Raw genomic sequence first — 60,118 nt, 5'->3', positions numbered from 1 at the left:
GAGCACCATAGTAACATAGTAAATGCCCACAGATGTTTAAATACATTTAAAAACTATTAATACATGAGGAATAAACCTTTATTAAATTAATTAGGGGTTATGATATGAAGATACAAGGAGATAGGCAGGAAAAACATCAGGAAATATTTTTTCATGGAAAGACTGGTGTATGCCTAGAATGTCTTCCTGGTAGAGGTGATGAAGAAATAATGGAATGGAATTCCAAAGGTGTGGTATAAACACGGAGAATTGACATGAAGTACTGGGGTAACTTGCACAGAGTGGCAATTCAGCCCCAAACAGCAGTGAAATAATTATATTTTGCATCCAAGAAGGCATGGTGGGCAACCTGCATGAACCAGCAGTTTGCAACCCTATATGTTTTAATAGTTAGACTGAATGGACCATTTCAACATTTATCTCTTGTTTTCTATGTTACTTAACTTCTCAGCAGGACTTTGAAAATCTACCCCATATTCCAGAAGAAAAACACAAAGTAGTTGGCAATAGTAAACCTAATACACCAGACACAGATCTGCTTGAGGAGATCTCTGGCCTCTTATTCCTACAGTTTATCAGCATTCTGGTTTTTGCACTTCTCCTTTCAATATTTAAGAAAACGTTCATCATCTGATGATATAAATGCTATTACAAAGAACTATGCCACTGATAGAGATTTTAATTGGTTAATGTACCTATTAAGTGGTTGTGCTAGGAACTTTTTTTGACTGGTTAGAAGATATCCTTTTCTTCTTTTGACTGCATAAATAAAATAGATCCTTAAACCACTTAGAAAAAAATATTTTTATCCAATCAGGAATCTTAAGTATGCACTATTTTATTTTTAATCCCCTTCCTTATTTAATCTCCAAACAGCAGCTGTGTTGATGAATGAGAATGAGGACACAACCACCTATGTTGTACAATACCCTCTTAAGTTCTTCTTTCTACTCCATCCAACCAGAGATTATGCAATACCTACTTCATTCTCAGCCTGATTTAATTTGGTCCTTGCTAATTACTGCTATGAACTGAGGCATTGAAGTTTCGATCACAGATCACCTTCCTGTTACCATCTCACTAGGATTTAAACACTTAATCTTCAATTATGGACCAACAATTAGCTTCTTTGAAGATTTGCAGTCTTAGCAACGTACATAATTTCCTTTCCGTATAGTTGCTGCTCACGTGTACACAAAACAATTTTAATTCAGCAAGAGGGGATTAAGTAGCTGTAGGATTTCCCATGGCTGATGCCCAAAATGTTTGCCACGTCTTAAGCAGCACAAATGTAAGGGAATCAATTCTGCCACATTTAAGTGCAAAATCAAATATGAGGAGATATTTGCACTTTTACTCATGCTCACAGATATTCAACCTGCATTTTTAAATATTTTTTTTGCTGCTGCACAGTACAAATAGCTCCTGCGTATCAGGAATGATTGCCATAGACATTCATTATAGACTTACACCAGACTCACCAGGGTACTGTATAGCTACCTCTCCTGCAAATACATACAAATCAATCTCTCTCTTTATATATATATATATATATAGAGAGAGAGAGAGAGAGAGAGAGAGAGAGAGAGAGAGAGAGATCCAGTAGCTAGGAACTGCTTCACTTTACACAGATGTAGTACTTATGCAATTGAACCAGGTGTCCCATGATAGGGGATGGGACTTGGTACATTGCTTTTCTGTGGTTACAATCAAAGTAGTTTATATATAGGTATTTATTTTGTACCTAGGCCAATGGAGGGTTAAATGACTTGTCCAGAGTCACAAGGAGTTACCGTGGGAATTGAACCCAGTTCCACTGGTTCTCAGGTTGCTGAACTATTAAGCTACTCATCACTCCTTACACACCCTGGTTGGTGTGTAATAGGACTTGCTTATGAATCAGTGCTTGGACATCTGTGTTCTATAAGCACTTGTTTAATAGCTTATAGAGCCCCCTTCTGTGTAGAGGCCATTATAAACATGGTCAGGAGATCCTGTGTGCAAGACTGCACCAACCTACAGTGGTGCAACTCATTCACTGAGGTCCTCCCACCCTGCCCGCTTTGGCACCACCAGTGAGAGGTGATAGTGGTCTGAGAGTGATTTTTATGCTCCTCCATATTTGTGCCTTGTCTGGCCACACTGTTTGCACAGCCCTTGGTATGGCGCTGCCTTTGTGTTAGAGACTTTTAGTGTTAGAACTGATAGAAAGACAGGAGCTCCAGGGAGCAGGTAAAATGGTAAAGTCAGCATGAAAATTTCCAGCAACTCACTTTAGTCCTAGGCTGGGGGCTTGCTTAATGACCCTAGGAAGTCAATGGACTATTCCCTTTTCCAGGTGCTTCTGAGGACTGAGTGCTATAATCCATGGGGAACGGGGACTAATTCAGCACCAGTGTTCTGCCCTCTCACTGGTTGATTGGCATGTATTTTAAACCAGAGTATAGAATATCACTATTGGAAGACTCAGAACTCTTGAACCAAAATCTTCTTTAATGCAGGACTCCAGGGAACCTGCCTGTCTCTAGCCATTGAAAACACAATATTGAAACACCACCCCCACTAGCAGCAATGCAGTTGGAGGACTCCTGCTCAGCTTAGAGGGAACAGTGGGCAGGACTCAGCAGAGGAGATGCTCCAGGTCAGCCACAGACAACATGTGGCAATCAATGTCACTGTTAATGACCCTTTCAAGGGAGAGAGGGAGGGAGATGCAGGACTGCAGGAGCCTCCATATCGGCACTATGAAGAGTGCACTCCTACTGAGTGGGCCTGAGCCCAAAGTGAGTGGGTCCATCCATGGTTACACCTCTGGCTTCTTAATCTCATGGCTTGTCTAAAAGCATGGACAACAGACAGAAGTATGGGACCATGGATTTTAAACATAAAAAGATGGCTAAGAGAACACTGAAGGAAAGTTTTTCTTGTCTGCCTGATCCTGAATCAGACAAGTGCAGACAAGTTATTTATATTATTGAACAGCTTTGCCTGTTGTGTAGGAATAGGTTTGATCAAAGCTATTCACTCGCGTTAACTGTCCTTGTTTTTATGATGCATGCTGCTAGTTCATCAGCCTATGACATTCTTCAGCAGTCACGTATCAGCTGTAAATCTGAAGAAAATTACTACACATCTTAACAGCCAAACTGGACAACATGTCATATTTTAAACTTTGTGTATCCAGAGATGAAGCAAAATGCTCTTTTGATCATTGACAAAATTTATGTGGTGACAGGAGTTGAGGTTGGTGGCAGTGAAGTAATTGGACTGACATCACCATGGATTTGTAGCATTATTATGTTTTATGGTGAAATCTGCTGCTGGAAAATACAGGGATATTGTTGGTATATATCCCGTGGCCACATTAACAGCCAAAAAACGATTCAACTGCTTTATAGAAGTTATAGATTTATTTTGCAAAATTCAGTTTTAAGTGGTTGCAATTTCAGTGGATAATGCATCCACAAACTGGAATTTTTTGTCAAATTCTTGTGCAATGGTACTTTGAAAACACACATGATTGATACAGTAACTGAACAGCCAATTTAATCCTGTGCATGCCCTAAAAAAAACAACTATATAACAGCTTCCAAGGTCACAAAATTTTAATTTGCCCACCAATGGAAACCAACTTACCTGATGGCTTTACAGTAAAATTTTCTGATATTGTTGACTTACATTGATTGGAGGAAACACTATCATTGAAAAAAGCTCACAGATTGACTCTATCGCAATACAACCTAACATTGAAAGGATTTGTGTTAAGTTAGAAGTCACAGTGTTCAGTGAATTGACATGTGAATGCCGTATGCTATTATGTCACAAAAAAAGACAAGCTTTAGCAAGAAAAAACAGGTTTAAGTTCATTAATATTGAAAACTTGGAATGTGCTGGATGTTAAAACCCGAATAAAAGGAAAACATAAAAGAGGTTATGCGATAGATCCTGTTACATCTTCACTTGATTGACGTAGCTGGAGTTTCTCATTAAAGAAGCTGGAGTTTTCTCATTAAATTTGCCTGCTTTCTTCAGTGCTGAGAAGATCCAAGAAACCAGGACTCAGCAGAGAGACATTTCTAGTCTTTAGACACACATGCTTGTCTCTTACTGAATGCATTTTCTCACCATGGCTTTAGGGAAAGGGGAAGGGATTTGATGTACCGCCTTTCTGTGGTTACAATCAAAGCAGTTTACATATTATATACAGGTACTTATTACCCAGTTCCCCTGATTCTCAGGCCTCTGCACTAACCATTAGGTTACTCCTCCTATAGTTATGTCCTTCTTGGACAGCTCCAGTCAGATGCTATCCAATCCTGTTGTGGATGGCTCCTTCAGATGTTGGGGACCAATTACTTAATTTTGATAAAACAGGTCCTTGACAGCGACCAGAAAATTTGAGCCTTAACCGTTATAAAGTTTTCAGATCTATCACTTACATTATTGATAATGCCATCGATGAAGAACATTTAGCTAATTCATCAGATGACCCATAAGTGGATAGCTTAGAGAAGCGCTTAACCAGAGTATTAAAACATCATCAAATGATGCTAATGTCATCTAATATGTAAGTGGTGCTATTGCAAAATCTATAGCATGGTCGAACAAACTAGATTCACTTAAGGGCTTGCTGATCAAAAGAGGAGAGCGTGAGATACTGGAATAGTACCTGTGTTTAGAAAACAGTGAATCTGTTCTGGGAGGTGGTTAATTGAGAAGCATTGACCGAAACAATTGACTATACTTTTATGGGTGCTGTTCATTGCTGGCATGTTTTTCAGGAGTTGAAAACATCCTGTAACCTGAACGATAAATTCTTGTCATCATGGGCTCACAGGTCACTGTTTCTTTTTTTTTTTTTTACAAAATCATGGACTTTGTCAGTTCCAGTGAAGCTTTTGGGCATATGCTGGTAGCTGACAACTTCTATATTAAAGGACATGACAACTAAAATGATTGCTCTAACATTTTTTTTTAATTGCTTGGCTAAGAAATTATTTAAAGAACTTAGGGCTTCTTTTCCAGAGCACCATTAGTGATTCCCACACAATGCAACGAAGCCCATAGGAAATGAATGGGCTTCGTTGCATTTGCCATGCCAGAATCACTAGTGCAGCTTTGTAAAAGCTATCCCCTTTCACCTTCATCCTATATTCCAGAATTTCCTTTCAACTGAAAGAGACTTGCTTCCTGTGCTCTTATGCCACAGAGGTATTTAAATGTCTCTACCTTTTTAAATGTCTTTATCATATCTCCAGTCTCTATCCCCAAACTTTCAGAACGTTATGAGTCTCTACATATAAAATTGGTTGTAGTAGTTGTTTCTGAGGTGTCACGGCTTGTTGTGTGTCTCTGGTAGTTGATCCACAGGCATTCAGTTTATAATTCAATGTGCCGTAAGCGGCTTGGTTGCTATGTTAATATGGTGAAAAAAATGACTTGCTCAAAATCTTACAGTAAATCATTGCTTTTGTATAGTAGAAGCTTTGAATCAGAGCATGCAAGTTGTTAGCTGAACTTTGGTTTGTTTCCTCATTAATCTCCAGTACCATTCTGTACCTTGCACTTCTTGATTTAGCATGTTGGTAAAAAGATTGAACTTTTACCTAATAAGCATTCGAGATGATATATTTATGGAGCCTTGTCTAGTATTCTTACCATACTAAGAATAGTATAGCATAGTGTTCTTATCACAAACTCTGTACAGAAAACAAGCATTTATTTTCACATTTCTTTATAATATATAATGTTATTCTGTACTTTTAATACCACATTCTTCAAACAAAAGTTTGACACATGTAATTTACAATAAACAAAATAATACAGTAATTAAATATATCATCTTAGTACCCATTTTCTTGGGCCTTTACTAACATTTCTTTCCTCCTTCACAGCCTTGTTTTATCATTCCCATATTATTCCTTCCTTTTGTCATTGCACTTTCTACACCCCTGTTCCCACCCAACACTTGGAGGCAATTCTATAAATGGGTGCATGAAATTTAAATGTGCCTTGGGCATATAAGTGTGGCCCTAATTGGCAGATATGTGCCAAAATGCTCATAAGAACATAAGACTAGCCATACAGGGTCTGACCAATGGTCCATCTAGCCCAGTATCCTGCTTCCATCAGTGGCCAATCCAGGTCACAAATACCTGGCAGAAACCCAATTATAAGCAACATTCCATGCTACCAATCCCAAGTCAAGCAGTGGCTTCTCCATGTCTATCTCAATAGCAGACTAAGAACTTTTCCTCCAGGAACTTGTCTAAACCTCTTTTAAACCCAGATATGTTAACGGCTGTTGCCACATCCTCCGGCAGTGAGTTCCAGAGCTTAACTACTCTTTGCGTGAAAAATTATTTCCTCCTATTTGTTTTAAAAGTATTTCCATGTAATTTTATTGAGTGTCCCCTAGTCTTAACACAAGACTATTTCTACTTCAAGAAACAGGTGAAAGCTGCACATACTATAGCAGGACATATTTATCTACTCCTACCCTAGTAAGCTAATAATCAAGCATCTTTCTGACCTTGTGTGCAACTTTCTTTAAATTAGTCCCCTTATTTTCTTATGCCTGTGTCTCTATCTTATCTATCAATGAGTCTCATTTTCAAAGCACATAGACTTACAAAGTTCCATATGTTACTATGGAACTTTGTAAGTCTATGTGGTTTGAAAATGAGTACCTAAATAATCCATCTTTGATTACTTCCTATTCTGTCTATTAAAATGTTTTATTACGTATTGTGTTGACATTGTAATGTAGCATACTATGCCATACTTTGTATTATTTGAATATTTCTACTGCTGTAATTTCTATTGCTTATGTTTGACTTATTCTTGCTGTACACCGACTTGAGAGAATTCCTTCATAAGGTGATAAATAAATTCTAAATAAATAAATTAGTGCCAATTAGTACTAATTGACTCCAATTATAGCTGATTATGGGTAGTGCCAATTAGCACCTAACTAATCAATCAAGTTATACATGTACCTGACGCTTTTCTGTATCTTGCACATGCAACTTTGCGTGCTAAGTGCAAAAATACGTACACATGATTATAGAATGAGGGGGATAGAATATTTCAAAGTAAAACATAAATAACTCACACAAATACAAGAAAAAAAGAAAGAAAGAAAGAAAGAGAGCGTAGAGGGAGGTAGCCTGCATGGATGATAAGTGCAACCCTAGTCACCTTTCTGGGCAGACGGGATGGCCGATGCTGGTTTTCATCTGAAAATCATTTACTATCTTACTGTGTAACAGAGAAATAATAAACAACAACACCCTGACTCAAGACCTCATGTCCTCCACATTGCTTCCCAGAGATCATATAAAGGAAATAGTCCCTTCACATTTTTGCACTCTGTTGCTTGATGCAGGCTTAATATTATCCCTCTCTTTCCCTCTGATGTTTCTATACAAATTCCTTTTCTGCAAGCAATGGTTTGTATCTCAACTTGGCCATTTATCCCATGTAATCTGTCTCTCTACTCCTCCAGTGCTTGAGTATTTATCCAATTTACTGCTTATATAGGATTTATCCACAACTAAAAGATGCTGTGCAAATATCTCTCTGAGATGGTAGCATACTGCAGCTTATCCTTCAGAAACATTTGGCTATATCAAACCAATCCCACCATATATGCAGTACTGACCTTTTTCCCCACATTCCAGCTTAGTAGAGAGCAGTTTGCAAAGATAGATACCACCAAAACGATACCTTTATACCCATTTTCTAAAATCCTGGTACAAATGGACATTAACCTCATATCATTCTATATATCTCTCCATTGATCCTTCGAGAACTCTCTCCCCAGTTCTTTCTCCCACAAGTGTGCTTAATAATATTAGAATATTTCACTTATAGAAACATAGAATCATGACGGCAGATAAGGGCCAAATGGCCCATCCAGTGTGCCCTTCCTCAATAACCACTAACTTCTCCTTTTCCTAAAGGATCCCATGTGCCTGTCCCACGCTTTCTTAAATTCCAACACACTCCTCGTCTCCACAACCTCCACCAGGAGGTCATTCCACATATCCACCACCCTTTCCTTGAAATAGTATTTTCTAAGATAGCCTATTTCCTCTTAACTTCATTCTATGCCTTCTTATTCCAGAATTTTCCTTTATTTGAAAAAAGCTCACCTCCTTTGTATTAACCAGGGGCGTATCTGGAATCCGGCGGTAGGGGGGGCCAGAGCCAGAGAGGGGGGGCACATTTTTGCCTCCCTCCCCCCCCCCCCGCCGCCGCCGCCGCCTCTCTCCACCCCCTCCCCGCCGTCAACCCTCCCCCGCTGCTTACTTTTGCTGGCGCCGAGGTCCCGACCCGCAGTCTCCGTTTTTCGTCTTCCTCCGTGGCCATGCTTCCAGGAAGTAACGCTGCAGTGCTGATTCGTTGACCCCAGTTCGACGTCTGACGTCAGACGCCGAACTGGATTCAACGAATCAGCACTGCAGCGTTACTTCCTGGAAGCATGGCCACGGAGGAAGACGAAAAACGGAGATTGCGGGTCGGACCTCGGCGCCAGCAAAAGTAAGCAGCGGGGGAGGGTTGACGGCGGGGAGGGGGGCCAGGGCGAAATCTGCGGGGGCCCAGGCCCCTGTGGCCCCACGCAGATACGCCCCTGGTATTAACGCCACTGAAGTATTTAAACGTCTCTATCATATCCCTTCTCTCCCGCCTCTCTTCCAGTGTATACATATTGAGGTCCTTTATGACAGAGACCATTTACCAGTTTGGAAGCCGCCATCTGGACTGACTCCATCCTGTTTAAATCTTTCTGTAGGCGCGATCTCCAGAACTGCACACAGTACTCCAAATGGGACCTCACCAGAGACTTATACAAGGGCACTATCACCTCTTTTTTTTCCTGCTGGTCATCCCTCTCTTTATGTACCCAAAGCATCCTTCTGGCTTTGACCGTTGCCTTTTCTACCTGTTGGCCACCTTAAGGTCTTCGGACACAATCACCCTCAAGTCCCACTCTTCTTCCGTACAAAGAAGCACCTCACACCCTATACTGTACCACTTCCTTGGATTATTGTTAACCCAAGTGCATGACCCTACATTTCTTAGCATAAAATCTTAGTTGCCAATTTTCAGACCAGTCTTCAAGATTCACTAGATCCTTCCTCATGCCATCCACACCCTCCGGGGTGTCCTCCCTACTACAGAGTTTGGTATCATTTGCAAAGACACAAACCTTACCAGACAGCCCTTCTGCAATATCACTCACAAAGATGTTAAAAAGGGCTGGCCTGAGGACCAATCCCTGTGGCACACCACTGATAACATCCCTTTCCTCAGAGCAAGCTCCATTTACCACTACCCTCTGTCTCCTCCCATTTAATAATTTTTTAACCCAGTCAGTCAGTTTAGGTCCCATACCAAGGGCACTCAGTTTATTTACAGTCACCTGTGCAGGACCATGTCAAATGCTTTGCTAAAATCCACATCTAGTGCCCCTCCCACATCCAACTGTTTGGTCACCTAGTCAAAGAAATCAATCAGATTCGTCTGACATGACCTTCCTCTAGTGAAGCCATGCTGCCTCGGGTCCTGCGGTCCATTCGATTTCAGAAACCTCAAGATCCTTCGATTTAGAACAGTTTCCATTAGTTTACTCACCACAAAGGACAGACTGACAGAGTGTAGGAGGAGTGGCCTAGTGGTTAGAGTAGTGGACTTTGGTCCTGGGGAACTGGGTTTGATTCCCACTGCAGGCACAGGCAGCTCCTTATGACTCTGGGCAAGTCACTTAACCCTCCATTGCCCCAGGTACAAATAAGTACCTAAGCCGCATTGAGCCTGCCATGAGTGGGAAAGTGCGGGATACAAATAAAAAAAAAAATCTGTAATTTCCAACCTCCTCCTGCTCTTGTGCAGAGGGATCACATCCACCCTTCTCCAGTCTTCTGGGACCACTCCAGACACTGATGAGGCATTGAAGAGGTCAGACAGCAGAGCCACCAGAACATCTCCAAGTTCCTTGAGTACCCTCAGATGTATCCCATCAGGCCCCATCACTTTGTCTACTTTTAGTTTAGCTAGCTCCTCACAAACCTAGTCTTCTGAGAATCGGTCCCGGTCTACCACACTTCCATCCCCCTTAGCATTTGTTTTGTGTGATCCTATCCCTGGCCTTTTATCCGTGAACACAGAACAGAAATAATTGTTAAGCAGTTCAGCTTTATCCTTATTGGCTTCTACATATTTCTCCCCCTCAGCATTGAGCCTCACAATGCTATTTTGGCACTTCCTCCTGTCAATTATATATCTGAAAAATATCTTGTTCCCCCAATTTTATCATATTGGCTATCTTTTCTTCCATTTGTCTCCTCGCTTTCCTGACAGCTTTTTCAGCTTCTCTTAGCTTTTTCAGGTATTTTTGCCTGTCTTCCTCTTTCTGAGTCCTCTTGTAACTTGTGAAGGCTAATCTTCTTTCCCTTATCTTTTCAGCTACTGCATTTGAGAACCAGAGTGGCCTGCTTTTCCTCTTACTCTTATGTAATTTTCTGACATAGAGGTTAGTCGTCTTTAAAACAGCTCCTTTCAGTTTCGTCCACTGCTGTTCTACTTCCTTCAGCTGCCAGAGAAGAAGCCCAAGGCCTCCCTTCCTTGCCCAACTCTGTTTGTTCTCAATCTACCCATTGCTTTAGCTGTGTTGTTCTAAACCAGTTAGCTACCACTTTAACTTGACACACTTTACAGTACCACTATACACTGACAGGCTTCCCCTCCTCTTTTGGTGCATGTGGAGGGGCATAATCGAATGGGGACGCCCATCTCTAAGGGTGCCCATCTCGGAGGACGGCGTTGTGAAGGGGCGGGGCAACCCGTATTATCAAGACGAGATGGGCGTCCATCTTTTGTTTTGATAATATGGTCGGGGACGCCCAAATCTCAACATTTAGGTCAACCTTAGAGATGGTCGACCTAAATGTTGAGATCGCCGACCTTAGAGATGGGCGACCTCGGTTTTCACCGATAATGGAAACCGAAGACGCCCATCTCAAAAACGACCAAATCCAAGGCATTTAGTCATGGGAGTAGCCAGCATTCGTAGTGCACTGGTCCCCCTCACATGTCAAGACACCAACCGGGCACCCTAGGGGGCACTGCAGTGGACTTCACAAATTGCTCCCAGGTACATAGCTCCCTTACCTTGGGTGCTGAGCCCTCCAAAAACCCACTCCCTACAACTGTACACCACTACCATAGCCCTTAGGGATGAAGGGGGGTACCTACATGTGGGTACAGTGGGTTTCGGGTGGGTTTTGAAGGGCTTACATTTACCACCACAAGTGTAACAGGTGGGGGGATGGGCCTGGGTCCGCCTGCCTGAAGTGCACTGCACCCACTAAAAACTGCTCCAGCGACCTGCATACTGCTGTGATGGAGCTGGGTATGACATTTAAGGCTGGCACAGAGGCTGGAAAAAATGTTTTTTAATGTTTTGGTTTTTTTTTTGGGTGGGAGGGGGTTGGTGACCATTGGGGGAGTAAGGGGAGGTCATCCCCGATTCCCTCCGGTGGTCATCTGGTCAGTTCAGGCACCTTTTCGAGGCTTGGTCGTGAAAAAAAAAGGGACCAAGTAAAGTCGGCCAAATGCTCGTCAGAGACTCCCTTCTTTTTTCCATTATCGGCCGAGGACGCCCATCTCTTAATCACGCCCCAGTCCCTCCCTCGCTACGGTGCCGACACGTCCCCGGGAACCTTGGTCGTCCCGTGATGGAAAGCAGTTGGGGACGCCCAAAATCGGCTTTCGATTATGACGATTTGGGCGACCCTGAGAGAAGGACGCCCATCTCCCGATTTGTGTTGAAAGATGGGCGTCCTTCTCTTTCGATTATGCCCCTGAAAGTGTCTTCCTAGCAGTGGTGTAGCTAGGATTGAATAGGACCCAGATGAAAAAACTTAAGATAGGTCTGTTGCTATAACACCATCCCTCCTAAGGTAGTGAGGACTGGGGGGGGGGGGAGAGGGAACCTTTCAGACCTCCAGTAACCAAAACCCGCAAAACATCTATTCCAGACCTATATAGAAAGCCTGTTCTAATAAAGCAGCACAAACATCCAGGACTCAAATAGCAACAACCCTACTTTTAAAGGGCAGCACCCTAGAATACCAATATACTTCCTGCTGGAAAAAAAAAAAACAGAGCAAGTCAGATTGCCATAGATCAGATCCCTACATAGAAACAAAAAAAAAAAAAACAACAGAATGTCTCACCTCTATCACTTCTGCAAAAAACAGACCAAGCCTCAAATACAGAATAAGCAACTAGAAACATAAAAATACACCAAACACTTCATTACCCTCACCCATATTATCAGTTCTCCTCCTGTGTGGTCTGAGCTATTTTAATCATCACGGTTGGTGAGTTTTTCTTAGCATGGTATGTGATAATATGAGTGAGGGTGTTTGGTGTATTTTTATGTTTTTGTTTTAGCTCTGGTTCCTGAAGATGCCTTGAATGAAACATCATGTTGCATTGAGCCTGGAGCCTTGCTATTTACTGTGGGCGATTTGAGCACTTCAACAGTGGATGTTGGCTTGACATTTCCTATATGTGGATCCTTTCTAACTAACAAGAATGTTTGTCAAGTTTTTTGGAGTTTTGGAGTTCTTAGAACAGTGGACCTATATGAATTCTTGGGTTGCCATCATTGGGATTCAAATCTGAGGTTTTGTATCCTGTTTGTTATCTGGGATCAGCACAGTGGTTTACAGGCAACCTTTTGGCATTTTGACTGCTATTTGGGATTAGCACAGTAACCTATATACAATTGTTTTGACTGATGGTGGACTGATAGGTGAACCTTTGTAGTTTTGTTTCTTGTTATGTAAAACTAAGGGGTATGTCTCCAATAACCACATAGTTGTTCTATGCTCTGTTATACTTTAGTGGTTTTAATGGTTTTTACCTAAAGTATGTTTTTATAACTATCTCAATTACATTGTAGGTAATTTGTTATATTGTGGCAACGAATATGCATGAGATCTATTTGCATGCACTGCCTCCATTGTATGCAAATAAATCTATCTTGCTTATTCATTAGGGAAATCATGAAAACCCAACTGGGCTGTGGCCCTTGAGAAATGTGGTTTCCCACCCCTGATCTAGACTAAGATTTGGTCTGACTGGTCTTATTCTTTTGAACTAGACTAAACATGCTTTCCGCTTCTGCATTTGAATGTGGTAAAATTAAGACAAACCTGGCAACCCTGGATAGTAATGAGAACTTGGAAAGACCAAGGAAAAATTATGTTCTTACCTGATAATTTTCTTTCCTTTAATCATACCAGACCAGTCCAGACTAATGGGTTATGTCCATCTACCGGCGGAAGGAGACAGAGAAAATAGTTCCAAGTAAACCGCCCCTTAAGGGTATCGTGCAGCCTGGAATTTTCAGTATTTCGAATAGCCAAGCAATGGTGCTCTGAAGTCTAGAAGAAAACACAGTTAATACCAAACAGGCAAACTCTTGGAGCCAATATGCAGAACCTCACTGTTCTGTGTGGCCAAAGGCAACTGCAGCCTCCCCTCACAGTAAAGTAAGTGGGAGGGAATGGTCCATACTGAGCTTGCTCAAGCACATAAAGATCTACCCCTGAATCCAGGGAAAGAACTCTGTGATGCTAAGTAACAGGAGTCATACAGAGCTGGCACAACAACAAGTGGCAGGAGATTGAATACTTTACCAGCTAACTCTCTCCCTGGGAATAGCCAGCTCTGCAATTTGTGTGTGTGTGTGGGGGGGGGGGGGGGGGGCACAGAGGTGGATGGGGGAGAGAGCCTGTTGTTAAAAATTTACCAGCACACCACTGTCCAGGTGCCAAGTAGCCACAAAAGGAGCAGAGACTAATTCAAACTCCAAGAATGGAGAAGTTTCTCGCCAGCCACCAAGAGGCTACAGCAAGAAAAGCTGCCACAGGAATGGTGGCTAACAGGAGACAAGACAGCCTTGTCTAGCAGTCTAAACTACGGTATGCCACAACTGCTGAAAAGTTACTGTATCCAACCTGCAGAAAAAAGCTGGGGTTGACCAACAAGGTGAAACAGTGCCCAACAGGCAAAGGTGAAAATATGCTCCACAGTCAGAGACTGAACTATGCTCAAGGGACAGAAAAGAAGCTGCGCTCATCAGGCAGGCAGAGAAGGATCCGTGCTCAACGAGAACAAACGGAGTTGCACTCAAAGCACACAAACTGAGCCACGCACCACGGGCAGAGAAAGAGTTGCACACCTCTGGCAAAGATAGAAATGCCCTGAACAAGCAAAGACGAAGCTGAGAGTAACAGACAGAGGATGAGCAGTGCCCCCCTGAAAGAGCTGGATGTTAGAGGTACCTGCAGAACTGAAGCTGCAGTAGCAATGGAACTGTGTATAAAATGCAGACAAGGAGCTGCTTTCCACACGCAAACAAGGAGCTGTGCTCCTGACACCGGCAAGGAACTGCGCTCCAGACGCCAGCAAGGAGCAGTGCTCCACATGCTGACAAGGAGCTATGCTTCCTATGCAAACATTAAGCTGTATAGCACCTGCAGTCACAGAGCTGTGCTCCACTTCACCCAATTTGCAGAGAAGAGTTGTGCTAAACATACAGCGATGGAGCTACACTCAACTGGTGGTGGAGCTGCGCTCTGCATGCAGACAGGGAGCTGCGTTCCATATGCAAAGAGAGAGAACTGCATTCCACAGGCAGACACAGGACTGTGCCCCATGCTGAGACCTGCAGAGAAAGAACTACACTCAACATGTGACAATGGAGCTGCGTTCAACATGTAGAGGAGAAAGGTTGCAGAATAAGCAGCGAAGGAACTTCACTCAACATGCCATGATAGAGCTGTTCTCAACATACAGCGATGGAGCTAAAGCCAACCTGGAACTGTGCCCAGCATGCAGCATACTTCTTGACCTAGTCTCCCCTCCCTCTTGTCTTCTCCTGATTATCATTTTTTAATTTGCTAACCGCATAGTCACCTTTATGGACTCTTTGCGCTATATCAAGCACTGAAAATGTAAAAAATTAAATAAATAAGTGGTATAATCCAGTAGGTAATGGTGTGGCTCATGAGGCTGTAGCACTGACATGCCACAGTGGAGCCGCTATTTATTTCAGCTCTCTACTCTAGATGCCTTGTTTAAGTTGCTTACTAGCCTTTACAGCTTAGTGTGTTGTTTAGATGTGATACCACCCTTATGGTCCAAACTTAATTTATATGGCTTGTTGCTATGCTCCTTCTTATAATGAAGGAGAGTTTGACCCAGGGATCTATCCCTTTATTGTGGAAACATGCCTCTGTGTGTCTGGTTTTGAAGCCATTTTGCCTGACCTGGCTTTGCCATCTAGCTATTTTTTTTCAAATTTTCCAACATTTTCAAGGTTGTACTCTTGATCAGGAAAGTGTTAATACAAATATCAAATTGACCAAACAGCCATTAAGAAATATATATGTAAACAATTTTCAACACTCAAGTCCACAATAATACGAATCCAAGATTTTCACAGAGACAGGCAAGAATAATAAAAATAAAGAAAATATATTATAGGTTGTGTTGCACCTAGAGGAGACAGAGAAATTAAATTTAACTTGAACCACCAGCTCTTTTAGATGTTATGAAGGATGACAATTGCAGAGGGTCCATAAAGACAAATTTAGATAACTCGTATCAAATGATACATTTACAGGGAAATCTCAGATGAAAAATGCCTCCTAACTGGAGAACTGCAGATTTTAATAACAAAAATTGTTTCCGGTGCTTCTGGGTTTCTTTTGCAACATCAGGAAACATATTAATTCTCAATCCCAGAAATAATTTATCTCTGTTCTTGAAAAACAAACGGAAAAGCCACTGTTTATCCGGTGTTAAAGCAACCATTGCTATTAATTTTGCAGGTTGTACCTGTTCTGATTCAGAAGTCCTCGCTAAAAGGAGGAGTGGCCTAGTGGTTAAGGGGTGAAGAGGGGTTGGTGGTTGAGAGGCTAGGATTGGGGAGGGCAGACTTATACGGGGTCTGTGCCGGAGCCGGTGATGGGAGGCGGGACTGGTGGTTGGGAGGCGGGAAATACTGCTGGACAGACTTATACGGTCTGTGCCCTGAAAAAGACAGGTACAAATCAAGGTAAGGTATACACAAATGAGTTTATCGTGGGCAGACTAGATGGACCGTGCAGGTCTTTTTCTGCCGTCATCTTCTATGTTACTATGGTTACAGTGGTGGACTTTGGTCCTGAGGAACTGAGTTCAATTCCCACTTCAGGCACAGGCAGCTCCTTAGGACTCTGGCAAGTCACTTAACCCTCCCTTGCCCCATGTAAGCTGCATTGAGCCTGCCATGAGTGGGAAAGTGCAGGGTACAAATATAACAAAAAAAAAAAAGTCTCCAGAAATGCTGTTAAGTCCAAAGAGTCTTTATTTTCTTGAGGTAAATCCTTTTGAGGAACATAGTAAACCTGATTAAATGGGGGTAAATTAGATTCAGGAATCTCTAAAATTTCTTGGAGATATCTCTTAATCATATCTGTCGGCTTTACCATTTTAATTTTAGGAAAATTTATAAGTCTTATATTATTATTTCTCATATAATTTTCATATGTCTCTGTTTTCCTCCTTAAGTTGGTAATATCTTTTATCATTGCCGACAGCAAATTGTCCATGTCTTTGACTTTTTTTCAACAACTTCTATTTTTTCTTTCAATGATTTAACCTCTACTTCAGATTTTAATAAGTTTTGATCTAATTTAGATACATTCTCTCCAATAAGATTTATTTTCTGGGTAGAAGACATCATAAATTGGGATATTAAATCCCATAAGGAATTCAATGTTACTTCCGTTGGTTTCTCCATTATTTTAAGAGGCATACTTTCAAAACATTCTGGGCCCTTCACTAGCTCCATAACTTGTTGCCCCACAGAAATTCTAGCAGTATCGCTCACCTCAGATGGCATCAAAATCCCTCCAGGTTCTCCCTCAGGTTGTGTAAGAGCCGCCATCGTGGGTTCATCACACCTCGGCGTGTTCCTCATCGATCCATCGAGGGGTGATCTGAACAGCTGCGGCTGTGGGGTTCGTGGGGTCCGTGCCCGACTAGTGTACTCTGTCCCAGGGCGCCCACAAACCGGTCCACAGGACCTGAAGGCAATCGGGTGGGGGTCTGCGGTGCTCGGGCAGGCGCCCTCCCTCGTCTCTTTGGCATTCTTAGAGAAGAACGATGTGAGCATCACTACCATCCAGGTGCAGCAGCGGCCATCTTGGATCCGGACCATCTAGCTATTGAACAATTTCAAACCTGCCCTATCACATCAAGATTCTTAAAAGGGTGGTCTTACACTAGTTGGTAGACTTCTTGGATTCTTCAGGTGCCCTTCACCCACAACAATCAGGTTTTCAGCAGGGACATAATACAGAAATTATCCTCACAGCCTTTTAAAGTGAGGTGCATGGGATGTTGAACTGCAGTAAAATGGCTCTTGCATTTTTCTTGGATCTTATGGCAGCCTTCAACCTGGTGGATCATGGCTTGTTGATATCTTGTCTTTTTCACTTTGGTCTTTGTGGCTGAGCCCTTTCTTGGTTTATTTCTTTTCTATTTGATCACTTATTTTCGTTTGCCATACGGGATACAGTCTCAACTACTTTTCGCTGGCCTATGGAGTTCCACAGGTCTCTGCACTCTCACCTATGCTGTTTACCCTTTTGTCACAAACTTTAATGATGGTAATCAAAGAGTTTGTTAGTTTTTATTGACATACTGATGATCTTCTCTTGGTATGAAATAAAAGTGGGAGGGCGACCAAGGATTCCAAAGACTTAATGCCGAATGCTTTTGAGAACTATTTGATGAAGGCAAATCCTCAACAGAGGAAGGTCTTTAGAAAGACCGTTGAGAAGGTGAGCGTGCTTCGTTGTCTCCTCTGACACAACACTTGTATAGAATGCTGCAATAAGCATATATATAGTTCAGGGTCCGCTGCAGGATTGTCTTGCAGCTGTTGCTCAATGGCTCATGAATAACTGCCTGGTTTTGAATAAAGAAGACACCATAACATGCTGGATAGCTGGCCACTCCACTCACCCATCACTTGTTCTGACATTATCTGACGGCCTGTCGTGGTTATAGTCTCTTTTATATATCTTGGTGTATGGTTATACTTTCAGTGGACTTGTACTGTCCAAGTTTCCTGGGTCGTTTGACATGGCTTTTTTTCTCTGACAACTTTGCACTATTAGATGAAGAGTAAATGTATACATTACTCCATGCAGTATTGACTTCTAGACTGGATTATTGCAGGTACAGCTCAGTCTAACAAGCGTTTGCAGAATGCAGCTGTTAAGAAAAGCCTGACACTTTGACAGTGCCACTCCTTTGCTAGCGTGTTATCGCTGGCTACCAATGGGATTTCAGGTAGATTTTAAGGTTCTCATGTTGATTCACAGAGCCCTTTTTGAAGGCAGTTAATCCTACTTGGCTTCATTGCTGTTGTTTTAAATTCCTACAAGGTATTGATTTAGAACAGCAGGGATGCCTGCCGGTACCTTGTGGGTTCTTTTGTATTTTCGAGTGACAAATGTGCATAAACTACTCACATACACTCACACAGGAAATGGATATAATACCTTTAATATGAAGCTAACAGGATGTACATCTACACACTTTCTGGTTACAGGTAGAACATATTCCTGGCAGCTGCCTGCCTTGCACAGGGAGGGAATCAATCCCAATGAAAAAGCCTAAAAGGCTCTGCTACTTGATAGAGACAGAGGGAACTAAAGCAGTCTAAAGCAATGACCACTAAAAATATATATTGAAGGAAAATAAGGAGAATTCAGTATAGGTTGTCTCCAACAGTCAAGCCCATTTTCATTGAGAAAAGCCGACCAATATGGCTCACTTGAATGCTCTATACATCATTAGACTCCCTAAAATATATCATGTGTATCCTTCAATCATTTTGGTTATTTTTTTAAATCATTTTTTAATTCTAAACAAATTAACAAAGTTCCCAATGAAAATGTCAAGTGCAAAAATAAAGAAGTCAATAGGTTTGCTCCAAATGTATCCGTCTGCTGAAAGGAAAACTCATCCAAGTGCCAATTATCTCAGTTCAAAGTACCACAATCATTTACATATCTATGATGTGCCATAAATATATAGTTCCAGTATGCTCAAAAACAGCTGAAGACAATACTTATCTTTCTGTTGTGACTCCCTTTCATTTTCTGCTGAGTGATCGTCTGTTTAAAAAAAAACTCCTTCGTCAGGGACGCCAGTGCTGTATAAATTTATCCAACAATAGCAGCGGACTTATTGTCACTTTATCATCAGTGTGGTCACGTAATCCTGCCAGCTTTTCCTAGCTTCCTGCAAACACCTGCTTCCTGGGTCTGGCTTCTCTTCCATGTCTCCCCCTTCAACAAGCAGGCTGTTTTACATCTCCCAGTCCACATTAAGGTCACTGCCTCCCTCACTTTCCTTGCCACACTGGCGCTTTTCAGTCAGTGCTAGCAGTTTCTCGACATCTTGCTCACCTACACCTCCTACTGTATTGTCATTCCCACTACCACCCAGGCCCTCCAGAACTACATGGCTCAGTTTTACACTACAGACCGCTTCCTCTCAGTCATAGGCCTCATTAACTGCACACACATCTCACTCAGAACTGTCCCCCCCCCCCCCCCCCCCCCCCCCCCCCCGGGACATGAGGAGACCTATAGGAACAGAAAATCATATCACTCCATGAATATGCAGGTCATGTGTAATGCTCAGGGGGAGATTGTGGACATGTGTGCTCGGTACCTCGGGTCAACCCATGATGCGTATATCCTGCAACATTCTGGAATCTACCGAAGGTTTGAGTGACGGAAGATCACTGGTGGCTGACTCCTTGGTAAGCAGTATTGGGATTCCTAACCCCCATACCCACTCCTCCCCCCTTAAGTCATCACCGTCTCTCCCTCAGGATGCTCCCATGACCCGCATTCCACAAGGTCCCCATACCAGCCAATACACACCCATGTCTATGATTCCTGCTCCCCCCACAGGTGAGAGGCTACTCCCAGTAAACCTGGCCCATGACTCCCACAGTCCACCCCCAAAATGAGGCAGAGGAGGGATACAAGAACCATAAGAATACCCACACCGTCATTAAGTGGACCTTTGGTCAGCTCAAAACTAGATTTAGATGTTTGGACCATTTCAGAGGGGAACTCCTCTACAGCCCAGAAAAGGTCACCAAGATCTTCATGGTCTGCTATATGCTGCATAACTTCGCACAGCAAAGATGACAGACCCTACCAGAGTACACACAACAGCAGCCAGACCAAGCAAATGATGACCCCTCCCCCCCCACACACACACTCACAGAGCTGACCACACCAAGTGGGTGTCCGTGCCAGACAAAGACTCATACAGAGAAATTTTCAGTAAAGTTAAGTGCAGTATTTATTTGTACTCACCATATCTTTTTCTATCCCACCACCACAACCACCACCCTCTGCTTCCCTCACCCCCAGCATCCCCCTCCACCCAGCACACACACCATAGCATAATTAGGGGTCTCCCAACCCTCCCTCATCCTCCCCCTCCCCTCTGGGAGACACTTCTCCCACTCCCTCCCTGTAACTGCTGGGGAAGGTCCAGGCCTTGCAGGAGCAAACAGTCAGGATCCTCCCCTGTAGGGCTCCCACTGCCCACAGCATAGTCAGGAGATGCAGCTGCCCCTGCTGGTCCATGGAATTGTGGCTAAATGGTTGCCCTGTGGCTGAGCTGTTGCTGGGCCCATCACCAAGTAAGGCAGTGTGTGCTGCTACTGAGGGACCTGGCCTCAAGGTTGACCCACTGGCCTGGGGTCCTGAGTCCCATCCACACCCGCTTGGATGGCGGTTGCTGTGAAGTTGGGCTGGGTGGTGTGAGCACTGGTGGCACTTGGGGCTGGCATGGAGGGTGGTGCTGCTGGAAAGGTGGTCTCACCGGTTCCACTGGGAGGGTCAGGGGCCTGCTGGGTAGGACAAGGCTTCAGTGCAGTGGCGTAGCCAAGGGTAGGCCCGGGTGGGCCCAGGCCCACCCAGTAGCAGCACACCTATGATGTGGCTGGCAGGGATCCCCAAGCCCCACCAGCCAAAAACTCCCAACAACTGTCTCTCCTGCATACCTTGTAAATAGCAGATCTTCGCCTGCAGCGACTGACACATACTGCTCACACCAGCCCCACAGCCTTCCCTCTGCTGTAGTTCTGCCTATGCAGAAACAGGAAGTTGCATCAGAGGGAAGGCTGTGGGGCTAACATGAGCGGTGTGTATTAGCTGCTGCTCGCTGCCGATGAAAATCTGCTATTTAGAAGGTTTAAGAGGGAGGGGGGATGTTTGAGAGACCAAATGGCATGCAGGCGGGAGAGACCAAATCACTTGTGGGACACGACAGAGCAGGGGCGTATCTGCGTGGGGCCACAGGGGCCTGGGCCCCCGCAGATTTCGCCCTGGACCCCCCTACCATCGACCCTCTCCACCTCCCCCTCCCTCCCGCCAGCCGAAGTCCTCTCTTCCGTGCAGGATGCAAGTTGCAACGCTTCCTGTTCTTCTGAGTCTGACGTACAACGTGCAGGACGTCAGACTCAGAATTTGGAACTCAGTCTGACGTTCTGCGCGTTGTACGTGCAGGACGTCAGACTCAGAAGAACAGGAAGCATTGCAACTTGCAGCCTGCATGGAAGAGAGGACCTCAGCTGGCGGGGGGTTGGGGTCCCCCGCCAGCAAAGGTAAGTGACAGCAGCGGGGGAGGGTTGGCAGCGGCGGGAGGGGGTGGAGAGTGTCATTGGTGGTGAGGGGGGGGTCTGGCAGTGGCGGGGGGGGGGGTCGGTGGCGCCAGGGGGGGGGGCTAAAATGTGCCCCCTCCCTCTGGCCCCCCCTACCGCCAGAGTCCAGATACGCCCCTGTGACAGTTCTTCTGCCCACCCACCTTGGGCCTAGGCCTACCCAAAATTGGGTGTCTGGCTATGCCCCTGCTTCAGTGTAATTGTGCACATCTCACCAGATCCTCAGAAGCTGGTGCCACATATTTCTTTTTATTTGTACTCCGCGCTTTCCCACTCATGGCAGGCTCAATGCAGCTTACATGGGGCAATGGAGGGTTAAGTGACTTGCCCAGTCACAAGGAGTGCCTGTGCCTGCATATTATGCTTAGCATCTTGGTTCTTCTGCTGCCATTGGATTCTCTTGGGTCGCAGCTCTGATGGCTTTTCAAGTTGAAAAATGGTGTCCTTCTCCCTGGATCCCTATGCTGTCAACTTGAAAAGCTGCCTGCACTGTGACTCAGGCAAGCTGGATCCTCTGCATCCTATGATTTCAACTTTCCAGAAGTTTTTAAGGAGAAAGAATAGGATTAGAGGATCTGGCTCCTCCCCCATCCCAAAACATCTGGGCAGTAGCCACGTTCCAAGTTTGCCCCAATGCCTTAATCCTGCGCTGAATGAACATTTTACAGTCAGTAGGTGAGAGAGAGTATGATCGTTGATCCCAGGGAGTGAAGTGGAGGCAATTTACAGGAGTATCCCAATTTACGACAGGGTTGCAGTTCTTCAAATATTTTGCACAAAGCAAAAACATACCGTGAAATATGGATTTTTGGTTTTGTAAGGTTGTAGACTCCATTTCTAGCATAGCAGTATCTGTTTAGAGAAGTTTATTTCACTTTCTCTGAACTAATGAACGGGATTGCGGGCCAATTTCTGCCCCCCCCCCCAACCAAAACTTCATCCCCCACCTCAGAAATTGGACACGTAGCACTGCTTTAAAAACCAGGCTCCCTCTTTAATCCTGGAGCTCCTCCAACATAGGTCACCCGACACGACTCAACCTTCTTCAGAAAAGGCAATACTCAGGAGCAATGTCAAGACGACGAAGTTCGCGCCCGGCTGGGACTGTCCCCCTCCAGGCACCGTCGTGGTGGCGCGCTCGGGTCAACGAGGAGAATCGCGTGGTGAGCTCTAGGACCTGGGATAGCGGGCTGCTAAAGGGGCAGCGACGTTTGACGTCAGCAGGTAGTTAATTTTAAAACAGAACAAGATGGCGGCGGGCAACGCGAAAATAAGTCGGTTGCAGTTTAACTGCAGCAAAGAAATAAATCACATTTATGCTGAAGGTAAATTCGCTGTTGAATGGAAGAGGCCACTATGGACGAGTGATTCTGTGGGCGTGTGTGTGTGTGAGAGGAGGGGAGCCTCGCCTCGCGATAATATCCAAAGGCGGGCACTTCAGCTGAAGAGGGAGAAAGAACGGCATACGTTCGGTTGAAGTAGTAGAAACTAAGGAGAGGAATGCGCTCGCAGGTACATGGCTGTAGCTGTTGCGACCTGGGTAGTGGTGGAGGCGTTGGGTATGTGTTCACGCGCTCCGCTCTCACCTGTCGCTGTTCTGTTCCCCCTCCCGCTCCTGTTTCTGTTCTTTTGGTCATTGGCTCTTTTGATCTTGTGTTTAGGCTTGTCTTTTTCTTTTCTTCTTAATGCGCTTTTTCCACGTATTGGTTCCAGACTCGAGCAGTCGTGTCTTTGAATGACTGGCCGCCCGCTCTCTGCACACCTAGCCTACCGGTGTCCGGGTTGGTCGCTCTAAGTTCCCGTCTACTCTCGCTCACCACCTGGGAGTCTGTTCTTTTCATCTCTCTGCCAGACTGTACTGTTGGACTATTCGTGAAGCGTGTATACTTGGTACTTCTCTGTATTAAAAAAACGTGTACTCCACTAAGTGTGCACTGACCAGTCAGAAGAAGGATGCCTATGTTTCAAGGAGCACGTCAGTGGGCTCCACTTGTTTCTTTCCCTACGGAAAACAAGATGTGAGGGTTAAATCTAACCTAGTCCTGTATGCTTGCCGCGTTTGTTTTATGTACCAACTCGGAGGTGGTGCCCCCGTGCATTCTGACCTACTTTTAAAAACGCAGTACCATGTAAATTGTAAGCTGTTTGAGCAGGGACTGTCTTTCTTCTATGTTTGTGCAGCGCTGCGTACGCCTTGTAGCGCTAAAGAAATGCTAAATAGTAGTAGTAGTAGTAGTAGGAATTGTAGAGCGGATTTAAAGTCCCCATCGCTGAGGAGCGTGTATTCAGTGACATTTCGGTAAATATCGATGCAACTTGACTCTAAATCTAAAGAAATGAGAGAGTAGCGCTTTAGAAATGTTAAATAGTAGTAGAAAGCCTCTATCAAATCGTTGTGTGCCTGTGTGCCCCCCCCCCCCCAATGATTGTAGCCAAGTACAAGTGTGTGACCTGCAGTACCTAAAGGCCACCTAGGTCATGATCCCAAAAGCAGGTTTTGTGACTCTATTTGGAGTCTCCCGACTCACAGTTCGGAAAGCTCCGGGTTAGGGTAAAGCAAGGTTGCTGAGCCTGGTTTGGGTGACCATTTATGAAGGAGCTGTTTTTCTGTGTATCGTGTATGCATCACTATAGCCAGAGCCCCCCCCCCCAAAAAAAAAAAAAAAAAAAAATTATACTTATGTAAGGGATCAGTATAAAAAAAGATCAGAGTGAGGGAGGAGTATTGGGAAGTGTCATATTTTATTTGCCTTCTAATCAGCTGTTTCAGAGCACAGTAGCAGGATAGATGATAACCAATAAACTTTGTTAGTATTTGTGCAGCTTTGAAATTTACCTTAATACTTTCTCCATAGAAGCATGGTTAAAAACCATGACTGTCATCATTAAACATTTCTGCAACATTCTACACTGTTGATAATTTGTTGACTAGAATCAGGGGCGTAGTTAGACAACAGATTTTGGGTGGGCCAAGGCAAGAAGTGGGTGGGCACCAAGTATTCTCCCCCGTCCCAACCACCACAAAAATACCTCAGCTGGCGGGGAAATGCTTCTTTTCACCTTGGCAGTCTGCAGCAGGCATGTACTGAAAACAGAGCATGCGCAGGTGCCAGTATCGTGGAGAGTAGTGTTCTTGTTACCATCAGGGGGAAGTCTTCAGCTGGCCGAGCTTGGGATCCCCACCAGTTACCGCTAAACGTGTGCTACTGTTGGGTGGGCCCGAGCCCTAAATGGGTGGGCCCTGGCCCATCTGTGGTTACGCCAGCGGATTAGATTAAGGGCCAGTTGTATCAAAGGAAGAGTCCATTCTGGGTTCCAGTTCTTGTAAAAGGTGAAAGCATCTGCTGCTCAAATTCAAGATGGACTTTAATGTGCACTTTTTGGCCTTGCTTTTTAAGCTCGATGATGTGGAGACACCCAGGCGCAGTCAGTGGGAGACAGATGTCTGTCATACTTAGCTTAGTGTTTTAGCCCTGTTCTCTCTTGCTTTCCTATTTTATTGGCGTTCCCAGTTTTATTTCTGATTTGATTTTCTTATATTATAAACAGCTGATGAAAGGTGGTATAGTAAATATGATAGACAAAGGTTTGGATCTTGAGTCAGGAATACACATTTTCTACAGCATCCATATTCGACCTTCAGCACAGCTTATTTGCATGACAGGTGATTAATGTGTACAGTTGATACCAAACTCTTATGAACTGGTTAACTGCAGCAGTGATGCTATTGCTAATTTGAATAAATGATGTAGAGGCTTGGTTAGTAAGTAAATTGAAACTGAATCATGAGCAAACAAATGTGGGTGAGGAGGACATAATGCATTTCTCTTATTTGGGGATTAAAATAGGGAATACTGTAATTTTTATTCATAATTTACTATACCGCTTCATCTGACAAAGCAGGGCTAAGCAGTTCACAGACTAAAACTCAGATGGAAAGGAACTCCAAATAAATGACAGGAGAGAAACTCAGTCAACCCACAGGAGTGAAAATAGAGCAGGTAAGAAGTGGTATATCATGCAGTTATCACCTACTGCAGGATGAGAGTATAGGCTTGTTGGAAAAGGCAAATTTTTAGAGCAGAATTAAAATTCTTTATTGATAATTCACTATGCATGTACAAAGGTAAATTATTCCATAAATAAGGGGCAAGGAATAAAAATGCAAAATTTCTAGTAATCATAACAAGCTACCTTGGGATGAGGGAGGACTAAACGATGGTCATTTAGCGATCTAAGAATGTGGGTCAGAATATAGGGAAAAACTGAAGTATTAAGGTATGGAGGGGCACCCAGCCTAAAGGCTTTGAATGTGAGAGGTAAGACTTTGAATATAATCTGCTGTACCACTGGAACCAAGTGGTGTTTTTGCAGCAGAGGAGTTGCATGATCTTATTGATGGGCATGGCAAATCAAACATATGGCTGTGTTCTGTAGTGTTTGTAGCCATTTCAGTGTGGATTTTAGATGACCCAAATAGACCATGTTGCAATAATCAATATGAGACATAAAGGAGAGTGCCGAAGAATGGAATGAATCATGATCAAAGTAGCTCTGAACTGAGCGGCGTTGTCAGAGTATAAAATATTCTATCTTGCAGAGGGAAGTCACTTATAGCAGAAAAGAGAGAAAAGAGAAAAGGATGACCCCAAGATATCAGAAAGGGTCAACTGGACTAATTTTGGTATTGAATAGATAAAGGTCAGAAGACAGGACTGATGGCCACTAAGCCAACAGGCGAAAGCTTTATCCAGATTCAGGATTAAGCAATATAACTAGCCACTGGGCAGCAGAATTAAGACACGCTTGCAAGTGAGAAATGTCTGGATTGTCTGAATCTGTGTAATAAAGTAGTGGAATATCATCACTATTGAAGTGAAAAGAAATGGCAAAGCTTTGAATTTAAAGTGACTAAAGGACAAAGAAAGTTGGGGAAAGGCTAGATCCTTGTGGTAGGCTCAGAACACTTCTGAATGTGCAAAAGCAAATTAAGTAGTGAAATTCCCCCCCCCCCCCCAAATCGTCGGAATATTCGTTATGTTTGATCCTATTTCAGAGCTTTGAAGTTGGCTGTGTTGATGCATATGTTAAGTCTAGTTTGGATTATAGTAATGTGCTATATTTAGGCACCCTTATTACCAGCTGTAAAGGTTCCAGTGAGTAACAAAATATTGCTGGATATCTGAACACAAAATTGCTTGTCATTCCATGTCAGTTCAACCAATGGTCTCCCACCTCACCATTTCAGAATAATAATCTACTAGAATGGAGACCAATATATAAGATGAAATTTCAGACTTTCTGACTGTATCTTCAATGGTTTTTGAGGTACTGACTTTTTATCCAACAGGGGTGTTGACACAGTTCGTGGCCAACTGAAAGTTTGGACACCTTTTTAGGTCCTAAAAATGCCATTTGTGTGTCCTATAACTATGACATTTGCACCACTTATTTGGAAACTGCAACCTTTCTTGAGCTGGGACACATGGTTTCTGAGAGATTGAATAAAATCCCATTTTTGACAATCTCGCATAACAAAATGCCACTTTCAGCAAACCACTGTGCTAAAGATATTAAAGAAAAAGCTTGTATATTTTATCTGTTAGTAGCACTGGCCAAAATGAGCAATATGTGTTAATTTTATGCAGCTGGAAGCTATTGTTTTCCTGCTATGCCTCACTGAAAATTCATACCCTGTCCACTTTTGAGGCAATTTTCATCATGTGGGACAGGTAGTACAAAAACGAGCTTTACATCATTTGAAAGTGCAAGAAAAATCCTGTAATTTGATGCCAGTTTCATTTTGCTTCTTTCAGGTTTTATGTGTTAATCTTATGAGCCAAAAGTCATCTCGTAGAACTATATACGCATCATGTGTAACTATAATGATTCTAGTATTGGTTGCTTAAATTAAGTGAACTTGTTGTTTTTTTTTTTTTTTTACAGTGTTTAGATACAATTTTATGATATCTAGTCATAATTTAGCTCTTTACAGCAGAAATGTTTTGTGATTTATATTTTAAAAGTTCTCTCCAAGACCATTTTTTGCACAAAAGTTCCAAAATTATTTTGTCCAAATTACACAGATCTGTAGGTCTTATCTACAGGCTTTCAATAACTTCTAAATAATTGCCAGGTTAACTATTTAAAGTTTTGAAATGAAACCCAAACAGACTCCATGGGTAAAGAAATTTACTAGTATCTTTGGATTTGGTTTGGCAAATAGGTCAAGTCATCAAAATTCCTATCCAATGAGAACTTGACAAATATAAAATTCTGACCAATGCGAATAACTGGATACAGGTTGCATGATTACATTTCGGTTGGACTCCATATTGACTTTGTTCAACAGTTTGTTATACAATATTTTAGAGATCAGTGCTCTAAAGTTGCTTGACTCTGATCTCTAGGCAATTTCTTAACAAATTCAGTGTGATTGTTTTTAAAAATCTTTGGATCTGTAGTGACAGTATGGCTGAGAAATTAGGATCTTGCTCTGTTGGAATTCATTGTGAGGACAGTTGTCACCAGAAAACAGTTTTGGAGGCCGTATCTTGCTAAAGATGTAAAAACACTGGAAGCGGTGCAAAGAAAAGCTACAAAAATGGTATGGGATTTACATTGCAAACCATACGAGGAGAGACTTGCCGACGTGTTCATATATACCTTGGAGGAAAGGAGAAACGGGGGTGACATGACACAGATGTTCAAATATTTGAAAGGTATTAATCCGCAAAAAAACCTTTTCCGGAGACGGGAAGGTGGTAGAACTAGAGGACATGAATTGAGGTTGAAGGGGGGCAGACTCAGGAGTAATGTCAGGAAGTATTTTTTCATGGAAAGGATCGCTACGTGGAATGCCCTCCTGTGGGAGGTGGTGGAGATGCATACGGTAATGGAATTCAAACATGCGTGGGATAAACACAAAGGAATCCAGTTAAGAAGGAATGGATCTACGGAATCGTAGCGGAGATTGGGTGGTGACGCTGGTAATTGGTGAGTAAAATCAGTGCTGGCCGGACTTCTACGGTCTGCGCCCTGATCATGACTGAATAGATAGGGATGGGCTAGAGTGTAAATTTTAAGGGGCTTCGACGTTAGCTTCAGAACTTTTAGTATAGGAACAGTGTTGGACAGACTTTTATGGTCTGTGCCCTGAGAAAGGCAGGGACAAATCAAACTCAGGTATACATACAGTGGGGGAAATAAGTATTTGATCCCTTGCTGATTTTGTAAGTTTGCCCACTGACAAAGACATGAGCAGCCCATAATTGAAGGGTAGGTTATTGGTAACAGTGAGAGATAGCACATCACAAATTAAATCCGGAAAATCACATTGTGGAAAGTATATGAATTTATTTGCATTCTGCAGAGGGAAATAAGTATTTGATCCCTCTGGCAAACAAGACCTAATACTTGGTGGCAAAACCCTTGTTGGCAAGCACAGCGGTCAGACGTCTTCTCTAGTTGATGATGAGGTTTGCACACATGTCAGGAGGAATTTTGGTCCACTCCTCTTTGCAGATCATCTCTAAATCATTAAGAGTTCTGGGCTGTCGCTTGGCAACTCGCAGCTTCAGCTCCCTCCATAAGTTTTCAATGGGATTAAGGTCTGGTGACTGGCTAGGCCACTCCATGACCCTAATGTGCTTCTTCCTGAGCCACTCCTTTGTTGCCTTGGCTGTATGTTTTGGGTCATTGTCGTGCTGGAAGACCCAGCCACGACCCATTTTTAAGGCCCTGGCGGAGGGAAGGAGGTTGTCACTCAGAATTGTACGGTACATGGCCCCATCCATTCTCCCATTGATGCGGTGAAGTAGTCCTGTGCCCTTAGCAGAGAAACACCCCCAAAACATAACATTTCCACCTCCATGCTTGACAGTGGGGACGATGTTCTTTGGGTCATAGGCAGCATTTCTCTTCCTCCAAACACGGCGAGTTGAGTTCATGCCAAAGAGCTCAATTTTTGTCTCATCTGACCACAGCACCTTCTCCCAATCACTCTCGGCATCATCCAGGTGTTCACTGGCAAACTTCAGACGGGCCGTCACATGTGCCTTCCGGAGCAGGGGGACCTTGCGGGCACTGCAGGATTGCAATCCGTTATGTCGTAATGTGTTACCAATGGTTTTCGTGGTGACAGTGGTCCCAGCTGCCTTGAGATCATTGACAAGTTCCCCCCTTGTAGTTGTAGGCTGATTTCTAACCTTCCTCATGATCAAGGATACCCCACGAGGTGAGATTTTGCGTGGAGCCCCAGATCTTTGTCGATTGACAGTCATTTTGTACTTCTTCCATTTTCTTACTATGGCACCAACAGTTGTCTCCTTCTCGCCCAGCGTCTTACTGATGGTTTTGTAGCCCATTCCAGCCTTGTGCAGGTGTATGATCTTGTCCCTGACATCCTTAGACAGCTCCTTGCTCTTGGCCATTTTGTAGAGGTTAGAGTCTGACTGATTCACTGAGTCTGTGGACAGGTGTCTTTCATACAGGTGACCATTGCCGACAGCTGTCTGTCATGCAGGTAACGAGTTGATTTGGAGCATCTACCTGGTCTGTAGGGGCCAGATCTCTTACTGGTTGGTGGGGGATCAAATACTTATTTCCCTCTGCAGAATGCAAATAAATTCATATACTTTCCACAATGTGATTTTCCGGATTTAATTTGTGATGTGCTATCTCTCACTGTTACCAATAACCTACCCTTCAATTATGGGCTGCTCATGTCTTTGTCAGTGGGCAAACTTACAAAATCAGCAAGGGATCAAATACTTATTTCCCCCACTGTATAAAGTATCACATACCATGTAAAATGAGTTTATCTTGTTGGGCAGACTAGGTGGACCGTTAGGTCTTTGTCTGTCATCATTTACTATGTTACTATGTAAAACTTACTGCAGGAAGGCTGCTTTGTTGAAATCTGTCATTTTTAACTGAGAATGAGAAGGATCTGTTTGCAAGAATTGGTGGAATAGAACATTGTTTCCCAAGACTTGTCCTGGAGTACCCCTTGCTAGTCAGGTTTTCAGAATATCCACAATAAATGTGCATGAACTTGATTTTGCATGCACTGCCTCCATGCCTCCATTATATGCAAATCTTTCATGCATATTCATTGTGGATATCCTGAACACCTGACTGGCAAGGGGTACTCCAGGATCTAACTTGGGGAAACAGTGGACTAGAAGAAAGCAGATGCTACATTATGCTACTTTCAATAAAAAGTTTACTTGGACAAATATGAATTCGGGCAGAATTCATGTGCCGATCCATTTTCAGTTCATGCTATTGTAGTAAAGGGTGTTCCGAGAGCAGTATCCATGGAACTTGCCAGGAATTTGTGTGTTACAGCAAAATATGTCAACAAGAAATTAAACCTTGCCGGAAACTTTGTCCCAAGTGTTTAACATCAGCTTCTGCAGCAAGTTCTATGGATGCCAGTGGTGCTGTGTCAGAATATGAAGAAGAAACTTTGAGTAAATTTGAAGAGACTGATATATCAAACTGCTCTTGGATGCAGTCCAATGAAACCTGGAAAAGTAAGCAGAAGAGATGTTTGTAACTAAAAACTTGAGCGAACAAGAAACTTTGAAGACAAAATTTGCTTACGCACTGGAAGTTGAAATAGAGGATCTACAACCAGAGTCAGTATGAAACTGCACAAATTGTTCTGATTGGATGAAATAATTAAAAATATGAAGGATACAGTTGCTAGATCTCTAAAAACAGGAAGATTCAGATACTAACAATGGTACCTTCAAGCTGGACAATAGAGCAAACTTCTGAAGAATTTGGAGTTTTGAAACATAGTTAAAGAGCTCAAAAGTTATGGAAAACTACGGGTTTCATAGCTGAGCCAAAGAATTGTCATCTGAAGTAATGCACTAAGGTGGCTGCAATTCACAGAACTTAGAAATTTATTTTATTTTTTTTATTTATTTTATATTTGTACCCCGCGCTTTCCCACTCATGGCAGGCTCAATGTGGCTTACATAGGGCAATGGAGGGTTAAGTGACTTGCCCAGAGTCACAAGGAGCTGCCTGTGCCTGAAGTGGGAATCGAACTCAGTGCCTCAGGACCAAAGTCCACCACCCTATAACCACTAGACCACTCCTCCACTCCAATCTTGTACATTCCATTTACCTTCTGTTTTTTTGTATAGTTCATGAAGATTCGTTAGAAGCATCCTTTTTTGCTTGTGGATGCGCTCGCTATTGAACTTAGAGACAAGTCTTTCCAGGGCAGGTTTGGAAAATATCATCCTCATAAAGTTCAGCCACTTTATGGATAAAAAGCTGATAATTCAAACCATCGAAAATAGAAGTCTGAAATTTTTAGCTTGCAGTGTTTCATCTTATATATTGATCTCCATTCTGGTAGGTTATTGATTTCTGAAATGGTGAGGTGGGGAAGTTTCCATATTTTGGTTGAATTGACATGGAATGGACCCCATTTAACGAAAGAGCGGGGTATAAATGCTATCCTTTATAATAATTCTCACCTCCAACAGGATGTGCCTGGGACCGTGCCTGCCGGAAGTGGTCTGCTAGGCAGGCACGCACTGACGTCAGTGACAGACAATTTGGCAAAGCAAAACAATCTGAGTACTGGCCATTAGGACACAGGGTTGATAGGAGAGTTTTAAAAGACTGAACCAACTGAAAGTATTAAATGGGGGGAGGGGGGAGTTGTGAACGACTGAAAGACATGCAAATTTGGGAAAGGAAAACAATCTGAATGCTGGCCATTAGGACACAGGGTAGATAGGAGAGTTTTAAAAGACTGAAGGAAATAAAAGTGTTGGGGGGGGAAGGGGGGGGGGGTGGCAAGTTCTGAATGAAAAAGAAATGAAAATTAACCAGAGCAACACAATCTGAATGCCGGGCATTTGGACACAGGGTAGATAGGACACTTAAAAAAAAAAAAATGAAGGACGTGAAAGTGTTACATCTTGGGGGAGGGGTGAGGAGGAAAGCGGTGGGGTATCCGGATACTGGGCGTTAGGCCACGGGGGTACATAGACTTTTGAAAGCCTTAAGGAACCCAAAGTGTGGGAAGGAGGAGGAAAAGGAGGGGAGGGAACGGGGTGAGGGGCATTAGGAACAGGGGAGGGGGCCCTGCCACACAATCTTATTCTCACACACACACTGTCACACAGTCTCACTCTGTCACACACCCGCACATTCACTCTGGCTCTCTCTCTCAAACATACACACTCCCAGGAAAACCTTGCTAGCGCCCGTTTCATTCGTTCCAGAAACGGGCCTTTTTTACTAGTAAATAAAATAAATACTGAATAGTCTATTCAGCAGAAAATTGAGTTAAAAATCTTAACTCTGGTTCTCAAAATCTTACATGGAAGGGTGCTATCTTCTCATTGCTTGTTTAGTACAGTATCCCAGTAGGGTTTTGAAATCCTTTTTTGAAAATTCCAGGTGGGATTGAGCTTTTTTTTACATATAGGCCCTGCAATCTGGAGTTTAAATTGTTCAAGGTCTTGCATTCTTTTGGAAATCATGTAAATCTTTCACCCGTACCCACCCATCCCCACAACTAATCACCATCACCTACCTGTACCCATAAAGGTCAACTTGCAGTCCTCCTTTCATCCTGACCCCCAACAGTCTCCCATGTTTTTGTTTTTTGGCAGTATTCATTTAGCCAGTGAGTGTTCTATGCCTTGGTCTGGTGTTCGGCTGTCTCTGGGCATTCCAAGCTTCATTCTGTTGTTCTTTGGAGAGAGTGGCAGATACTTGGAATGCCCTCCCGCAGGAGGTGGTGGAGATGAAAACGGTAAAGGAATTCAAACATGCGTGGGATAAACATAAAGGAATCCTGTTCAGAAGGAATGGATCCTCAGAAGCTTAGCTGAGATTGGGAGGCGGGGCTGGTGTTTGGGAGGCGGGGCTAGTGCTGGGCAAGACTTCTACGGTCTGTGCCCTGAAAATGGCAGATACAAATCAAGGTAAGGTAGCACATATGAGTTTATCTTGTTGGGCAGACTGGATGGACCATGCAGGTCTTTTTCTGCCGTCATCTACTATGTTATGTTAGTGCATTCCAAGCCTCATTCTGGTGTCACGAGAGATTTTTGACTCTACTCCCGCATCAGCTGCTTCCATTCTTGTGGGAATCCCACTGGTTTCCCGTGACTCACAGTCCTGTGCAGCTCTGTAGTTGAATTTAAAATGACTAATGATCAATTTGATTTGTATTAATTATATTTTATGTATTACTAAATTAAGTTGTAAACCACGTTGTAGCTTTCTTGGGTTAGACAGTTTTATAAGACTGAGGAATAAAATATTGACCTTACACTTTCAGCCACTCAAATACATTTTTTGTAGCAGAATGAATTTTGATTGAAATTAATTTTTTAAAAGATTTATGATTTTAAATCATCGGGAAGATTCAGCACTAATGAGAGAAACCTGTGAAAGAGAATCTGCTCATACATGATGAGAATTCAAGTAATACACAGCCCAGTGAAAAGTTATGGCCTGGGAAGAGGGGCAGCCTTTAAGGGAAAATTAAAATAGAATAAATATTTACTAAGGTGAACATTCTGTATTTTTAGACATGTTCTCTTTGGTATTTTCAAAGCAGGAGCAAATCTTACAAGGTCTAGTTACTCAAGGGAAACAGCATTACGTTTCCTTGCACAGTTTGCATTTTTGCGCATAGCTGTCTTATCCATAGACCAAGGAACTTTATTAACATATTCTCAAATGTCTCTCCTTATAGCCTGCTGCCATGGTAAGCTTTCCCTTTTGCCACTACCAAAAATGGCACTTTAAAGGACAAATCGTTTACTAATGCAGGTTGAAGGCGTTCAAATGCTGGACCCCCACTGCCACTGAATAGCTCTTACACTTTAATTTCTATGTTTTAAAGGCCAAGCCATAAGCTAAAAGAAATCTGGATTGGCCGTAAGAACTGATCCTTGACTCAAGATATCTATTTGTTTATGAACATTTATACCCCACTTTTTTCCACATGAAGCAGACTCAAAGTGGCTTACAATGCACAGGTGAATCAATTACAATTACATTAGATAGGGGAGAAGGAACAGGGTAAGAAGGAAAATGGAAAGGGAAGAGAGACCAAGATGGACGGTGGTAATCCAGATGCTGAGATGGACCACAGAGGCTCTCCCCCTTTAGCAATCTCACCAGGTTGGCACACCAAGGCTGTGTTGGCCAGTCTGGAGCCACCAAGACTACCAAATGTTAGTCACTGGCAATCTTGTCCTGGTGATGGAGGAAACATTTACAGAGGACTTCCCAGAGGCACAGCTTCAACAAGACTACTTTCTCTTTGTTGGCTGAAGAAGCAATCAGCCTTTGTTTACATGGGGCACCATCAAATCAAATAACTGTCCCCCTCCCCCATGGGCCAACTGTCATCTGAGGCTTCAGCTCCAGGCTTCCATGCACCTGGATTTGGGGCATTCCAGCTAAGGAAATCTGCCTGCACCTTTAAGTCCTAATACGTGGTCTGTGGACAGTACTATTAAAATGGTTCTGTGCCCAGCTGCACATCAAAGCTACTTCTGTGCCTTCCCCACCACCCTGGGCACAGTCCCCCTTGCTTGTTGTCCAATGGAGTCCATTATATCTGTTTGCTAATAAAGACTTTTACTGATCTACCTCTGGAGTCCTTTTTGGTTGGATTGCCTTACGTCCCTTCTCTGCTCCGTTGGACAGCACTTCTTCCGTAGGGAGTCCTTCCTTGTTTGTCAGGTGTCCCCCTTGCTTGTTGACATAAGCCACCTCCATCTGCTCGCCATAACAGAAACCTGGCTCTGCCCTGATGACTCTGCTTCAGTCGCAGCCCTCTGCCATGGCGGTTATCTTTTTTCACATACTCCTCACCCTGCTGGTTGCGGGGGAGGTGTTGGACTACTTCTCTCTCCCTCCTCCAGATTTCAACCCCTTCTTCCACCTCAATCTCACTGTTTCTCCTCCTTTGAAGTCCACTCTATCCGCCTTTTCTCTCCTCTGCCTCTTCGAATAGCGGTCATTTATCGTCCCCCTGATAAGTCCCTTTCATCCTTTCTCAGTGACTGGCTTGCCTTCTTCCATGATCCTTCCTCCCCCTCTCTCATCCTTGGTGACTTTAATATTCCTGCTAATGATCCTTCCAACTCTTATATTTCCAAGTTACTCGCTTTAACATCCTGCTTTAATCTCCAACTATGCGCCATCTCCCCCACTCATCAAAATGGTCACTGTCTTGATCTCATCTTCTCCTCCAACTGTTCACCTTCTAGTTTCCTTGCCTCTGATCGTCCCCTCTCTGATCACCATCTTATAACTTTCACACTTAAATCTTCTTCCTCCCAGTCCCGTCCTACCTTATCTAATTTATCTAGGAATCTTCATGATATTGACCTTTCATCTCTATCCTCCCATGTTTCAAACATCCTCTCTACTGTGGCACCATCCACGTCTGTCAACGAGGCTGTTTCTTCTTACAACAATACTCTATCCTCTGCCTTAGACACTCTTGCACCTTTGATGACCCGCCCTATAAGGCGTACAAAACCCCAACCTTGGCTGACTTCTAATATCTGCTACCTACGTTCCTGTACCTGCTCCGCCGAACGCCTCTGGCGGAAATCTTGGGCCCTTGCTGATTTCTTACACTTTAAGTTCATGCTGACCTCCTTCCAATCTGCTCTTTTACGCGCCAAACAGGATTATTATATCCAACTGACCAACTCTCTTGGCTCTAACCCTCGACTTCTCTTCATCACATTGAACGCTCTCTTCTCAAGGTGCCCCCTCCCCCAACTGCCCCTTCATTATCTCCTCAGACCCTTGCTGAATTCTTTCACGACAAGGTTCAAAAGATAAACCTTGAATTCTCTACCTCGCCACCTCTCCCTCCTCTAGTCCGTTCCCCTCTCTCTCCTTCCCCTCATTCCTTTTCCTCCTTTCCTGAAGTTACTATAGAGGAAACTACACTTCTCCTTTTTTCCCAAAATGTACCACCTGTTCCTCTGATCCCATTCCCACCCACCTTCTTAATGCCATCTCACCTGCTCTTATTCTTTTATCTGTCACATTCTCAACCTCTCACTTTCCACTGCAACTGTCCCTACTGCCTTTAAACATGCTATGGTCACACCTCTCCTTAAGAAGCCTTCACTCGACCCTACTTGTCCCTCTAATTACTGACCCATCTCCCTCCTTCCTTTTCTCTCCAGATTACTTGAGCGTGCTGTTCACCGCAGCTGCTTTGATTTTTCTCTCTTCACATGCTATTCTTGACCCACTACAATCTGGTTTTCGCCCTCTCCACTCAACCGAAACTGCGCTTACTAAAGTCTCCAATGACCTATTACTGGCTAAATCCAGAGGTCAATATTCCATCCTCATTCTTCTTGATCTTTCCGCTGCTTTTTACACTGTTGATCACAGCATACTTCTAGATACCCTGTCCTCACTTGGATTCCAGGGCTCTGTCCTGTCCTGGTTCTCTTCCTACCTCTCCCTCCGCACCTTTAGTGTTCATTCTGGTGGATCCTCTTCTACTTCTATCCCTCTGCCTGTCGGCGTACCTCAGGGTTCTGTTCTTGGTCCCCTCCTCTTTTCTATCTACACTTATTCCCTTGGTTCATTAATCTCATCCCATGGCTTTTCCTACCATCTCTATGCTGATGACTCCCAAATCTACCTTTCTACCCCTGATATCTCACCTTGCATCCAAACCAAAGTTTCAGCGTGCTTGTCTGACATTGCTGTCTGGATGTCTCAACGCCACCTGAAATTAAACATGACCATGACCCCAAACCCACCTCCCCACTCCCCCCCCCCCTTTTCTATTTCTGTTGATGGCTCTCTCATTCTCCCTGTCTCCTCAGCTCGAAACCTTGGGGTCATCTTTGACTCTTCTCTCTCCTTCTCATATCCAGCAGATCGCCAAGACCTATCGTTTCTTTCTTTACAACATCTGGAAAATCCGCCCCTTTCCGAGCACTCTACCAAAACCCTTGTCCACACCCTTGTCACCTCTCGTTTAGACTACTGCAATCTGCTTCTTGCTGGCCTCCCACTTAGTCACCTCTGCCCTCTCCAGTCGGTTCAAAACTCTGCTGCCCGTCTCGTCTTCCGCCAGGGTCACTTTACTCATACTACCCCTCTCCTCAAGTCGCTTCACTGGCTTCCTATCCGTTTTCGCATCCTGTTCAAACTTCTTCTACTAACCTATAAATGTACTCACTCTGCTGCTCCCCAGTATCTCTCCATACTCGTCCTTCCCTACACCCCTTCCCGTGCACTCCGCTCCATGGATAAATCCTTATCATCTGTTCCCTTCTCCACTACTGCCAACTCCAGACTTCGCGCCTTCTGTCTCGCTGCACCCTACGCCTGGAATAAACTTCCTGAGCCCCTACGTCTTGCCCCATCCTTGGCCACCTTTAAATCTAGACTGAAAGCCCACCTCTTTAACATTGCTTTTGACGCGTAACCACTTGTAACCACTCGCCTCCACCTACCCTCCTCTCCTCCTTCCTGTACACATTTGATTTGATTTGCTTACTTTATTTTTTGTCTATTAGATTGTAAGCTCTTTGAGCAGGGACTGTCTTTATTCTATGTTTGTGCAGCGCTGCGTACGCCTTGTAGCGCTATAGAAATGCTAAATAGTAGTAGTAGTGTTGTCTGACACAATGTGCATAGTCGCCGTTTCCACCAATAGCAGAAACCCCTACAGTACCAGACAAACTGCTCTGACTTCCAGTCTGTTGATAAATCAGATTCTTCCTGGCCTGTCTATCACCCTTGTATCACCTGTACTTGGCAGTGCACCCCCCCCCCCCCCCAACCAGTGAAGCTGATCTCTGTGGTAACCACTATTCGGTTGGGGATTGCCAAACTATTCCTTCAAGGAAATGCACTGCTGCCCCCTCCGCCATTCCATTTCCCTTCAAACAACTGGTTACAATGGAGGACAAAGATCGTAGTCTAGCAAGTGGGAAGACCATCTGGACAGCAGTGACTTCTGAAGGGGTTTTGTGTGCGCTGTCGCCCAGGGAACCAACTCCAAACTTGCCACCATGGAGCTCAGTAGTTGAAAGTAATCCTAAGCGTTCAATGCCCCCCCCCCCCCCCCCCCCCCCCCCGGGCACAGAACCTCTGAAACGTTTTCTGCAATCTGCCAAACCTTTCCCTGTTGAAATATGCCTTGCCTGTTTTTTGTGTTGGTTAATGCTCTGAGGTACCAGAAAATGAGAGGGAGAGAACCTGCTTTTGGTATAGTTTACCATGCAGCCTAGTTTTTCCAGATCTGTTTGTTCTTGTCCTTCCCAGATTCTTGTTTCATGTCTGGCCAGACCAGCCAGTCATCTGGTAGGGGTGTCCCCAGATTCATTCTCTCCATGATGACCATAACTTTCGAAAAGATCCCTAAACTGAACCTAAGTATTCGGAACTGAAGGTGCTTGATTGGAATGTGTAGGTAGGCTTCTGAGAGATCAAGGGACAAAAGGAATTCTCTTCACTAAACCTTGGTCTCCATGTGAAACCTTGGGTATTCAGAGCTATATTGATTCTGGGAGATCTAGGATTGGGTGAAATGCCCCTCAAGAAATACATTGGATAGCAACCTCTGCCTTGCTCCTCTGGAGGAAGTAGTACAGTGGCTCTTAGATGATGCAGATGGGCCAAGGTCTCAATCACAGCAATCCTCTTGACAGAACTGCAGTACATAACAGAGCTGAACCAATTGAGCACCTGTTGATCTGAGGTGATGTGGGCCTAAAAATCCTTATTGTCCTCCTCTTCCAGAATGTTGGTAAGTAGAACTGGTTCAGGTATTGCGGAACATAGTAGATGACGGCAGAAAAAGACCTGCACGATCCATCCAGTCTGCCCAACAAGATGAACTCGTGTATACCTTACCTTGATTTGTACCTATCTTTTTCAGGGCACAGACCGTTTAAGTCTGCCCCGCCTCCCACCACCGGCTCTGGCACAGACCGTATAAGTCTGCCCAGCACTATTCCCTGCCTCCCAACCACCAGTCCCGCCTCCCACCACTGGATCTGGCACAGACCGTATAAGTCTGCCCACCACTAAGACAGACTTCCTGAAGTGTTCCTGGGAGGCAGAAGAGAGGCTGATTTGCTTTAGCAAAAACATGTCCAGTCTTGGGGCTGGGATTTGGACACTGTTTTTGTTGAGGAGGCTAGCACACTGTCTTCTGGGAGTTTCTGATTTTAGCCTTGCCCAAGTCACTGACCACTTGTTGATCTTCCCCAAACAAGAGCTCGTCCCAAAATGGAAGCCTACAGACACACCTTAGAAGCTGTCGTCCAACCAGTGGGTAGCTAAAGCCATCTTTGTGCCTCCACTATGGAGGCCATTCATCGGGCCTGTTTGCACACTGGATTATATGCCTCATCTGCCATTCAAGCAGCTACACACTTCACATGTGCTGACCCAGATGAGTGGAAACTCATGTATCCAACATAGAGCCCAGCCCATGTAAATTGCCATTTGGACCCAAAAAAACAAGCAGGCAGACGATCCGCAAAATCCAACATGCAAACTAAAAAGAGCAGATCAGTCAATGATATGGTTCAAGACTTTATTCTAAAATCACAGCTGGACACAGACTGTTTCTCGCCCACTAGGGCTGCCTCAGGGGCTCTATAATAATAACAATAAGAGCTAATTAAATTAAAAACTCATAACAATGTAATGTATAAAAAACTATATCAAAAGAATAGTAATATATGGAAGGAAGGAGACAAATTACAATACAATGTAAGCAGACATAGAAAATGATTATACTTAAAATAAAAAAAAAAATTAAAAAAAAAACCTAGTAAATATTATAGACAGCACAACATATCTTACAAATCAAATCAAAACAGTGACCAGCTAAAAGGACTTGGATGGCATGTTGACAAGTCTTATATTGCAGTACAATGACAGTAGATATCGTAAATGTTTATATACATAATTAGAACATGTATAGCAATAAATAATGATAACCAAACATCTCTTATAAATAAAATCAAAAGAAAACTTGGATGGCATGCTGGCAAGCCTTATATTGCAGCACGACAGCAGACATAGAAAATGATTATACTCCAAGAGTGACGTGCTAATGTACATCATTGGAACATGTATAGCAATAATAACCAAACATATCTTATAAAATCAAAACGAATCTTGTAAATAAAATCGAAACAGAACAGTAGACAAAGGAAAAGGACTGAAGAAAACTTGGATGGCATGCTGACAAACCTTATATTGCAGGAAAAAACAAACAAAAAAACGGATCGTATCCTCAATGCATAATAAATAAATAGTAACAAAAACAGAACGAAATCTATTAACAGCCAAATGCTAGAACAAGCTGCATCTGTTTAAACTACAGGTCTGATAATGTAAGAAACAATCACTCGCTGAAATTCAAACCAGGCTCGAAAACGAAGTAAAAAAACCAGTGAAATGCCTTCTTCTAGGACAAGCTCAATATACAAGAAACAAATACAAAAAATTAAACTCCAATGTAAAAACATTAAATCTACAAAAATATTGTTTTTCCCAATTACTTACTTTGCTCTGTGGACAGGCAGCATGTGAACGCTAGAAAAAACTGTCTACAGGGAATGGCGTCTTTTGTACTATGCCACGAGTCAGAGGTCACCGGAAATGCTAATCAGCTATATCGGAACAACTATTTAAAACCATTTAAACAACCATTTGTTATTTGATTCCAGATGTAATAAAACAAAATTACTTCCTCAATCACTTATTGCGCTCCGTAGACTAGCAGCATGTAAACCCTGAAAAATACCGATTTACTACTACTACTACTTTGCATTTCTATAGCTCTACTAGACGTACGCCATTTGGGAAGCTTGCCAGGTGCCCTTGGCCTGGATTAGCCGCTGTCGTGGACAGGATTCTGGGCTCGATGGACCCTTGGTCTCTTCCCAGTGTGGCATTACTTATGTACGTAGCGCTGTACACTTGAAAATGAAGAGACAGTCCCTGCTCGAACAAGGATATAAAGCTTGTCTGTGGAGATCACATGCTGTAATTCAAGTAAGACATGAGCTTTGGCAGTCAGAGATTATGGTGGAAGTCTGGTGAAAGTGATGACCTTGAGGGGTATAATCGAACGGTGCTGGTCAAATCGATGGCCGGCCATCTTCGGAGCCAACGCCGTAAGTGGGCGGAGCCAAGCGTATTTTTGAAATACGCTTGGCGCCGGCCAAATCGCTCGCCGGGTTTACAAGAGGATTGCCAGGTGTATATGAGATGGCCGGATTCGGTTTTCAGCCATAATGGAAACCGGGCCCGGCCATCTCGAACCCAGCGAAATGCAAGGCATTTGGGTGTGGGAGGAGCCAGCATTTGTAGTGCGCTGGCCCCCCTGACATTCCAGGACACCAACCGGGCACCCTAGGAGGCACTTTAAAAAAAAATTAAAAAAAACCAAAAATAGCTTCCAGGTGCATAGCACCCTTACCTTGTGTGCTGAGCCCCCCCCCAAATCCCCCCCAAAACCCACTCGCCACAACTCTACACCATTACCATAGCCCTAAGGGGTGAAGGGTTTTTTGGAGGGCTCTACATTAACCACCACAAGTGTAACGTGTAGGGGGGGGGTGGGCCTGGGTCCACCTGCCTGAAGTGCACTGCACCCACTAAAAACTGCTCCACGGACCTGCATACTGCTGTCAAGGAGCTGGGTATGACATTTCAGGCTGGCAACAAAATGTTTTTTTTTTTTTTTTGGGGTGGGGGTGGAAGGGGGTTGGTGACCACTGGGGGAGTAAGGGGAGGTGATCCCCGCTTCCCTCCGGTGGTCATCTGTTCAGTTGGGGCACATTTTCCAGACTTGGTCCTAAAAATAAATGGACCAAGTCCGGCCAGCGAAATGCTCGTTCGAGCCGGCCTCTTTTACAGGAAGATTACAGGAAGTGGACACCGGAAGCGCTAATCAGCTGTATCGGAACAGCTATTTGTGCAAACATCTGATTCAAAATAAAACGAACCAAAATAACAAAAGAAATAAATAATAAAACAGTAATTACTGAAATGAAAAATAAAAAATAGCAATGAAGAGCCAAAGTGTCTCAATAAAATAAATAAATAACACTCCCCTGACTACCAGGGTAAAAAATAAAAAGTCAAAGTAGAAGTGAAAGTAAAAATGAAAATACAAATGCCAAAGTCAAGATAAAATGAGCCAAAAAAACCCAACCCCCCCCCCCCCCCCCATAGTTACTAAAATAAAAATGAAAAGCCATCGTGTGTAAAAAAAAAAAAAAAAAAAAAACAAACAAAAAAAAAAAAACCCCAAACCAAAACATAACCCTCCCCCGACTACCAGGGTAAAAATAAAAAGTCAAATGAAAGTGAAAGTAAAAAATGAGAATAAAAATCATATAGTCCCAATAATTACTTAAAACCGGTGCCAAACGCAATAAGAGTTTCAAATAAGAACACCCATGTACATATGAACTTTACTGTTTACATAAATCTAGCCAAAATATCAATTAAAAAAAAAAATCAAGCTTTGTTCTCTCCACAACAATTGTTGGTCAACAGCACCACCTCTCCAAGTCTTCTTGTGAACATACAGGGCACAAAAGCGAAAATCTTCAAATGTGTGCCCATGTTTACTAGCATGTTCAACCAATGGTTTATCCTGTACGTTTCTCTTAAGAGCACTTCTATGGTTTTTTTTTTATTACATTTGTACCCCGCATTTTCCCACTTCCTAGCAGGCGCAATGCGGCTTACATATTATATACAGGTACTTATTTGTACCTGGGCAATGGAGGGTTAAGTGACTTGCCCAGAGTCACAAGGAGCTGCCTGTGCCTGCAGTGGGAATCGAACCCAGTTCCCCAGGTTCAATAAGTCTAACATTTAGTTTTCTCTTGGTTTGCCCTATGGTTTTCACAAGGGCACAATGCCGCATAAACCTCATTTTCAGTTTTGCAATTAGAGAAATGCTTGAGATCAAACTTCTTCCCTGAAGATGGTATATAGAATGTCTGTGTTTTGTCATTCACCTTACACACAGAACATGAGCCACAAGGGTAATGTCCCATTGGTATATTCTTTACCAGTTGCATCGTATTCATCAGTGCAGATGGTACAAGCATGTCCCTAAGGTTTTTTTTTCTTGTTTGTATGCAATCATCAGGTCCTTTTTATTAAATGGACCCAACCCTTTTTCCTTTTATTATTGGAGGGCTGTAAGAGTGTAGATCTTGAGACTACAGATGCTCTATGGTAACCCTTTTCTATCGCACCCCTTGAATAGCCTTTATCTAGAAAATGTTGACACACATCACCTGATCTTAGTTGGTAAGTCCTCTCATCTTTGTATAACCGTTTCAAACGTAAGAACTGACTGTATGGAAGATTGTCCTTAAGTGGCCTGCTATGACAACTAGTGTAATTTAAGTTATTTACATCTGTTGGTTTCCAATATATATCTGTAACGAATTTATTATCTTTAATAGTGATATTAATGGTTAGAAAAGGTACCCATTGCTTACTATAATTGATTTGAAATTTCAGATTAGTATCTAGTGTGTTCAACCATTCATGAAATTCAGTAAGTTCACACTTTGTCCCATTCCAAACCAACAGGATATCATCTATGTACCTTTTCCAAAGTTCAATTCTATTAGAGAGGGCTGACGTATGGAGATACTTGTTTTCAAATTCACCTACATAAAGATTTGCCAAAGAGGGTGCGAAGGTAGCCCCCATAGCGCTGGTCACTGTTTTGGTTTGATTTTATTTATAAGATACTAGTAAAAAAGCCCCGTTTCTCATGCAAATGAAACGGGGGCTAGCAAGGTTTTCTTCAGAGTGTGCATGTGGGAGTGTGTGTGTCCCTGCCCTCTGCCCTCTCTCCCTTCCCCTGTGCTGTCTGTCCCCTCCCCCTCCCCCCTCAGAGTCCAGTCCTTCAGTGTTAAGTTTCCTGCTGTGCTGTGTTTGTGTTACAGAGAGAGTGAGGGCGTCTCTCTCCCCTCCCCCCTCTGAGTCCTTCACTGTTACAGAGAGAGGGATTTCGTGCTGTGCTGTTTTCCTTCACTCATGGGGAAACCAGATATCTCTGGTGCTTCACACTTCCGGCAGGAGTCTTCATTAGAACGTTGGTGGTGCCTTTTATATATAGAGATGTTGTGCTGTCTATAATATTTACTAGCTTATTATTTTTTAAGTATGATTATTTTTTAAGCATAATAATTTTCTGTCTGCTTACATTGTATTGTAATTTGTCTCCTTCCTTCATATATTGCTATTCTTTTGATATATTTTTGATGTGTTTTTTTTATACATTATGAGTGTTTTTAATTTAATTAGTTCTTATTGTTGTTATTTGTTGTTATAGAGCCCCTGATGCAGCCGTAGTGGGCGAAACACAGTCTCTGTCGGGCTGTGATTTTAGAATAAAGTCTTGAACCATATCATTGACCTGCTCTTAATTGCCATTTGGAACCATAGAGTTGACAATGCAAAGGCTTATATAAGCAGCACATCAGCCTTTGTCTTGCAACTCTTTCAAGGCTAGTATGCCATCTCAAGGGATTATGGTCTCTTTGCCACTTGCTACGGTGGTAACTAGACAAAACAGCTGCTCAAGCTAGTCTCCCTTCAGGATTATCTCTGATGTCTCCCATTCCACCTGGAGAAAGGCCTTGGGGCAGAGCTCTCAGCAGGGTGATTATCAGGTTATCCTGGCAGAGGATTTGAATTTGAGATATTTTCTCCTTTAATCTGTGCTCATTTGGACATTGTCTTCTGGTTCGTTGTTTGAGGTCGTTACAACTGCCTCGTCAGTAGTTTGTTGGCAAGTTGGATTGCACCATACCTTTATACTAGTGATGTCACTGGAAATTCCAGTGGCTCTGTCTCTGTCTACTGGTAGGGTGACATAACCCATCAGGCTGGGACTAGTCTAGCAGGACTTGAGGGAAGGAAATCAGCTAAGAAAGGGTAGAGTGCCATGGATTTAATATACCGCCTTTCTGTGGCACAACCAAAGCAATTACATATATTATAGGTACTTTCTCTGTCCCTGGTGAGCTCACACTCAGAGTATGTTATGTTTTTTGTTTTGTTTATTTTTCTTTTACCTTAGTTTTTCAGAAGTAGCTCAAGCAAAGTTTAAATTATTTCTTTCTCCCCAGAAGGCTTAAGTGGAGGAGTAGCCTAGTAGTTAGTGCAGCAGACTTTGATCCTGGGGAACTGGGTTCAGTTCCCACTGCAGGTGCTTGTGACTCTGGGCAAGTCACTTAACCTTCCATTGCCCCAGGAACAAATAAGTACCTGTATATACTATGTAAACCGCTTTGAATGTGGAGGAGTGGCCTAGTGGTTAGGGTGGTGGACTTTGGTCCTGGGGAACTGAGGAACTGAGTTCGATTCCCACTTCAGGCACAGGCAGCTCCTTGTGACTCTGGGCAAGTCACTTAACCCTCCATTGCCCCATGTAAGCCGCATTGAGCCTGCCATGAGTGGGAAAGCGCAGGGTACAAACGTAATAAAAATAAATAAATAAATTGCAGAAACCACAGAAAGGTGGTATATCAAGTCCCCTTTCTCTTAATATGTCTTGAATCTGAAGTATTGGAGTAAGTATTTTGCCAACAGTCACAAAAAATAGCAGTGGTATTTGAACGTTGTCTTCCTTGTTTCTCAGTCCACCATTCTAATCACTAGTCAGCTAATCCATACCAATTTAAAGGACCAGTAATGTGACCAAGTTCTATCCCTGGTTGATGAGGTAAAGTGCAGGGTATATAACCACACTTAGCACTAGGTGAATGACCAATTTGTCCAACACTGCCATTGAAGCAAATTTAAAAGGTAAGCAATAGGAAGGACCTCTAATTTAATTAGTAGGAAAATGTTTCTATGGCAAAGAATCTACATAAAATGCAGAGTAAAGTATAGATTAGGGAGGGAGAGTCCAGAGTTAAATATGTACAGAGGTATCAGTTTTATAGAGAAACTTTACAGTTCTAAAGCCTTGCTGCTTTTGCTATACAGTAAAACTGCCCAGCCCCAGCTAGATTTTGAGGGGCCATTAACACCTGAAAAAGCACATTTGGTGAGTTAAGTAAGGCAGTGTTACAGTAGTATAAATCAAATTTGCACTTTTAAAACGTCTAGAGAATAATTGCAGACAATTACCATTATCTGTTTTACTTCCTTCTCTGGGGTTAATTGGCTACGTTGATAAATGTAGGAAATTTTGGTAGATGCCTTTATGTAACATGCTTACAATCCAAAGTCTGTTTTTTTTTTGCTTTCAGGCTTCTAAGTATATTTCCTTAAAAGTATGTATTAAACTTCTAGCTATCATTTTGAAGCAAAAGGCTGATTTCTGGGGGAATACTTATGGATTTTTGGAGAAGTCTGGCCTGTTTTAACTAGTGCTTCTAAAACTCTGATCTTACTTGCTAAGAAAGTGATCTAGTGTGAAATAGAGAGCAGTTTATTTTTAACACTGGCAAGAGCAGCTTTCTTATATGGTTTTTACTCTGCAGATTGATTGCACACTGATCTCCATTTCATTAAACCTGCATCTGTTAGTTCACATGCTTCATATAAAGTTGCCAGTTGTTACTGGAAAACATTAGAAACACTAAAACCCCTTGCAAGCTTAACATTTAAAAAAAACTGTTTTCTTGCAGGGGAAAATCAGATGGAGGATGTGCTAGTTAACTCGGAAGTATTTACAGATAAGCCACGTCCAATACAGATAGTTCTTGCCCATGAAGATGACCATGACTTTGAGCTGGATGAAAAGGCCTTGGAGCAGGTTTTGTTACAGGAGCACATTCGAGATCTAAACATAGTTGTGGTTTCTGTGGCTGGAGCCTTCCGGAAAGGCAAATCATTTCTTCTGGACTTCATGCTTCGATATATGTACAGTAAGGTAAAGCAAGCTACAATGTTTTTACCTTATTCATGCAGTTTTGCATCTTTAGTATTCAAGAAAATGTTAAGTAAAGGTTCCAAACTCTTAAGAAAAGAGTTCTATTGATAAGTGCATGTTATAGAAATGGGTAATTCTGATAAGGTCACGTGTAATTGCCATCATACAATACTAGCGTATGTGGGCACTTACACCATGTAAACGACAGCAACTAAATTTTGCAGTTGCATGTGTAATTGACAGTGTTCTAGAAACTTAACATGTACGTGCCGGGCATGCCCATATCCCTCCCATGCTCCTTGGCAGTTGCCCACTATATAGATTTTCCATGCTACATTTCTAGAAATGCAACCAAGTGCATTTACAAACGTAACTACAAATTGGTTCAAATTAACATCAGTTACTGGCAATTATTAGTTTAGTGCCAATTAGCAGGTGTGTAATTGGCACTATTCTGTATGCTGCATGGAAATGTGCATGCAAGGTTATAGAGAGGCATATTTTCAAAGCACTTAGCCTTCCAATGTTCCATATGTTTCTATGGAACTTTGGAAGGCTAAATGCTTTGAAAATATGCCTCCGAGCGTGTAGGACAGTGTTTAGGAATACTTAGGCTCCTTATTTAAAAAAAAAAAAAGTTGGCTTGTCTTTTATTTATATCAAGTGTTTGTGTGCTGTTAGCAAAATTCAAAAAGCTTTCTTCAGGAGCAGGGAGACTATGCAGTGCTCACATTTGATGGAGTCTCAGGGTAGTGTTAAGCTATAGAGCTTTCTGGAATGTTCTGCTGAACATGTGTAGACGTTCTTATGCCATTGTTGTCACATTAGGCAATCAGTTCTATGTATATATTTGTTTTGTTTTCTGTAAAGTCTTTATCTTCCCTGAAGTGTAAATATTCTTTCCTTTACTAATCCAGAAAATTGCCTAGTTTGGTTTTGCTGCTTCATTTCCAGAATGTTTTTTAGTTTTGTTTTGTTTTTTTCCTTTGTGCATTGTATTGGTATTGATTTTTGAAATGTTATCTTCAAGCCTTTGGTTTGTGCTGTGGATGTTTTTCTTCCAGTATCCAAGAAACTGAAAAGCCAGTAGCTTCATGTCAGATACCAGAAAGCCTTGTCTGCTGCATAGGCATGATATCATTAGCTGTGACATGCCTAATAACATCTAGGTGGCGTCTTAACTGTCAAGCATATGGAGAGGCTCCTTGCCCCCTAATTTAATCCTTTCGTTTTTAAATTGCATCTCCCTTCTGCTCTAGCATATCTCAACTCTCTCTTTATTCCCTGTGTTCCAGCACGTTCCCTCAGTTCTTCCAACGCTAATCTACTCATGGTCCAGTTCCTCCCTGCCTTCTACTTAGCTGTTTCTCGTGAGACTAGCTTTGGCTACCTTGGTCGAACATCTGGAACTCTTCCTTCTTGCATCCGTATGGAACCTTTCTATTCAAAACACTACTCAAAACTCATCTTGTTCGTTCAGTCCTTTGGTTCTTCTACTCCTTGACATTGTCTCCCCTCCCTCTTGTCTCCTTCCCTGATTACCATATTTAAAAAAATTGTTAACCGCATGGCCTCCTTTATGGACTCCTTGCGGTATATGTATGTTAAATTTGATAAAAACACCCTAGTTGCACAGCAAATCAGTGCAATGAACAATACATAGTAGTCGTACAATAAAATGAAATGGAACGCCATTAAAATATAGGACAAAGATTCATAACCACTCAAAGCAAACCATTCACAACCTTAGAGAGTCTGCCTGTCCAGGTCCATAAGCATCGGTAGTATTCACCTCCAAGGGCTCTCAAGCTACATTGGTTGAGGGTGATTCCTCTGCATTGAGGAAGCATCATTCTACTTCACACTTGAGCATATGGAGGAAAAGTATTTTGTTCAAGTCTCGCCCAGTGCAATTGCACTCTGCTCCATTAGTATGGGCATCAAACAAAGGTCAGAAAGCTTTGGTGGTGATCCTTGTTGGTGCACTATGCTAAGAGCATGGGATTTTGCAGTTGGCCCATAGAGAGGACTGCCCATCATTGACTGGGGGGTTCTATTATGTTTTGAGGACCCAGGTCACAACCATCAGTACAACTCAGGTGACTCGGGGAGATGTCTTCTGTTTTGCTCTCTTTGTGCCTCTAGTATTGGCATTATGTAAAAGAGGCATTGGCTATGAGGCTTCAAAAGTGCTGAATCAGTTTTGCAAACAGTGTAGGGGCTGCATCATGATCCTGGAGGCATGGCATCCATAATGCCCTGCAGTGGCAGAACAAAGTAAATCCATTCTGGCTGATTGTGGGGAAATGGGGCGGGGGGGGGGGGGGGCATTTTGCTTGTCTTCTCTGCAGTGAGCTTACTGCCGCTGAAATATTGGGGATCCTGAAGAGACTGTGCTGAAGTCCAATATACATTATGATGGGACATATGTCCAAGATTACAGATGAATCGCATAAAAAGGACCATCTAAGTTCATTAGTCAGTGCAGGGCTAATATTTGCTATCCAAATTTCAAAATCAGGCCCAGGCACAAACAACTTCATCACTGTAGTAAACATGTAACATATACTAATTATGTGGTATCACAGGATCTTCAGAGTTAGCTTCATCTGTACTGCTTAGCAAACTTCCATCAGGCAGTAAAGTGCAAATCGTCATTGATCCATTGATTCACTATGGGCTTTAATTATCACCAATGCTCAACCTTCATATACTTGCACATAACTCTTATTGAATGTCTAAAGATTTTTTTCAAAAAAATTTTTACTTAACTGGTAGCAGCTTTCAGTATAAAAGGAACCTCAACCAACATGGTGAAGTTTCAGATCTTCATCAGGGAAGAGGTTCAAGATTTGGTGAATGCTTCATTCTCCCCTGTAGTCCAATTGACAGAGGATTAAGCAGTTTATAAATTTTATTAAATAATATAAAATGCATAAATATCCTTACTGCAACAAGGAAACAGCAGGGCAAGCGATCCACAAGATCCAATACATCAGTATGAAAGAAGCAGATCACACAGGAAAAGGTCCTTTGAGAAATACTTAATTCATGTGAGGTCTTTATTTAAGAAAAAAAAAAAGCCAGCTGCTGGCCGTGTTTCATCCATGCAAGGGCTGCGTCAGGGACTAAAGTAACTGACAACAAATAAAATATATTATTTAGTATTGGTAAATAGTACCAAATTTCTAATACTGTAATGTCATTCCAAATAAATGACATAAAATAAATTAATGCACACAATAATATACACACAATAATAAAGTGTGTATGTGTATATGTTTGTATTATATGTACAGTATACAGTCTCGGTTAACTGACAGGGTTACTTGAAGTAATCAGTTACAGTCCTCTGTACACTCTTGGGTCTGTGAGTTCCATAGACTACGTCTGCCAGATGGTAAAAATTGTCATAGCACTGACATCCAGTGGCCTCCAGATAGGCCTGCACGATGTTGACTCTCCAGCGCTCTTGCAAAAGTGACAGGAGGAGGTTGTTGAATTTCGTCAGCATGTGCCTCGCTGCTCCATTTCTTCATCTGTTCCATCATTAGCCGTTGTTGCCTGTGTGTAGGTGCATATCTCGACAGCAGTGCTGTCTTCAGCTGTTTGTAGATAGTAATCAACAGCTACGTAGCGATGGAACTCCTCTTCAGTAACACTGGCTGGGATGTCAATAACCTCTTCATCTGACGCGTTTGCAACAGCTGCATCTGTTTTGTCACTCTCCACATCCTTAACAAAGCTTGCCCACTTGTAGCAGTTCACAATGGTTGCCTGTGTAACATGATTTCAGGATTCTTTCTGCATATGTAGGGAATCCAACAGTGATAAATTACGAGCCAGTACAACAGCACGTTTAGCCTTGCCACTCTGGTCATCCATAACGCTCATCAGATGACGTAGCACAAGAGCCTGATAATGTTGTTTGAAATTGGCTATTATGTCCTGATCCATAGGTTGGATCCGAGAGGTAGTGTTTGGTGGCAGGAAGACCACGTTGATGTTAGACAGCCTGACATCATCCCTGTGTGCAGCACAATTATCACAAAGCAGCCAAATCTGATGCTTTTGTTCCCGCATTCTAGTGTCTAATTTTTTTAGCCACTGCTTCCAAATTTCCCCAGTCATCCATGAATTTGCATTAGCCTCGTATGACACAGGAAGTCACTTAACTTTCTTGAAGCAACGGAGCTGTTTGCTCTTTCCAGTGTTGAGGGGTTTCAACTTCTCACTCCCATCCATATTGCAGCAAAGGAGGATTGTCAGTCGGTCCTTCGATGTTTTACCTCCAGTAGTTTCGGCATGTTTGAATGCAAGTGTTCCATCAGGAATCGCTCGCCAGTAGAGACCATTTTCGTCAGCATTGAAAATGTCACGAGGTGCAAACTCGTTCAAGATGGTAGGAAGAACTGAAACAATCCAATTTTCAGCACCAAAGTCATCAGCGTCTTGTTTCTCACCATGCTGTTTCTTGAATTTTATGCTGTTCCTCTCCTTCCATCTTTCCAACCATCCAACAGTGACTTTGAATTCAGTTAGTCTAAGACTTTCAGCTAGCTGGTTAGCTTTCTCCATAAGCAGTTCAAGACATGTGAAATTTGGCTGGGATTGACGCCATATTCTTTAGCAATAGATGCTTGACTTTGTTTTCTAATTTTTTAAGAACTTCTATTCATTCAGCCAGTGTTACTCTTACAGTTCCGCCACGACGACCCCGGTGTACACCCTAACATTCTTTCGCTTATTCTGCCTGTGGCAGTTAGAGGCAGTAAATTTGAAATCTCGTTGGTTGTCACACGCCAATCGGCTTCCATATTCCATGCGCGCACTTATGCAGAGTCTTTCCTGCAGAGGAGCAGTCTTGAACCGTGCATATAAGTGAATCTTGCACTTATCAGTGGTGCGCTAAACCGAAGTTTGTCCCCATAGAAATTGATGGTGCCAAAAACGGGACCGAAGTATGGCATGCAGTTAAACAGAGCATGCGCTTATCCTTCGTGCACTTAACTGGAGTGCATTGTATATATATCCCTCTAAGATATGTCTTATCTATCTACCCCTCCCCCCCCCAGCTTGGTAAAAAGCTTAAAAAAAAAAAAGAGCACCATGTAAATTATGTATGAATTCTCATCACAACAACCAAAGTTATACAGTGAAAAATTGAAAAAGCTCTTACCAGGCTGTGCCAAGAGATGGCAGCCTCACACAGCTTTCAGTAATGCGACTAGCAGTATAATGGTATGAATAACTGAAAAGATCCTTTAAGAGGATTCAGGTCATAGGTCATGTGACCTCAATCATAATGATACAAATTCAGACATGTAAAAAGCCATGCCAAATAAAAGCAAATAAAAAAAAATCACGAGACAGTTAAAAATGCTTTTTAATCAATCAATGAAGCTTTTTAAAAAAGGAAATGAAAATGAGGCTTGATATTCTATATGCATTCCAGTGGCAACACTAATGGAGATGAAAGCAAAGGTTGATATTCTAAATTCATTCCAGAGGATCCATATATATATTTTTTTTATTATTTAGTGTGTATTCACTTATCAGTTTTGTATTCAATTATTTGGATTTTCCATGTTATGGAGTTTTAAATGTTGCCATCCTGGGACAGACTGAGGGTCCATCAAGTCCAGTATCCTGTTTCTAGCACTGGCCAATCCAGGTCACAAGTATCTGGCAGGATCCCAAAACAGTACAATATATTTTATACTGCTTATCCCCGAAATAAGCAGTGGATTTTCCCAACTCCATTTTAATAATGGCTTATGGACTTTTCTTTTAGGTAGCTATCCAAACCTTTTTTTAAACCCCACTAAGCTTACTGCTTTCATCACATACTCTAGCAACGAATTCCAGAGTTTAATTACAAATTGGAGTCAAGAAATATTTTCTCAGATTTGTTTTATATTTATTACTTTGTAGCTTCATTGTGTGCCCCATAGTGCTAGTATTTTTGAAAAGAGTGAACAAGCGATTCATGTCTACCCGTTCCACTCAGTATTTTATATACCTCTATTATATCCCCTCAGCAGTCTTTTCTCCAAGCTGAAGAGCCCGAGCCATTTCAGTCTTTCCTCATAGGGAAGTTGTCCTAAACCCTTTATCATTTTTGTTGCCCTTCTCTGTACTTTCTAATTCCACTATATCTTTTTTGAGATGCAGTAACCAGAATTGCACACAGTATTCAAGGTGTGGTTGCACCATGGAGCGATACAGTCGTCATAACATTCTTAATTTTATTTTCTATTCCTTTTCTAATAGTACCTAACATTCTGTTTGCTTTCTTTGCTGCCGCAGCACACTGAGCAAAAGGTTTCAAAGTATTGTCAATGATTACTCCTAGATCCTTTACCTGGTCGGTGACTTCTAACATGGAACCTTGCATCATGTAGCTATAGTTCAGTTTCCTCTTTCCCACATGCATCACTTTGCACTTGCTCACATTAAACATCTTGTGCCATTTTAGATGCCCAGTTGCCCAGTCTCATAAGGTCATCTTGCAATTTTTCACAATCCTCTTGCGATTTAACAACTTTGTATAACTTTGTGTCGGCAAATTTAATTACCTCACTAGTAACTCCCATCTCTAAATCATTTATAAATATTAAAAGCAGCTATCCCAGCACAGACCCTGGGGAACCCCACTATCTACCCTTCTCCATTGAGAATACTGACCATTTAACCCTACTCTCTGTTTTCTGTCTTTTAACCATTTTTAATCCACGATAGAACTCTACCTCCTATCCCATGACTTTACAATTTCCTCTGGAGTCCTTCATAAGGTACTTTGTCAAATGCCTTTTGAAAATCCAGATATGCAATATCGACCAACTCTCCTTTATCCACATGTTTGTTCATCCCCTTCAAAGAAATGTAGATTGGTGAGGCAAGATTTCCCTTCACTAAATCTGTGTTGGCTTTGTCTCATTAATCCATGCTTTTAAATATACTCTGTAATTTTGTTCTTTATAATAGTCTCTACCATTTTGCCCGGCACTGACGTCGGGCTCACTGGTCTGTAATTTCCCAGATCACCTCTGGAACCCTTTTTCAAAATCGGCGTTACGTTGGCCACCCTCCAATCTTCTGTACCATGCTTGATTTTAAAGATAAATTACATATTACTAACAGTTCTGCAAGTTCATTTTTCAGTGCTCTGGGATATGTACCATCTGGTCCTGGTGACTTTATTTTCTTTGTCAGGTACTTAGCTCCTTGCGTGAGCGAAACAGTCAAGCTTTTTTATGGACCTTTCATGAATAAAGTATTTCTCAAAGGGCCTTTCCATATCATCAAGCTGATCAATCCATAGACTGGTGGGTTGTGTCCATCTACCAGCAGGTGGAGATAGAGAGCAAACTTTTGCCTCCCTATATGTGGTCATGTGCTGCCGGAAACTCCCCAGTATGTTCTCTATCTCAGCAGGTGGTGGTCACACACAGCAGCAGCTCTGGCTAGGCCTCCAAGCCTAATTTTTAGGTTTTGTTGAGTGCCTGGGGTTGAGGGCTCTTCTTGAGCAAGTGCAAACCTGGTGGCGCCAGGTCCCTCCTTTTCTCCCCCCTCCCGCTGGCTCCGTTTGAAGAAAAAAAAAAAAATTTTGAACGTCCTTAAAGGCGTTTATTTCGACGTTTATTTAAACGTTTATTGCAGCTACTCACTGGGACACCAGGTCGTTACAGCTCGGAGTGGACAGCAGGTAATTTTTACCTTTTATAGCGGGCAGGGGGTTCCCCGATTGGTCTCCACGTGGCCTATGGCGTCGGAGGGCGAGGGCGCAAAGAGTCGCTCCCCGGATCGCGTGTGCGCTTCCAGAGGGGATGCGGGGGTCTTAAAGTCTGATTCACCCTTGTTGGGTGACAGTTTCGTGACCGATGAGTGTCCCGGTCCTTCCTCCGGTGTGGCGGTTTTTCCCGCCATAAACGCCCATCCCCCGCGGCTCGCCTCCGCCATATTGGCCGGCCACGCGGCTCGGACGGCTTCTTCTTGGGCCGCCCTTGAGGTGGGAGACATTGATGCCATGAACGCCCTTAATTTGGGCGACGGCACAAAGCGGCTAAAGTTAAGCGCCGTTCTTCCCGCGCGGCTCCTTTGCGGAGTGTTGCGCCGGACGCCATCTTGGATGCGCAGCATGTCTCTCCCCCGCTCTTGCGAGCGCCGGTTGAGGGTGCGTCTAGGGCTGTAGCCCAGGCTGCGGAAGTGCACAGTATGCGGGGTTTCTCCCCCGAGTTTGTTTTGCTGCTGCATCAGGCCTTCCTTATGCAAACGCTGCCCCTGCTCCCTCGTCTGGTAAAGAGGTTGAGGCCCCCGGAGGTAAACGCCCTCGGGTTGATTCCCAGGCCTTGGAGGACTTTGTCTCCTCCGATGTAGATGAGGGCAGCGTATCTGAGTTCTCCCAACGGTCCTTTGCGGATTCCTTGGAGGAGACGGATCCCCGCTCGGATGGAGCGGATGACCCCTCTGCAGCGCGGCTCTTTAGCTCAGAGGATTTGCCCAACCTGTTAATGCAGGCCATGGGCATTTTGAAGATTTCCTCTCCGGAGGACGTCTCTCCCTCAGCCCCTGTTGGCTCTGCCATTATGCTGGGGACGAAGCGCCCGCATAGAACCTTCCACGTGCATGATGCCATGCACACCTTAATTGCGGCTCAGTGGGATGCCCCGGAAGCGAGCCTTAAAGTGGTTAGGGCTTTGTCCCGCCTCTATCCTTTGCCTGAAAGTGAACGTGAGGCCTATCTGTGGCCTACCGTGGTTTCTTTAATCACTGCGGTGACTAAGAAAACGGCGTTGCTGGTGGAAGGTGGCACGGCCCTAAAGGACGCCCAAGACAGAAGATTGGAGGCGGCCTTAAGGTCGTCCTTTGAGGCGGCTGCTTTAAGTTTGCAGGCCTCAGTTTGCGGCTCCTATGTGGCCAGGGCGTGCCTGACTATGGTGCAGCGGGCTTCCCCCTCGGATCTTTCCTTGAGGGCTGATTGGCCGGCCCTGGAATCGGGCTTAGCCTATTTGGCAGACTTGCTGTATGATGTCTTGAGGGCCTCAGCTAAAGGCATGGCTCAGACATTCTCTGCGCAGCGGTGGCTTTGGCTGAGGCATAGGTCTGCTGACCACGCCTCTAAATCCCGCCTGGCTAGATTGCCTTTTAAAGGCAAGCTGCTCTTTGGGGTCGAGCTGGACAAAATCGTGACCGATCTCGGCACGTCTAAGGGCAAGAGGTTACCAGAGGTCAGGGCTCGGGCTAGTGCTCGCCCCGGTACCTCCAGAGGACGGTTTCAGGAAGCCCATCGGTACCGCCCGGGCAGGTCGGGCTCCTCTGCCCCCTCTTCCTTCAAGAGGAAATTCTCCCCCAAGCAGCATTCCTTTCGCAGAGACCGCCGTCCCGGAGGTGCTCCCTCCGGTCCTCCCCTAGGGTCTCGTACCCAATGACGGGGCCTTGGTCCACGCCCCAGTGCAGATTGGAGGACGGCTGTCTTCGCTTCTGGGCGAGTGGATCACTATAACTTCAGACGCTTGAGTGCTGGAAGTCATCAGAGACGGCTACAAGCTAGAGTTCTGCCGACCCTTAAGAGACGGGTTTGTACTCTCTCCCTGCAAGTCTCCGGTCAAGCTGTGGCAGTGCAGCAGACCTTGGACAATCTGATCCGCCTGGGTGCGGTCGTTCCGGTGCCAGAAAATCAGCTTGGCAAGGGACGTTACTCCATTTACTTTGTGGTACCAAAGAAAGGAGGTTCTGTACGGCCTATCCTCGACCTCAAGGGGTCAATCAGGCTCTTTCGCAAGGAGACCCTCCGCTCTGTTATAGCGGCAGTGCAGGCAGGAGAGTTCCTGGCATCCTTGTGTTGGATTATTTGTAGTAAATAATTAGCAGATTTTTATACACACAGCTTCAGCTTTAGAAATGTTAATTTCTTTTCTTCATCTCTCTCACATACACCCCAGAATAATTCACTGCTGAGTCACTTTAAAGTTGAAGTAACAAAACATCTGTTTACTCACAGTTTGTAGTTAGATATATATTCAGCAGGCTTATATATACATAATATAATACATTTGGTTTATCAGCTCTTTCCATGTGCTTAGATGGTAATGGATGCTCACACCATAGATCCTCAGTCAGGAGAGGCCATTAGAGCTCCATGTGCTATGCCTAACCCCCACAGGAAGTTGCATGGGTGTGACCTCTCTAGGTAATTGACATCAGAGGTCACAGAGTAATCACAGAGAAAAAAAACATTGCTGACAGACAATGCATGTAAAACACAATACATTATTCCAACAAACCCCTTCTCATGCATAACTGTCATGCAATTATTAATTCATACAAAGTCCAAGCTTTGTTCGCAGATTCTCAAAACGTTCTCTGGGTAACGGTTTGGTCATGATGTCAGCTGTCATCTCACTGGTGTGACAATAGTGTAGACTGATAACCCCTTCTTTCGCCAGCTCTCGCACGTTGTGATATTTCGTTGCGATGTGCTTGGTGCGTGACTGAACCTTGTCATTCTGTGACAGTCTGATGCAGCTCTGATTATCTTCCATTATCTGGATTGGTCTCTGTTCATCTATTCCAAAATCCAGCAAAAGTTTTTCAATCCACATCAGTTCTCTGCATGCTTCTGATACAGCCACATATTCAGCTTCTGTAGAAGACAGACTCACAATACTTTGTTTATGACTGGCCCAAGATATTTGTACATTTCCATACATAAACACATATCCACTTGTGGATTTATAATCAGAATGATCCCCTGCCCAATCTGAATCACAGTAACATATTAGTTTTGGATTACTATTGGCTGAAATCTTTAATTTACAATCAATGGTACCTTTTAAATACCTTACCATCCTTTTAACTGCAGTCCAATCTGATTTGGTAGGTGAGCTGACCCTTCTGCTCAAAATTCCTACTGCATTTGCTATATCAGCCCTGTATGTGGTAGTTAGATATAAAAGCTTACCTATGGCTGATCTATATTGGATGTTATCTGGTAAAGGTTCTCTTACTGTTTCATCCTTCAGAAAATCAGTGATCATGGGAGTGCTTACAACTTGGGCATCTTGCATACCTAAACTTTCAATAAGCTCATTTATTTTCTGCTTCTGGCTTAGAAGATAAGAACCATCATTTTGTTTCTCAATTTCTATACCAAGATAGTATGACACATTACCAAGTTCTTTTATCTCAACATTCTGGTTTAAATATTTTACAATGTCCTTGTACTCTTGCTCACTTTCGCTTGCAATGAGCAGATCATCAACAAAAGCTAAAATGTATGCATATTGTCCATTTCTGCACCTAGTGTACAAGCATTTATCTGCTTCACCTTGCTTAAATCCTAAATTTGTCAATATTACATGCAATTTGTCATTCCAACATTTTGCACTTTGCTTTAATCCATAAAGACCTTTGTTTAATTTACACACTAGCTGTCTTTGTTTTGTATTTATGAAACCTGTTGGCTGTTCCATGTACAAGTCTTCAGTTATATCTCCATGAAGAAATGCTGTTTTCACATCAATGTGGTTGACTTGCATGCCTTTTGAGACTGCAATGCTCAGAAGTGTTCTAATTGGCGTGTGTTTCACTACAGGTGCAAACACTTCATCAAAATCTTCTCCATATTTTTGAAGATATCCCTTTGCGACTAATCTGGCTTTATACCTTTCCACTTTTCCTTGTGCATTCCTTTTTAACTTGAATACCCATTTGCATCCTATAGCTTTCTTGCCAGGAGGTAATTTTGTAAGAATCCAAGTTTTATTTTTATGCAATGCATCAATTTCTTCTTGTGCAGCTTTACGCCATTCAGCAGCTTCTTCTGCTGGCATTTTCTCAATCTCATCCCATGTTAAGGGCTCTTGAGCTTCTGCTGACTTTGTTAGGTAAGACAGTCTTGGGGGTGGAACACCTTTGTTTTCCCTGGATGAGCGTCTGACAACAGGTTGGTCCGACCTTTCTGCATCCTCTAAATCTGAGAGTCCTTCTCCAATTGATTCCCCTTCTCCAACTGTACTGTCTTCTGCAATGATCCTTTCTGTGTCTGCTTCCTCTGCCTGTTCCTCGTTAGATACAGGTGAGTTGCTTTCAGACATCTGCCTTGGTATGGCATTTATATACACTGGCATGTCTATTATGGTTCTAGTTTCATATTCTGGATGATAAGGCTCATCTGGGATAATCCAGCCTTTATCAACCCTTTTGTTTTCATCAAAATATGTAACATGTCTTATGCCAACAATGCCAGTTTTCAGATTCAAAATTCTATATCCTTTGTGTCCTGGAGCATAGCCAACTAAAATGCCCCTTTCTGTTGTGGAATCCAGCTTATGCCTTCTTTG

General features: G+C 43.2%; 1 protein-coding gene across 1 annotated transcript; it reads left to right on the top strand.

The window, feature by feature from the left end:
- Positions 1-23,064: 23,064 nt before the first annotated feature.
- LOC115459204 (atlastin-2-like) lies at positions 23,065-47,774 on the top strand (the record flags this gene model as incomplete). Its single annotated transcript, XM_030189066.1, has 2 exons — positions 23,065-23,157; positions 47,530-47,774. Coding segments are annotated over exons 1-2 (321 nt in total), but the record flags the coding sequence as incomplete, so codon positions are not given.
- Positions 47,775-60,118: the final 12,344 nt, after the last annotated feature.

The sequence above is a fragment of the Microcaecilia unicolor genome, unplaced genomic scaffold (assembly GCF_901765095.1).
Source record: "Microcaecilia unicolor unplaced genomic scaffold, aMicUni1.1, whole genome shotgun sequence".
NCBI classification, from domain to species: Eukaryota; Metazoa; Chordata; class Amphibia; order Gymnophiona; family Siphonopidae; genus Microcaecilia; species Microcaecilia unicolor.
Note: the sequence above shows the minus strand (reverse complement) of the source record. Positions and strands in the feature narration are given on the sequence as shown.